Here is a 65945-nt window from a genome sequence, read left to right as displayed (position 1 = left end):
TGACATTTGGACACTTTAATGCAAGTAAGACAATGCATACAGAAAGCAAGACACACTGTGCTGGAGGGTCTTGCAGCAAGGTGCTTGAGAAGAGCTGTTGCCAGCTCATCACTGGATAAATATCTTTCTTTAACAGACCTCTGCCTCATTTTGTAAGTAAAGATGCTCTTGCATCCAAAAAGATATCCATCTATACCACAATAATTCTGAGAAAGCAAAGGGCAAGGATGAGATATAACTAAAGCATTCTATCACATACAACGTTAGGAACTAGTGAGATATATATATAAATCAATACTACTTTAGCCCTAGTATGAATAGTACTGGTTCTACTTTGTACTTCAGTGCATAAACTGAGTAGCTGAGTAGGGGAAAAAAAAAAAAAAAACACCAAAATAAACCAAGCCATTTTTGAGTGCTCTTTTTCACATGATATATTCTGATGTTTGTTGTCACCTTATTCTAATTGCCAAACTGAGTGCTTTTAGCCAAGCACTAAGGTTTTTCTATTATCAGAATGTATTTATAGTGGTACCTCAGGCCAAGCAAGCCCTGAAGCTATCTCCTCTCTTGTATTCTTCCCAAAGAGTTGGAGTTTCTCTGTTTATCTGCTATTATACCTGAGAAATTGTTAAAGCATCTGGAACAGTGCACCTCTGCAAACCACCACTGCTGGAGTGGCCTGTGTCTCCACAGCCACCTCCATTCTCAGGATGATCTTTGCATCCACCTAGTTTACAAGCAAGATTTCAGAAGTCTTCTGAAGATAGACAGCTCTATGTGTCTTGAAATACAGTGTCATTACACCCAGTGATAATGCTGGCTTGTGACTTAAAAGGACAGTCAAGCCTTTAATCCTTTAAAATTACAAAATGAAAGAGAGGATTGAAGCAATATTTTCAAAAATGTCAAAGTGATTCACATGTCTAGTTCTCTCCTGAAATTTTCAGAATGTAGGCTTTAAAGTTGCTTAACAACTTATTTTAAGGGACCCAAATCTCTAAATAATGATAAGTATGCTCCATTTATGTAAAAATGAAGTGAGAGCATGCTCAGAACTGATTCTTGAAAACATTGAGATTAAAGGAATCAGAAGATAGAGGAACAGAATTGTTCAGATTTTTCCAGCATGTCAGTACAGAGCAGACTTTATATATTTCTATAATTAGAACTCGCACATCTGATAGAAATGCAAATTGTTTAGAAGCAAAAACGATTTGCTTTTTATATTTGCTGTACATACATATTTATTTATATTTAGAAAAAATATAACACTACAGTTAGAATCAAGCTAGCCCATTGCTGAGTACTTAAACACCAGGGAGATGGCGATTTCTGGAGAAAAAGAAAAGGAAAAATAGGGACACTAAAAGCAACAGAAAAAAAAAAGTTTCATATTCTTTTATAAAACGTCTTTCTGTTGATTTACTGGTCCCTCCTAACAGCAATCAAGATTAAAGAACATACAGCCTTCCCTTGTGTCATCTGCAAGCTCCTATGGCCTAGCTCTCCTTTAAACTATTATATAGGACTTATCTTTCACATCAACATTCCTATTTCTGCCTGATGTGGAAGACAGTCTGGCTGGTCTCTTAGAGATTTTCCCTTCCAATACCCATACAAGTATTTCTTTACTACACTAAATGCTGTGTTGGACTAGTTACTAAACAAATCCTTGCTGCAATGAAAGCCTGAGTTTTTGACTTCCCTTTTGATAGCTATTTGGCTTTACGCAGCAGCAAGGAATGTATCTGTTACTGAACCTTACACTTTGTATCACTGTAAATTATTTTATTTTTTAAAACCCTGATATTTGAGCCGAAGAACTGTGTGTAGCTCTTGATGAGACCAGATGTGATGATAATAGGGAACTTCAGGGTGCCAGCAGCATTGGAGTAATTGTAGACCTTCTACAGAGGACAGTAACTACCCAAATCTCATTACTTGTCTACAGCCCACATAAAGACAAGGCTGAGGAGAAAGCGGGTATTTAACAATTACCCTACATTTTTCTTTCTATGTCACGAAGGCAATCTGTTCTTTCATATACAAAAGTAAAAAGTATATGTACAGCTCTCTTCTCCCACACATTTCTAATCAGTCTAAGTAGCTGGTTGGATCCAATCAGTTTATCATCCAGGCTACATCTCTAGATGCCATAAAGCTTTTGTCTATTCACTTCTGCAGCTTACATTTACTCAACAAAAATTTACTAGGCTTACAGGCCAGCTACTAGAAGACAATGACATCTTAATATTATGTGAAAGCCACGTGTGCTGAAGAGACATTTGCTTTTTATCTCTCACAGGAAATCAAAGATAATTAGGCAATCAACATTGCTATTTGAACAAATGGAAAGCAAAATAAAGCCCATCAATATCATCCACTCCCCTGAACTCTTAAATTCTAGTTTATGACAGAATAATGAGTTTTAACAAAGTTTGTATTCAGCTGATTTCTATCATCAGAAGTTTTAAAATAGATCAATTCCAAACTGTCACTCAGAATAAAAGGAGCCCTATTTAATATATACATAAGTAAGGATGAGACAAGCCTGTGGTAGTTTGCTTTGTCTTTTTTCTCCACCCATCTCTGCAGTGCAATTTAAAGCTTTTGTCGGAGCTATTTTTAAATATTTTACTTCATTACTTCTACTTACTGCCATTAAGCAAAATTTTTCTTTACTCTGCTTAATCCAGTTATTAAACACACATTAAATTAAAAGTTTATTCAAGGAATTAGGATGGCAGAAAAAAATACTTTAGATCAGAACTTTATGTTTCCTGTCTAAATTTCCATTTGTATCACATTTCTATTTACAAATAACACTGACTGCCCATCATGATAGGTCTAACTAAGGTAGTATTTCTGCTTCTTAGGACAAACAGGTAGGCAATGACTTTGGGTTTATTTCGTTCCAAAAGCTTTGTGGGTTGAAGAGGCATCTCTTCTCTTTGTAAGGTAACATGTCAGCTGCCAGACTTTATACAGAGGAGCTGAACTCTTTTGCCTGGACTATATAGGCTGGACCATGCCTATCCTGAGTCACACGCAGTCAAGGAGCAAGACTTCTCCACAGGCTAGACCTCAGCTTGTATGAAGGAGCAGAGGGAGGAAGAACAAATTCTGCTTGTGAACACACCAGGCAGCAAGTCATGCCAAGGCTAAAGGAGTGGAGGGGCAGCAGCTTATTTCTGGAACAGGGACATTAAAAAATGGAAAGCCACCACTGGAAATCAGAGTGGATTTTGGCTGTTATGAATGGGGTCCCATATGTCTAATTTCATAAATCACAAGATTGAAATTTAGCAGCAATTTTTAATTGAGGTATAAAATAATAATAATACAATCAAATATAATGAAGTGGTTGCAAAGAGTTATTTGGCAATGGTTTGGATAAGGCATAAGCAAAACCAATCGGGGTACGGGGAGGGCTTCCCACCCTGTCACCCGTACAAAGGGCAAAAGAATCCAAGCATAACTTTTATACTGTATGCTAATACATATTCATCAACAATTCCTCCTATTTTCAATTCTTGAAATCTACGTCACTCCACGACGCATGCTCCCACTGTTGCTATGGGGTCTTCTGGTCTCTTCGGGGGACTTCTTGGAGGAAGGCCGAAGGTCTTCCTCACTGTCCTCTGAATGACCTGGCAGGTTGCACATGCACATTGAGCTTGATGCATTATGTTCCAATTGAGCCTTATTATTTCATAGATAAGACCACTATTTTAGGTTCCCTATCTGGAATGGTCCCAATTTTATTCATATTCACGGTTGATCCTGCTCTGGGAGCTGTCTTTTAATTTCAGCTGATGCCAATTTTGGTTTGGGAGTCAGTTCCTGACTTACTCCATTCCCAAGGCCGAATCCAGCTCCTGCATCCTGCTTTTCACATGTATTCTTGAAGAAACCCATCTGCTTCATAACACTAACCATATATACTTTCCCAATTATTTTCCCAAATTATTGATATAAGTACAACTTATTCAGCACAAATCACATCCATTTATCACATGCATTCTTGCGGATCTTTTAGAGAAACGTCCAGCTCCGTTTTACCCGTAGTTTACTGCATAGGCTTAATTTAGCCTTGCATAAATTACCATCTGCAAGATGCCCCTAATTTTTTTTTCCCTTGAGTTTGCAGCTTTCCACATCTAGTTCATTCTGGGTAATGTTAGCTAGACAAACATTTTCCCACCGTTTATTTGCTGGCATTGCTTTAGAATCAGTGCTACTTTGTTTTCCAAGTACAACATTGCACCACAGCCTGATTTAAGAGCTAAATTGTCACACTCCAGACCAAGATTTTAAATGTGATTTAAGAACCTCATGCAGTACATGGGAATCATCACAAGTAAAGTCACTAATGAAAATTATAGACACAAAAAGCTTCAAGGTCTTTTGTATCTTCTATCTTTCTTTGCTTATGTAGGGGCTCAATGGAATTAAAGACATCACTTAGCAAATGGCAACAAATAGTTGCTCACAGTTCATCTTCTAGACAAAAACAGCCCAAAACAGCAAAAAAAAAATCCTAGTGTAATTTTTAACAGTGTCACTGGCATAGATGGAGTTGCATTCTATAGAAGAAAAGATCTATCAAGAAAAAAGAAGATCCACTATTTTGAAAGACAGGTTATCAAGCTGGTTTTTAAGTATTCCATAAATTGCTAGTCTGAACTGCAATACTTATTGCTAAGATCTCAGTGCTGACAGTTTAAAGTCAGCATTTGGGGATGAATCCTTGAATACCGTATCCCAAATGTCACTGAGTAACTGACAATATGCAGCAACTCAAAGGCAAGGATTCACTAGTGAGTTTCAAAATTTAAAAATGCCACAAAATATTTAGTTTGTGAGTGTTTAACAGAGATGATTTCTGGTCTGAAATAATATAGCCACTGTGCATGCACTGTTTTAAGTTGCGGATGAACAGATACATCTTCTCACATGAAGGTCATGACTGGATTTCAAGAACAACTGAGGAGTATATTCCCTGCCTATTACCATAAACACATCCACTCTTACAGGTCCATGAATGCCATTTGTTTCACTGGGAAACCCTCTGACAGCAGAGCTTTTCCTAAGCCTTTACCTGAAGTACAGGCTCCAGTCAAACAATTTTTCAGTTGAATTTCTGATACTTCATCTTTAACAGGTTAAAAATAGCACATAAGCCTAACACAAACAATATCCAACTGATTGAAAACTAGCACATTTTTCATTTATCTTATTAAGGAAAAGGAAAGAAAAGAAAAGAAAAAAAAAAGTAATCCTACTCACCAACTTGCTAACCTTCTGGGGGTCCTACTGAAATCATGGACCTCTATTTTAATTCAGTAAGAACAAAAGCAAAGTTTACATTTTCAGATCTATAGACATAGGAGAAATTATTATGCCATGAGAAAAACAATGGGGCAGGAGGCAGGTGATAATGATCTCAGTTGATAATGCATTTTATGCTTATTAAAAAAACAAACCATTATAAAAACAAACCAAATCATACCAATATTTTAAAAGAAAGAATACTGCCCTTAAGACAATCAGAGAAGTACTTTTGCCCTGTGTGGCACTAGCCAGGCACTTTACCAGCATGCCCAGTTGTGACTGCTAAAACTAAAGCATCAAGGCTCACAGTTAACCATGGGTAAATAATGGGACCAAGCAGAACACCAGGAAGTATAGCTTGTAAGAAAGGGTTAAATGACTCAGGACAGTTTGCCCCGGAAAGTGAAAATTGCTAATCATTCAGAGTCATCAAGCATCTAAGTGGCAAATTAAAGCAGCTTAAGGTATCATTTTCTCCTCCACATCTTCTAGCAGTAAAATATTGCAGGGCTTGCATCACAAATTTAAGGTAGAAAATGTTTCCTGTGCCCAACACTGCAAGCTGGAATATGTGACTAGGAAGGGATTTGAATCGCTATCACAGGAGGTTTTTAAGAATAGGTTAGACAAAGGCTTCTAAGAAATGACAGTTACAATTGATCCATTTGTATTTGGTTGGATAGATGGAAAACACAGCCTCTCAAAGTCCTTTCAGTTCTCTCCAATTTACCTGTCAAGCATTCGCAGAGTTTACATCATGAGCGTAACTTGAACATCTCACATTTTTCCCATGCTGGAACCACTTTAATGGCAAAAGTGTATGCAGCTTTCAAGTACATATTACCCAGGCAAACTGGGATAAGTGACAATGAAAGCAGAACTAAGATTTGCCAACCAAAAGAGCAGGCAGAAGCATTGTGAAACCATCCAGTTTATAGCCCACAGCAAACCAGCTTGTGCACCCAACAGTAATAAAAAGGTGAAGGAAAACATTTCAGATCTGTAAAGATACACCAGAGTATGAGAAAGCTCCTTCCTCATTGCATCCCAGCTGCCTGCTAACAGCACTACAGGCAGATACAGAGAAACACTGCTGCAATGCTACAGGACACCAGTAATTGCTCTGAGCACAGACCAGGGCTGAAACGTGTGAAAACCATGAAGCTCAGTTTGCCAGTGACTGACCTTCAAACTGTGAAGGATTTGGAAAAGACAAAAAGTCTCTCAGGCACAACCATGAACAGAAAGAAGAGACAACAGGAATAAGAGCAGCCAGGAATGTAAGAAATTTTACAGGAAGAGTACAACAAGGATTCTTTATATTTGAAAAACCAACATGTAAAAAAATGCCATATGCTGACAGTATTGCACACATTCCTGAACAAGGCTGTAGGTGTAATAAAATATTTTTGTTAATCACTACATGTAGTTTCCTTTTCACAACCATTATAGCTATCAACGAGCTGTGTAGCTTCTGATCAGATCAGGGCTGATGAAGCTCTACTTTAAATCGAACTGGGTCAACCCAAATGAATTGATGATGACTCATTTCAGAGCACACAGCTTAGCAAAGTAAAAAGCTGGTGGAATTTATTCTCCCATCTGAGATAGTATTAGTATTATTATTACTAGGAGTTAGAAAGTCTCCTTCATTTGTACTCTACTGAATGCATGCAGTCTTTCTTGTGACTCTGCTGTCCTAGTTTCCAGGTATTGTCATCCTGCTGCATGGGGTGATGCTTGGAATCATTTCAAAGCTGAAATTCGGGGAAGCAAAAATCCTGTGTTTGAAAACTGAGTGGTAGGAGGACTCCAGAACAGTTTTCCAGGGTTTACGATGGGCTCTGCAGAAAATTGCTGAAGCATCCTCCGTTTGCTGCTAATTAAAAAAGCTGACTATCTTTTTGGAGACACACAGAGCCAATGTTGAAAATAGTTTTCTTCACTGGTATAAAGATACCCATGCATGCTTTCATACTCTTTTTGCTTTATGTATTGTGTAAGAGACAACAATGAATTTGACTTCTTAAACTGCAAAATCCTGCTGATGTTCAATATTTGCCCTGTTTTGTCAGTAACATGAAAAATTGCTCTGCTTTAATAAATATTCTCTAGAGATTGTATTTTATCATGCACTGGGTTCATAGGAGCACTAAACCTACAGTGAGTTCCACATTGATAAGGTGTATGGAGCTAAAAAGGTCACTGCATCAATGTGCAGACTGACACCACAGTATTGTAGAATCACAGATTTTTTGGATTGGAAGGGACCTTAAAAATCATATCATTCTAATCTCCCTGCTGTGGGTAGGGACACCTTTTACCAGTTTAGAGCCCCATCCAACCTGGCCTTGGATACTTCCAGGGGTGGGGCATCTGGAACTTTTCTGGTCTAAGTGTTCCAGTGTCTCACCACCCTTATAGTAAAGATTTTTTTTCCTAATATCTAATCTAAACCTACTCTCTTCCAGTCTGAAGGCATTCTCCCTTGTCCTTTCACTACGCGCTGTTATAAAAAGTCCAGCTTTCTTACAAACCCACTTTAAGCACTGGAAGGGCACAACTAGGTCACCTTGAAGCCTCTAATCAACTTGGTGGCCCTTCTCTGGACTCCCTCCAATAGGCTGATGTCCATCCTGTGCTGGGACCCCAGAGCTGGATGCAGTGTTCCAGGTGGGGTCTCACCAAAGCATACAGAGGGGCAGCACCTCCTCCCTCACCCTGCTGGTCACACTGCTTTGGCTGCAGCCCAGGACACATTTGGCTTTTCGGGCTGCAAGCACACATTGCCAGCTCATGTCCTGCTTTTCATCCGCCAGCAGCCCCAAGTCCTCCTCAGGAGGGTAACAGAGCTTTATAATCAGGTGAGGGAGAGCAGACAGGAGCCTTAAAATCTCATATTGGAGTCTGACACTTGGGCGCCAGCACAAGAACCAAACATGGCTGCTCTGCCCCCAAACTGGCCCTTAGCAAATGCCCAAGGGAGCAAGACAAGAAGGTGCACTTCAGGTGTTCTCATTAACGGTTTGGCTTCCTACAGAAACCCACTCTTATCAGCAATTCAGTCCTCATGGGTTAAGAAATGGAGAGATGGAACCACAGGTACATGTCTCATTCTTACTATAATGACGATGGTAATTTCCGACAGCCAGGGGAAATCTTAAATCAGTACAAGCAACTATATCAAAACTCACCTTCCAGTTTCTAAACTAATTGCAACACACAACTTCCTAAGCACAATCAATCATAAGCAGGCAGACTGCAATTAAATGCATGGATACTAATCAGAATTAGCTGCAGCAAGTCTATGCAGAAAAATAAAGTGCAAAACTTTAGGGATTCCTTATCCTTTAAGAATTCCTTATCCATTCCTAAGTCACTGTTTCCTCTCTAACATTTTAAGAAATAGGGAAACCCAGCGGTTCCCATTTCTCCTCCTGTCACTGGAGGTGGCCTTATTTGACTATCACATTAATGATTCTTTGTTGTATCTCTGTCCCTACACTGTCCCAATAATAAAGCAAAAACATCAGTAACTACAGAAGCTAGGGAAAACCACCATGCCACATTTTATATACTTGCAGTACTGTTATTTATAAGCTACCACTGACTTTTGAAGCTCAGTCTTTGACTGTGCTGCTCACCCAGGGCTATCACAGGCTCCTTGCATGAGAACTCATTGCTCATAACATTCTGTGTGCTCTTACAGACTGTGTTAGGGCCCATGACAGTACGAGACCTCTCTTTGCACTGTGATGAAGGGCTTCTTTCCTTCAAGATTCACTCCTTCTGATTTACACCACAGTAAGGCAGTAGTAATAGAAGTGAAGCAAGTTACACAACATGGAGACACTGTGCCTGACCTCACAGCTCCCAGTATATATTTAAACCATTTCATGCAATTCTGAGAGCAAGACACAAAGAAGATGATAAGTACTCTTTGTTCCATCCTACTTGATTCAACACACAGCCCTACCACATTCTACTTCCATGAATTCTCTATTAACTCAACACGAGTTCAGACTGAAATTTCTTTTGTGATTCCTCCATAAGTTCATTATTACAGCATCTACATGCATAACACATTTTAATAAATTTGTTTTTACAGCATACATACAGCAAGAAAAACTTATTTTAAAAAGACCTAGAGAACAAAAATTAAAAAAAAAAGAAAAACCAAAAACCACCACACACTTACTAATTTCGGCTACTCAGTCTGAAAGTGCTGAAAACTGCTTTTCAGAAGACTTGTTTCATGATGCTCTTCCATGTTCAAAGCCCAGCTACTATTAACTCCAGCTGCAGCTGCAAGTACTCAGTGCTTCTGCAAATCAAACAGTGAGGTCGCAAGTCAGCAACCCAGAAAATGAGAGCCACCTGTGAAAGGCTCTGTTCCTCTGCCGTGACTGGCACAGCAATTGCTATGATGCTTCTTCACAGCTGTTCAGCTGTGCCTAAGGCTAGGAAAGATAGCTGTTTTTCTTGTGAAGGATCTTTCTTTTATTATTTTATTTTTAAAGAAAATAGTAAACTATTTGCAAACTCAGGTTGAATTCAGTTAATAAAGAGCTTGACAAGCGGGAAAGCTCTACAGATGTCTTCCCTGACAATGAGGGAGCTCCTGTGATGATTCTTTCTCTTTACAAGGAAAAAAAACAGTATGATATTAGTTGGATGTAATGTCTATAGAAGGTTTTAGACTTTTTTTCAATTCACCCATGATTTTTTTCTGGGTGATGATCTTCATTTCATGATTGCCTTCAAGATACACCCACACTTTGATTTTCATTTTCATGCATCATTTTTGCCAAGCCTCAAGCCTTAGAGCAAGTAGCTATCCTCACAACCAGGCCATAGGAATAATTCAAATTGTTCCCTAAGGAAAACAGTTTAGTATTTATTCTTTCAGAATTATGGTTGTAGAGGAACATGACTTGCACTTCCATTATATATAACCTTTTGCTACTCACTGTATTTATGTCTCAGCTATAAATCTCTCATTGCTGTCATTAAGTGCTGGCCAGTACCTCTGGCCACACACAATAAGGAGACACAGTAGTAAAATTGAGCTTACTTCTGGCAGCATGCTGAAAGCAAAATTTTCAGAGCAATTCTTTTCCACTCAAGTAGTTATTTGAAGCTTATAAAACTCCATGATGTTGTGTTATCTTTCTCCCTTCTATTTCCAATCTCTTTATTAATTCCCTTTTTATTCGTAGTTAGATAAAACAAAAATTGTAAATACTGGTTGCATAAACCACTCAACCTAATGAACAGCAAAGCATTATTTAATGCTAGGAGGCTTCTGTCCTCTACAATAATTGCTTTCATAAACAACATATTTATTATTTTCTGCATTATTGTTACTGAAATACTTTTACTGAAATACTGATTTTTTTCATTTATAAATAAAATATTTTCAGTTTGCTTTATTCAGTTCTTTTTATGATTTTTCTTACTTTTGTAATAGTTTTATGACTACATCTGTCTTGTTAAATTGTCTTCAATGATTTTATTGCCTTATCTGGTTCATCTTCTCTCGATTCATGTTGTTACGTAGGTGCTGAACCAGTCACCTGTGCATTTGAATCTGTCACCTGTTCTTTGCTGCCAGACACCAGTCTTGCATGTGTGTCTTCTTGCGCCCTTCATGCCTTACCTCTGGTTTTAGATGCCAGCTGCATCCTAGGTTAGCAAGAATATTTAAGTCCCAGGAATCTGGCTATCTGCACAGCAATATTTGGTTAGCTACCACTGGTTTGATGCTTGCAGTCACATTTTCAGTTTCAAATCTTCATTTGCTATAAACAGGATAGTCCATACATGGTGTGACATAAGCTGTACTGGAAGGCTGCCTTTGCCTTCTGCTGATGTTTTTCTCTAGTCTAGTAATTCTTTCTACATGCTTTGTTACTCTAATATGCTCCCACTTACCTATCCCTCTCCATCTGGAGATGGGGGGATGTGGGTAGGGAGGAAAAAACAATAAAACCCAAAGCCCAGCTTTTTGGCAGACCTGAGAATTCTTTCTGCCTTATCATGGTGGAAGCTGTGCTGCGAGGAGGATTAGATGTGTTCAAGCTCATGACAAGAAAACTGCGGCCCATTAACTGTAATAACACTTGACACCTTCTGTTGTTCATTATGCTATCAGGTTACAATCAAGAACTTCCTCAGCCAAACATTATAGTGTCATCTGTGTTTGTATCTAACCCTCCTGAGGCCTCATGCAACAGAACTGTCATTGGCACTATTGCAGCATGAGGAAGAAAGCAAAATGTCCTTCAAAGCTACTTATAACAGCCAAAAGGCATCCTGAAGGTCAAAATGTTGCTTTCTTTGTAAATTGGTGTTTGAAAATTTTCTGAAGGGAAATATCTAAAGCTGAAGCTCTTGCCTGTGTGACTGTTAGCTTTTTTAAAAATTTAAATTAAGAATAATTTAATATGCAGTGAAAAATCAGTGAGTCAGTAGCTATGAAATCACCTGTGTTTCTGTAATAGTTATTACACTTCTTATTCCCTCTCATGATCATGTAGTTTTATTTTAAAGTTTTTGCTTCCCCCAGGCAATCAGTTTGGTTTGATCTTTTCTTCCAAAGACGCTGCTGCTGCAATATTTCACAGGGATGATCTCCAAATTATATTTTGAAGCAAATCACTTCAAACTTTTGCCTAATGTGTCCTCTTTTTTTGTAAAGGACACCTAAATTACAGCATGAGGTCATAAGTATTTCTATATATAGCAGACACACATCATTATTAAAGTCATAGGCCTATGGATATTCTCAGTTCAGTCAGAGAGAAGAGATTTCTACCAGGCTAAGCCTGAGGAAAGAGTCCAAAAGGAATGTAAACAATTATTATCTCTCTCTCTGTTCATATTGTTTATAGATGTGTTCTGCTACACTGACCTAAGTCCGAGTGTACCAATCGTGTGAGAGGTTTTCACTTTGAGACCAATCATATTTCACCTTAGCGATCCTGGTTATAAAAGAGGAACGTTACTTGTTAATAAGGTTCTCTTCTTGCCTTCTGACTTGGAGTCTTCATTATTCCTGTCCTGCCTCAACAGCAACAATAGGCCTGAGAATGCCTCTAGTACTGATATTGGACTATTACCCTACTCTCCCCAGATCCTGTCACATATTTATCTCATAACTCTGATGTCCAGATCTTTATTTGTAGAATTACTTTTTCTTCTTTGTTTCACAGCTCCACCCCAAGGAACAAGAAGCTCATGCAAGCTGAATTAATTTGCCACGTAACATACACTTTGTGTTTGCTTCTGCTAGTAAGGAAGTCACTGCTTAATCCAGACACTGCACAAGCAGAGTCACAGAGATGTCATACAAGGTCTGGCCTGCTGAACAATAGGATTACCAGCAAGCAAATTGTTTTCCTATTGCATTTGCACAGATTAGCCACATTGGATGGAGCAAATAGCATTGCAAGGCAAAAATGAGTTGTCCAAAATAGTTGAGTGGCTTGCATGGCAGTAGTTGCTTCAAAGATTAGTTATTCTTGTCAAGGTAAAAAGAAATGCTTATAGAACTATTTTAATGACTGTAACTCAACCTCAAAATATGCATCCGCACTAATGCAAATACAACTATTTATTGACTTATAAATCCTCATTTGCATGACATGTATATTCATATATTTTCAAAAATATGCTGAAATGATAAGGAGGAAAACAACAGGCAGCATAGCAGTGTTTTGCATTCCAAGAATGTAAACATCACATTATCCTAGAAGATAAACATTTACAAATAAACTCTTGCTTTCCTTTGGGGGAAAAAAAAAAAATCAACAAAAAAATCTCAAACCAAAATCACAACATAAAAACTCCCACGTCTGCCTTGGTAAACTTGGTTCATCTGTCCCTCCCACCAGCAGCTTGTTTAGAACAGTGCCATCCTGCTCAGGCCAATAACCCTTATTAGGCAGTGGCCATGATAACTTGGCATGACAAAAGTAGCTTGCCTTTGGTTCATTTCCAGCTGGGAGGTGACTATTTTCCATGAGTTTCAAAACCAAGCAAGATCTTACTAAGCTTTCAATCTCATTAGCAGAAAAATTTTAGAAAGACAAAGTTAGGTTGACTGAATCTGTGTAGTAAAACATTTTTCCACGCATGAAGAAGCACTGAAGCCATGTCATTTTAAGGTGGGGTAGGGCTCAGGGTGCATTATCGTCTCAATCCTCTTGTGCTGTGGGTTCTGGTGGAAGGAGAGCTGGGAAAATGGCTCTGTGTACTTTACCAGGCTATCCCATCTGTGCAAATGTAGTGCCAGTGCCTGAGCCCAAAGCAAACACCCTTTTTGGCTAACACACAGCCTGGGAGCACGTTACTTTAATGCAGGTCCTTTCCAAGAGGGGCGAGTTGCTTCCTAAATGAAAAGCTGTGTTACTCTGTCACTTGTTTTTCCCCAGCATCTAGAGTTAGCTGCACTTTTCAGCACTTTTCATGGCCTCTGAAAACAGTCAATCCAAAAACAGAAGGCCAAACAACTCCCCCGCAAAAAATCCCAAGTACAAAACTAAAACACACAAATAAAATGTTTTTAAATATCAGTAGGTGGTATTGAATTACAAGCATGAAAAGTTTGAATGTGAAGATACTCTTCCAATATTAATTTTTTGGCTGATATATTCCAAATCATCCAGCTGAGTTGCATTGTCTGTCTCCTGGGAGGGGAAGGGGAAGATTAGCCTGAAAGCTACAGGGAGTGCTATGTCTCTGGTAGAATCTATATCAAGCATTCAAAATTTGAGTAATTTTATATTGCGGAGAAAGCAATGATAGATGCAATTTTCTGACTACATATTTAAATTATTTTATTTTCACAACTGGCGTTGGAAGTGTTAGTACAACATATTGATTTTAGAGTTACATTCTGGAAAGGAATAACAGCTTGACACTGATGCCCTCAATCATTGGAAATCATCAAGACAATTCAGAGAGACAACTTCTGAGTCTGCTTCAAATTTATTATTTTCACAGCAGCAAACATAGGCTGATCCTTGCTTCACAGCCCAGTTTTGGCCAACTGAGTGGCTTTCTGAGTTGCAACAAACTGTGCCCAGCCTTCTCTGCCTGTAGGGAATTTTTTCTGTCATTTGTGTCACTAGCAGATTGATCCCTGTTCTTTCCCACTGCCTCCCCAATGCTCTTGGTGCTCTGAAGGATCCCTGCCTCCGGCTGCCACCTCCCCTCCAGGCAGATCTCTGCTCACCTACCCCAGCAGGAGCAGCCTCCCATTTCCACCTAGGTCCCACCCAAACAAGTCCTTCTAATTAAAGGAAGGATATAAAGAAATAAACAAAAAGCCCTAAAATAACCCTCCCAGTACTCTAAACAAAAGGTGCCATCAGCCATACCTATCAATCAATTTATCCCATCCCTGTCTTACAAACCACTTTTTAGTCTGTGCAAATGAGACAATTTTCTTTACTGAACCTTCCACCTCATCCACCCAACCCAGAAATTCAGCCTTAATTTACCCCTTCACCTCCTCTCCTACAGCTCTTAAATTGGAGAAGAACCTCTTAAACCTCTTAAATCTTCAACTCTTCCCTATTGCTGGTCCTTCCTTGCCCTGCAGTTTTTTCACACTGCCCTGCAGCTTGTTCTACACAGTTTACTCTAAACTCAGTCTTCTTTTTAAACAAACTCTTGATTATACTTGGCAATTCAGCTATTTCTTTCCATATGTAAGGTTTTTTGGTCACAATTCTTCTTGCAGGAAGTGAGATTGACAAAAAAATAATAAAATTTCAATAATGTAAAAAAAACAAAACCTTCCAGAAAATTATGGGGTTTATGTGTATGGGGGAAAAATTTTCCCCTGTAAAACTGGAATTTTTTCAATTTTTTGCTTCACGTCCAGAAAGGTAAAATATAGTAAGGTAGAGTTTCTGCTTCCACCCTACTCTCATCAAGTATGTTATTATCTTTTTATACTATTATGTCTAGCTCCTGTTTATCACTCCCTAAATAATTCAATACACAGTTAATGCATCAAATCTTGTGTTTCCCGTGTCAGCAACAGAGGCTTTTTATCCTCAATTGTCATTTTCCCAACTAAACTCCTTGTATGTCCACACATTATGTTACCAAAAAAAAAAAAAAATCTATGCACAAAAATACCTCTTTCAAGCACATCCTTTGAATCTATCCCAACAGGACACTTACAAATCCTTATGCACCTGTCAATCTGTTTAGCTTATTTCCTTACGCTAATTGCTTGTGCTTTTCTACCAGATTGGCTGCCTGCCACTGCTATCATACATCTTGTATCAAGAGAACAGGATTTATGGAATCTCTTTGGTTACTGAAGGTACATTACATGAAAACGTACTTTTTCAGGAGGCCTCTTGGTATGACAACAAAAAAAAAAAAAAAAGAGAGAGAGAGAAAACCAACCAACCAACCAACAACAACAAAAAAGCATTTTGGTATCCAAATTCTAAGCTGTGTTCTAATTACAAGCATATTTGAGCTTGCTTCTTTATGTCAAGCTGTATTTCATCAAGCCCCAATTCTGATATGGTTGTTCACAACAAATACATTTCTAAATGAAAGCAATATCCTTTAAAGTTGTAATGAAAGAAAAGGACAATCAAAACAGAAAATATATTTCCACCTTTTTATTAAAATGTGAGTTGTTGCAAATGTCAGACTTTGCAAATTACAAAGAACTACAAAGAAAATAAGAGGTTAAAAGCAGTTATAGAAGAGATTATGCTCCAATACAAATTATATGTAGAAGCTTGCATATGACTTACAAAGTTTGGAATTGGGTGCACCTGTTTTCTTAATATTCTTTAAAATGATAACATGCACTGTATGGAATTAAGGTGAGCTCCACATTTGCCTTTTTTTTGTGTAATTTTGAGTAATTGAAACCACATTTTTAAAATAATAGTCCCATTTAATTAGACAACTAAAAATGGATGTCCAAAGTAGAAGTGAAGCAAGTCCCTCATACCATCTTCAATATCTTTGTGAAGACTACCAACAGGTATTTTGTGAGAGATGGGAGGCATTCCACTCTCACATATCTTCCCTGTGATGTTCTCCCTTCAAAAAGCAATGCAAAGGATTTGTATGTAGTGGATATTCATCTTTCTGAGTCCACTGGCAGAAAGCAAAGATGAAACTAGCCCATAATCATTTTCCATGTTGCTTTGCTTCTCTAGCTTAATCAAGTGCAAACTTTATCTTAAATTTGAGAAAAAAAGGCCTTGCTTCTTAAAGTCAATTGTTATGATTTTTGATAAAGAAGACTCATGCCTTGATTTCTCAGATCCATGTAGTATTGTTTATGCTGGCAAGACATCTTGGAAGCATACCCATTTTTTTTAGAACTTGAAGAACAGCGTTATTTTAGAAAAATTATCTTACCGTATTTCTCAAACATTTCTCAAACACTATGCAATTAGGCTGTAATATAAGCAGATGTAATTAGATAGTAAGAGGGAAGATATTATTCTCTTCTTTTTGCACTATATCTAGAATACTCAGTCTAGCTCTGATTCTCCAGCAAAAGTCCAGTTGCCAGGTTGGTCACTAGCAACCCAGCACAGAGAAGCTGAGGGAGGTGGGCTGCTTGAGCTTGGCTGAGTGACAACATAACAATACTTGAAAACAGGCTACAGAGATGATGGTCCTGGCAGATAACATAACAGTGGGTGGCAAAACAGCTGCAAATTGCAGCCTGGGAAATACGTCAGGACATCAGGAGTAACATTTTCACTACAGCAGTACTGGGTCAGGTGGCCCAGTGAAGGTGCAGTCTGCACCCTGCAAGTATCTGAGGTTTGACCAACTGAGCCATGACAGACCCTCTGTAGGATAGGCAGAAGCACTGCTTGGAGCAGGAAATTAGCCTAGATGACTTTTTCATCTGATGGTGTAAGGGTAGGAAGGCATTCAAGAGAATATTTAGATCTATAAGAGGTGCTTATAGAGCTTGACTAATAGTTACACCTGAAATATAAATGGTCCTTACCTTTTACCAACCCTAAATATATACTTCAAAATGTGAGCACTATTTAACTTTAATAACTGTGTTTAAAATTAAAATAGAATAAATCTCTTTCTTGACTGAAACTGGAGTTAGACACTTCCTCACACTGATATTCATTCAGACAGAATGAAAAAAATATTTATAGCTTTCAACAGTAGTACTTTCCCTGAAGACTGATTCAGAGATTTACATAAGTGGGTCTACTCACATAAAGTCAGTTCTCATTTGTGTCTTCTACCTTCAACTGTTTTAATGTTCATTCTTCTTTTTAAAGGTAGGTGCATGCGTGTGAAGGAGACAGGAATTGTGTTTCATTCCAGGTATATTATGGCTTTGCCATCTATATGCTGTTCAGATTTTAAAACAAACTGAAACAACAGAACAGCCCACTGGCATAAATCCAAACAGAATACCTTTGCTGTTTATAAAAAAGGCTAGAAAAAAATTAAGAAGCATGTGCACTGACCCTGGATGAACAAGGAAAAGGTCCATCATTTTCCCATTTATTATGAATGTGCTACCCCCTCAAACAAAACAAAGCATAAGTACACAACAAAATCCTTCATGCCAGCAGTACTAAAGGTTGAAGAAAGTATATTTCAGAGGTGTCTCTGGCTAATACCTGTAATCTCCCCAACTCATCCTGAAATTCCTGCTTTTTTCCAGCTCACAGACCCTCTGTAAGAATTACTTCATGATCCAGGCTATCCAGGGGTTTTCACATTGCAGTGCATCTAAAATAATACACATAAAAATACTTTTTTTGATGGGGAGAAGGAAATCTGCTCATCTAGGGAGATCCAGAAAGGTCACCATTTCAAAGCATCTGAAGCTATCATTTCCATACTCGAGACACACTTTTCTATAATTTCTGTACTTTTTTTTTTCTTTCTGGTACCATTGCACTTAAGATCCAGAGAACAAATTTTGAGGGAGATGACTGTTGTCTAAGGAGCACAGTAAAATTTAGCAAAAAGTGATGCTAGGAGATGGAGCTGATGCTGTGTGTACCAGGCGACTCACAACTGGTTAGGTAGTCACAAGCTGTAAGAAATTATGATGTAGTAGCTTCTTCCTGCCTTACTGAGTTTCATTACCATGGATGCAGAAAATATATAGATTAAATTTTTGGGGTTTGTCTTGGTTTTCTTAATTATTATTTGACTGGTAATGTGCTTGCTCTGCTTCACTGCTGAAATAACAGAAAGTTCTAAAACCATGTGGCAGTGAAGCTGACAGACATAATGATGGAGTCTGATGCAGAGCAGTTTAGCTGGACCCTGCTAATGAACAAACAAGGAAAAAAAATCAGTGCTATATTTGCAGATACTCACACAAGTGCATGTAAATATCTCCTTTTCCATATGTTTCTATAATTTATTTTTCAAACACTGTAATTTTAATCAACATTATTTCATGGGCAAGCTTGATGTTCCTTGTCAGGCAGCAACCTTTCAATACTTTTGGTGGCATGCACTAACTAAAACTTTTTAACAGTTTATATATAATATATTACTACTATATCATATATATAATTATTTTAAATATCTTTTGTGATGATCTGGAACCTTATGTCCCCAAGAGACACCTTTGTCAGAGACAAACAAGGATCATCTTTTCTTTGGGTGCATACATATATGTATTTTAGCAAAAACGAGAACAATTTTATATCGTATATATAACTTCAGAAATGCAAAATGAGACATCCACTTGGATGAGGCAGGAACTGGAGTGCAATCCACTTAATGCTACATTTTATCACAGTGTAATTTTTTCCCCCAAATTAATCTGATGTGTAATTCCAGCACAGAACATGAATGCAGTAAATTATCCCACCTCCATCTTATATGATGGAGTAAATCATTACCCACTGTAAGTGAGTTTTAATTTGTCACAGTGGAAGAAGACAGTTACAGGTCAATCTGTCAATGGAGTAATTTGAGGAACTAAGAGTAGTTGACCTTTCTGGTACGCTCTTCCACAACCAGAATTGCTCCCCTGCTGAGCAGCAGCAGATGGCCAAAGCTGAGTGGTTCTGCTTCCTTGTGAAAACTAATTTGTTTTTGAGGGTTATTAGATATGTAAAGAAAGAACACACAAGCAAACCCTTACTTAAGAATCCCAGCCCAGCATCCAAGCACTTCTGCAAAAGGGTCAAGTAAAATGTCTGGGCTTCGTTGAGGTCACATGTGGCAAGGTCACCTGCAGTTGCTTGAACTCCAGCTTCAGCCTGGAGCATCCGTGCCCAGGGAGCTACAGAAATGCTTCTCTTGGCACATGGCATGCCAGAAATGGCACGCCCCAATGTTACAGTGCAGGAACAAAAATGGTGGAGAACATCAAGATCAAAAATGTAAAAGCAGGAAAACATGAAAAGGCAAAAAAAGCATGAAGTTGAGAAGATGAAAGCATTACATGAAAAAGAAAAATTCATTTCATAAAAATGACCAAAAATTTTTTTGAAAACAAAACCTGAGGTCATGGAAAAAGAAGAACAAAAAAATCTTTAAGCTTGGCTAATTAATCTTCTCTTACACATAATCAAGATGGGATCAAAATAGGAGATCTGGAAGAAAACTCTACAGTAAAAATGTTACAAGTCAATGCCCAGAAGCCAAGAAACAACAACAAAAATTACTTCTGTCCTCATATATTAAAATACAGTCTCTTTTGGTTTTAATCTGCTCAAATTTATTTTATGCATGAAAAAGGACTAACACTGGTGCAATAGAGGAAGGTTTTGCAGAGGAACACTTATGCTACCCCAAAAACTGTATCTTATTTTTCCCTTTAATATTCTTAAGGCATGTGGTCTTCAATATGAGCAAATCATTTTATTAAGCTTGTACATACCTTAGATATGAATTTTCTGGAATGTTTATGTAGTATATTGCATGCATAATTTAAGTGCATGATAGTATGTACTTGTAAGTACATACTTGTATGTTTTGGTTGCCCAAAAAGTACCCCATGCTAAGAAAAGGAGGTAACTTTTCTGAAGTCTACAGTTACTAATAATCTAAAATTTTTTCTTCTTTAAGCATGCTGCATTTTTTTCATGTTAGATAAAGTTATGCGGCCACTTGAGCGAATAGCATTTTGTTAATATGGTTGTTAAATGCATTTTGATGTCAAGCAGAGTAGGTTTCCTAAAATGACTTGTTTAACAAGAATTTGTATTCAACAGTGCTCATAAATAAACAGAGCTTTAAAAAAATCCACTCATTAGTGGTGAGTGGGAAGCCACTAATTCCCTATTGTAGGTCCTAAGCCAACAATTCTGGCTAGTTTTGGGCTTTCATTTTTAAAGCTATTAAGAATAATCCTTTTGAAGTAAATAAAGCATTTCAAATGAATGTATGAAAACCAAAAGAGTGAGTTTTTCATTCTGCAAAGGGCTTATGCACTACTCATAGTTTTACAAGAAACTAAAATTTCTGAACAATTTTGATGTTATTCACTTGAAGATGTCCAAATAAGAAATTGATCAGCATTCCTAGTACTCTTTGGACACACACACCTGATATGAGCACAGCATACGATTAGTAAGGAAAGAGGCAAAGAAATTAAGGCCTTGCATTTGAACCGCTTAGCTCTGATGCATGACCTACAGACTAGCATTAAGTCCCTTGTTTACACTTAACCATTCATGTAAGAGGTTAATCTGACTATACACACTTTTAGCAAACTCTTCCAAGGCAGATGAATGGATTTTCCAGAAGGAATTGCTCCCATTCATAATCTGCTGGCAATACTATCTGAATCAAAGTCCAGAAATGTTTTGCTTGCTGGAATGATGCATCATCTTAAATAAATGCGAAAAATTCTCGCTACTATTGACTTTATAAGGCATTGTGATGTAAATTATAGTTCTACAGAGTGCTCACAGACTCTAATCTCACTAATTCCCCTTGTGCATGCCTAAGACTTTACGTACTGTAGATCAAAAAAGCGTATCTGTATTAAATTAAATTTATAAAGTAAAGATCCAAGATAAAATGATCAAGCCTAATGTCTTGATAATACAAATAGCAGAAATAGGCTACAATATAAACTTAACCCATTCTATAATTACCAAATGTGGCTTTTGGGGAAAAAATTATTGTCAGGCATGTGGGAAGTTTGTATGCATATATATGTGTGAGTATACGTATATGTATATGCTTACACATACACAAAGAGTACTTAGTCTGAAAATTATGCAAGAATTATACAGGCAGTTCATGTTACTTTAAGTAAAAACTTTTGCCACACAAGCAGGAATTTGAAGAGTGTTTCAGGTTTTCACTTTCATAAAATTCAGAAATATTGCAATTAGGCAACATTAAGGCAATACACACAGTCTTTGTTCTCTAACTTAGTTTTCTTTGCACATATGAGACATCTGCTTGGAGGAAAATGGGAAAATGTCACTTTTAATAAACATTAAAAGTGTGGCATATTAAGATTGTATTTGACAATGTACAAAAGTACATAGGAGACAAGTTTGTTAATGTTGATTATCTTACAGATCTTCAATAGATTTTCAGCAGCCATTAAAATAGTAATCTTCAAATAATTTGTCAGGGGAAAGTAAAATATGGTTATGTGGACAAATTCCTTCATACAAAGATTGTTTTTACATGGTTTCCTACCCAGGATGATCAATCTTTTTACAAGAAGAGGAAAATGTTTTGGATCATGTTTCCTATTGCCTTTCAAAATATCAGTGTGTAATTATCTGACAGTATCCTCTTAATTGTCAAACATTGAATGTCATTTTATATTTCTTATTTCCTGAGCAAATGCACTAAATTTCCTGGTTTAAATCCTGGATCTTGAATGCAAGTGTGCACATGGACTTTAACAGACTATTCAAATACAAATTCTGGTAACATATAATAATAATCATATCAAATAATCTGGTAACATATATTAAAATTATCATTTACAGTTCAATCTAAAAAAAAAAAAAAAAAAAAAAAAAAACCACAAACCACCAAAAAAACAGCATAAAGATTATTATTGTTCAGCAGCTTACATCTTGAGAACAGAGCATATGGCATAATGAATCTGTGAGGTTTCATTATGCTACAATGCCTGCTCAAGCCACTCGTCCATTGTCTACCAAAACTCTTGATCTAAGCTTTAGTAACATTTTGATTTTATAAAAGAACTTGTATTTCTTGATTGCATTAAAACAAAATAGAGGGATGAGGAAAAATATTAAAAAACAGTTCTAGTTCCATATCATCTGTGTGTCTGGGCTCAGATCTCTGCAATCCAGCCAGGAGCAGAAAACTACTAGAAAAGACAACTACTGCCCACAATATACCTGACTTGCACTGAATTTGATCCCAAAGCAGCAGAGAACAACTGGGGAAAATGTTTCCATCTGGCACAGAGCTTGTCTGAAAATACTTCAATTTTAAAACCACTCAGTGAATATTCTCAGATCAAAATAGAAACCTACATTCTCAAAAAATACTTCCTGGACATACTTAAAATAGAAAGGAAATGGACAAGTTTTCTACTGCTGACAGATTAATTGTTGTAAGAACTCAGCACTGCAACCTGCTGATGCAATTGTTCTTCTAGCAATCCAATGAGCTTGTATTTCTGATGCCAAAAAATCAGGTTCAACCTTTAAAGCAGTCCTGAAGGAAGCCATGCATGGAAACTGCTAAGGAGAAGACTACTACCCCCAAGGGCAGGAATAGCTATAAAGTGTTCCTGGAAAAATTTTAACTTGTAGGAGGGCACAATGATGCAGACACTTTTGGATGCTGCTGGTACTGTCAGACTTGCCTTCTGTTTTCCTGAGGTTTTTGCCTCAAGAGTAGGTCCTTCCCGAAAATCAGTGGACTGTTCATGTCCTTCCCATCCTTTTTATATCATCAGTGCACCCTTAAGAGACTGAGAAATTAGAAGTTTACCTTAGGTGTAAAAAACTTCCTATTTTGGATTTCTAGTACCTGTTTTTAAAATTACAGTATTTTGGAGACCATACCTGTTTCAAAATGCAGCAGTCCAATTGCATACATACATAAGTAAGCCTAGTTCTGGTCAAAAAAAAAAAAAAAAAAAGAATTGTAACCACCTTTAAGCAATCCTTCTGTGTTAACATACACATCCAGAAAAAAAAAAAAAAAAAAAAAAAAAAAAAACTACTCTAAATGAGCTCCTTAGAGGGCTGAAGCCACCTCTGACACTATAATTTTATATTACTATTATTTAATTTTAGAATAAACACTACAGTATTGAACACCATATATTAAGTATATACCATACTATTATTATATCTTCTGTTGTATCTATATATTAGTGAGAAGACAAGAAGCTATTAGGTGCATTATAAAAAAAAGTTGCAAGTTTTTCTACAAAGAAAAGTTAATGAGATCAATGTAGCAAATGCCTCTGCAAAGACCTCTCTGGCTGTCATATCTACTCTCTGCCCATTATGGCTAAGGAAACACTTGGACCTTCTAAGCAGCTATTTGGCAAACCTCTATATCTTTAATTTAGATAATGTTTTCCATGACTTTCCATAGTAAAAGCCATCTATGGAGATGTACAAGGTAGTGTTAGGTCATAGGTTGGACTCAGTCTCAAAGCTCTTTTCCAACCTAGTTGATTCTGTGCTTCTGTAGGACTCAAAAAGGTGACATAAAGCTAGCCCTTGAGGAAAAGAAGCACCCTTTTTTTCTTAAATATAAATATTGATACAGATAAGCCAATCTAAGAAGATCTTTTATAAAAATTACTTCGCTGTTTCACACCAAAGAAGAACCCAATACCTCCATCCCCCACTAGCACAGTGAATCACAGTGATGTCATGCATCAGTCTACATAAAACGTAAACCTTCAGCAGGAAGCCAACAGCTGTCTCTTGCCTCTTTCAATGAGGGAAGAGACAAGGCACAGATGAGTTCTTTCTTGATGGTTTCAGGAGATTTTCCTTTTGCTTTGTTTTAACCAGTGTTTCTTGCTGTCCATTCATCAGTGAAACCATGAGGACCCATGCCAAGTGTCCAAAACACTGTGAAATGCCGTTCAGGAGCAACAACAACCTCTTGAATAAGGTTTGTTTGGGACAGACCTTTCATGAGTTCCATGGAAAGAGAAGGAAGGCCTTCTGTTGCCCCTGTTCTGCCAGGGATTAGGGGTTGAGAAGTAAGAAAGTAAGTTCAGGGAAGGACGCTCTGGCTTGTGGTGTTTTTGCATGACTTAAGAACAGATGACAAGTCACATTTGCAGAGCATCATATGATAGAGTAGCAAATTGGAATAGGTATGAGAAAATATGCAAAAGAAGAGTGAATGATAACTAGAAATGTGTCCTACGTTGGCACTTGGGATCATTGCTTCTCTCTAGCTCCCACACCTCTGCTAACCAGCTTGGACTTTTCTAGACAGAAACAGAGCCTCTTTTTGTTTGAGGAGCTGGAGTTCTGTGCTTACAGATGGGAAGCAAGAACTGTGATTGCTGCATGTGCAGTGGGACCATATTTTTTATTTTATTATTTGTTGTTTTGGTCTTCCTCTTCAGAGACCATAAGGGAATATCAATCCAGTGGGACTTTTTTTCCTTGACAAAGGGCTTTATTCATGTTCCCTAGAAAGATGAAAAAACCTCTCTACATGGGTGAATGCAACAGGCACTGCTTGAAAAGCATGGGATTTGCAGGTATCCGGCAACAGCAAAGATGTAGAGGATAAGTGCATGTATCTATTCAAAACTTGGGAACAGAGCTGCGTGCAACACAAATCAGAGCAGATGCAGAGAACCTCAGAGGAGTTAAGTAGGGAGGGAAAGAGAGTAGGAATAAAAGCATTTGTACGTATTTACATAGATTAAGCTAGGCAAATTGACAGCAAGCCAATAAATACTTCTGGAAGTGGCTGGAAGCAATTGATTACAGGAAAAGGAGGAAGGGAAAAATCAGAAATATGCAAGTACTTCCAGAATATGTGCATTCATGTAACAAGACTGAACAGCTGAAGAGAAGAAAGTGATTTTCCAGAGCCACAAAGAAAATCATAAGACACATGGCATGGCTCTACCTTGACTGACATGCTACATCAGAAAGTTAAGAAGAAAAAAAAGAATTTACACATCTTCTATTCTAGCTAAAATTTCCAGACCAACCTAGGCATGTCTCAGAGGCCCTTGTCCTTGCAAAACAGCCCCTAACAGTGCTCCAGACATTCTTCTTTCTCATGGCAAAACACCAAAATCATGACAGCCTTCTGTAATAAAATTTTTCTTTCAACTTCGTACCTTCCTATGGTCTTCTTTTCTTTTAACACCATGGCAGGAATGACCAAGAACAGACTTCATGTCCGTTTCCAGAGACAGCAGTCCAGAACCTTATTAACCTATGTCAGCCATGACAAGGGTTACACACTCATTTATTTAGTGCATTTATTTCTTAAAATCAACAACTGTATTAAAGAAACAGGAAAAAAAAATAGTGCTAGAGATGCTTAGTTTATAATACTGAAAAAATGAACACATTTGCTGGCCAAAATGTTATCTTTGGTCCACTACTCCTTCTCATGCATTGTCTCAATTTAAAAGTATGTTATTGACTATGCAGGCATTTATACAAGTGTCTTGTTATACATACAAAGATAAACCAATATATTTGTTCATGTGTGTACATGCCCACATTTTCTTCCATAAAAATCTAGGAGCTGGATACATTGCTGCAGTGCTAATGGAAACACATTGTTCCTTCCTCTTCCCAATTTCTTAGTTCTAGCAGGAATCTCTCATTTGACCTTCAGCAAGGCATTTCAATTCTTTGTGCCTGTTTTCTCATCTGTAAAATTAAGGTTATAATACCTACCTACTTCACAAGAGGGACAGTGTTAAATTTAATGCATTAATGTCTTAAAGTGTTTTCAGACAAATGGATCAAACCCACTACAGAATATAAGTTATTATTAAATTATGTTTCACTGAGTTAATGCTGTTGCATTACTGTATATGATTAAATAAGAAAAAATATTCAAGCAATGCCTCTTGGATTTTTTTTCCAAAAGGGTGAAATTGATGTTCACAAGCCTACAGATGGACTCAAAGTCTTATTTTAGAGAAAGAAAGAAAGAAAGAAGTGAGGAAATCTAGTAGTCAACAGAAGTGAAAGAGTCCTGGGGAGTAGATGGTTATGAGGGCATTGCAAGCAATTGTGAAGTAGAGCAACTTGTGATGCAGAAATTGTGTAGCAGAAGGCAACTGTGCCTTGTGCCCCGCTGTGACACATCAGTCTCTGGAAGCAATAGTCTCTGTTCATCTCTGTGCCAGCGGGACAGGAGCACCCCCTCTCCCCATCACACAACTGTTGCATTTGGCCTCCACTCAGAGTAATGAAATACAAGATCTGTAGCCTGGAGTTGTTTTCCCAGTGGATCCGACCACCTCTCAGGCACAGTTCAGATACACTTTGAGTCTGTTCAGTCACGGCAGCCAATCTGTCTGTGATGAAGGTGACACATAAAAATGTCAGTTGTAAAAAGGGGGATTCATTGCAGGAGGGTTGTTCATACCTGATGCCTCTCCTACATCTCCTCTTGACCTGATGCGCAGATGCCTGGTCTTGTCCTGTGATCTCACATCAGGATCTTGTTGTGGGGGATAAGGGAAAGAGTGTTTGGAGCAAGAGCTGCAGGAAGATGAGAAGGGTTTTTGACAGCATGTTGAGTTGGATGTTGTACTGGTGTTGATGCCGCTGGTCCCAATGCCATCAAGGCATTTCTTGTGGATGACAAGGAATCTAGGAAAGTAGTGATTAACATGCATATCAGTGTGATTGACAAGCTACGTTGCCTGCTTTGTGCTAATGTATTGCATGGATAACACCTATTCTAGGCATACCAGAATCAGCATATAGATTTAAAGCATAGATTTAAGCCAGAAATATTTAGTATCTTTCCCAAATAAACAGATAAAGAAAAATTGTTTGATGGATCTATCTGCTCAATAGACCACGGAGATCAGATTCTGTCTGGTGACAAAATGTTTTTGCCTTGCAGGGTTCAAATGGATACAAGGCAACATTCTTTCAGAATGCACTAAGACCAATTCATTTGCTTTCCCATTCCTCCATCCCCAATTTGTCACTCCAAAGGCAAGAAAAAAAAATAAATACAGCATTAGGTTTGATAACCTTCTGCTAGTAGTGTGCCATTAAATATACACAAATCAGGGAGCTTGGAAACATTTAAGCCTTCCAAATCTGCCAAGACTGAAATGGAGGTTACAAAGTCTAAGGTTGTATATATTTTATGTCCTTTTTGACACCATGTTGCATTCATCAAAGCTTCCATTCTCTTTTTCCTTTTCTTTATCGGATCTGCAGAGGCTAGACTGCATGCTTTATTACTATACAAGTCAAAGGTCACACAGTCTTCTAAACAATAAGGATGCCACTTTAATTTCTTGAGAAAAATCTTCCTTGATGTGAAAACTTGCCACAAAAGCAGTGGTGCCACTTGCTGTGTAAAAAGTGTGCAGTAGCTCCTAGGATTTACTCTGTGTGATAATTCTAGTTTCTGCCGGTATTACACACAAACATTCCTTCTCAATTTTCTTCTCTTCACCAAGGCACATATAAGCCTTTCACAATGGCATTGGTTTATTTTTTTAATCCATCTCATACTTCAGAGAATTGAAATCAAGTGCCTGAAGTTGATTTCATAGCAACATCTGCTTTATTTATTTGTTTATTTGGCTGACTAGAAATTTTTTAAGTAAATTCCTAGTGTAACATATGATCATCCAGAATCAGCCTCCTGCTGCCAAAAATTATCTGTGTCCTTTGATTGAAAGATCAGCCACTTCCTTTGGCATTTTTATGCCAAATGTTAACTCTGGATCCCCTTTTAGCAGCAAAGAAGTAACATTTCACAGTCTGTTACGCAGGGAACAGGCTACTTCTGCATGCACTTTCAATTAGATGATTAAGTGTAAGGATCTGAATAACCAGATTTCTGAGTGGTAAGCACGAAAATGTATTGTCAGAATATCCTCAGCTAGGAGACCACTACCTGATCACTCCTGCACCAAAATAGTTTCCTTCCTCCTCTCATTTTAGTGAAGCCATATCTTCTAATACTTACAACTCTAACTTACAGCAAGACTGGCTTAAGGAACAATGTGATTTATGTCTGAAAGCCATTTACTCAAAATAAACTACAATAAAATAAAGTATGCTCAAAGGTGTAATTTCAGACTACCACTGTCATGGGAAGATAAAGTATGTAAATTTGTATTTCATTTAGGAATAGTGCAGCAATCAATGTTTCCAGTAATGTTTGAAGTGACTGATTCAGCAAGCTGTGGCAGGGAAGTGGGGCTGTTTAAGCAGTAAGCTAATTTCCAGTTATTATTTTTATGCACAGAATATAATACCTTATTGATTATCATTTTGATAATTACAAGGCCAAGATGAAATGGCACTGTTTGTGAAAGAAAAGGTGAAAAGGAGGAAAGCAGGAACAGACAGAAAAACGACACAGATACAGTGAAAATTAAGTATGTCAAGTCATAAGCAGAGTGAGAATGCAGGGGTTGCTGTCAGAGGTGACATGCGAAAGTACAGAAAGGATGGTCACCCACCAAGCAGATAAAAGTGTAGTCCTTTACTGCAAAAGGGTTTTTTAATGATCTAGAAATTAACTGATTTGAGAGCTTTCTACGTTGCACTACTCCTGACACAAAAAAAAAAAAAAAAAATCCCACTGTATTTAATGCTTTCAGTTCTACCCATTGAAAGGTGTGTTCTAGAGGTTTAGATCTTCTTCCTAGCTATTTCACAAGGAAAAAGGAGAGGGAAAGTGAGGTTGTTGGTCTGTGTGATGCAGCAAGTACATTTCTACTTCTGACATTTCTCTTCCCTTGGCAGCTCCCCCACAGATCACCCTGTACATGGAGAATATAGAAGCAGCAGGACAGAACAGCACAGCAATCACAAACCTCCTGTGAATCTAAAGCTGAGATAGTAGCTCCAGCACTGAGGCTAAGAAACTATTTCAGTGACATCTGGCAGAATCTGCCAGATGTTAATATGAGAATTCATGCATATTAAGACAGGAAAAAACACACATCTTCAGTGAATGAACTGTACAACATTGAAGAGCTGAGCAGTAGTGAATTGTAAAGCAAAGAAAAAAAAAAAATAGTGAGTCTCTCATAGAGCCATTTTTCAAGGACACTTTGATTTAAATGAATGCATTATAGCTCTTTCTTATCCAATGACAACTTCTTGTAATATCTTTATGAATTTGAGGTTAGAGATCTTGCCTATATAAATGTAAAATAAATTAAAATATATATGAATTAAGATTTAGGGATATGTTATAGCCAATACACGACAGCTTGTAAAGAAATAATTGATGGTCTTAAATCCTCCCTAATTATCTTTTTGTTTAAATACATGTTCCCGTGTCAGTAATGAACAAAGATATATTGAACTCTTTACGTACAACTGAGGAAAACTGTCAAATTAAGTCACATATGTCAAAGATCTATAGCCAAGTAAGGAAAGTGTTTATTAACTTTGTCTATTGCTAAAGCTGGAACTCTGCATTTGTCTGCACTGAGTTGTACCTATTTCTTCCAGACTGTTTCTCCAATCCATTGTGATCATATTCAATTTTAGTTTCATCCCCCATTAACACCAAGGAAAAAATATCACTCCAAACTTACAGACTGTATTCTGAACTGCTGTGCAGATGTCAAATAGGAAAAAACATGTTATATTTTTAATTTTAAGTTCTGGCAGAAATGTTCACAGATTATGACCCCAAGTTTGCCTGTTACTGACTTCCTGAAGGATTTAAAATGTATTACTTTAAACTACTCAATTCACTTCAATAGCCATGGAAGTCCTTCTGCAAAAGCAACTTGAAGCTGCAGGATACCACCAAGAGTGAGCTACCAGACACATTCCATTTGGAGTCTTCAACAGACAAATTAAGCAGCCATTGGTCCCACAGACTGTTTCAGACCAATCATTCACTGGATGGGATACATCTTTCAGCTTTCAGGCTCTGGTCATGCTGTCAGAATTTCCTTGACATGATTTTGTGTTTCTTTTCTGTCTCATTGATACATCCCTGTCTCACTCTCCAAACACTGCCCATACAGACTCCTACCAGGCCTGTTGTGCAAAGACATTGCTAAGTTCTCATCCTGAAGTGTTTCAAGGAAGAAGAATGTCAGAACCCACCTCGGATTCTACCAGATGATGGTACCACCAGTGCCAGATGCAACTTCTGTGGCCTTTGAGAAAGCCACCAAGGCTATTTACCCAGGCCACCACTTGCAAAGTGGCACATGCCTGCACTGTAGGCTCCCCTGTACAGGGGAAGTGAACAGTACCTATCTTAAGGATTCAGGATCGTGGGGAATTTGACACCTGCTTCTCCTCAGGACTGCATGTTGTTTGAGAAGATATTATTGCTGATACTACTACTAGAAGTAGCACTACTAGTATTACTCCTACTACTGCTATTACTGCCAGAAACATTATTTATGTAATAATTATCTCCCTTTATATTGAAATGTCATTCTTTCAGATTTAAACCAACCATGACTTCCAGACTGGAGACTCTTTCATAATAAACAGGAAAATTATTTTTTTTTCTTGCCCTGATTTTCAAATAATACAAATTTTTTTCACATTTTCTTCCTGATGTAACTTACAAATTCTGCCCTAAAAACATTTGGAGACTCATAACTGTGATTCTACCACTGCTGCTAATCTTACATATAGACTGACATTTGAGTCTGGTTTAATATAACAGATGAACCCAACTGCTGACTGGTTCCAGTTATGTTAAGATGTTCAGTGACTTGTAAAAATAGCAAAAAAAAAAAAAATTACTTCTCTGGCAGGATGAGGAATTAACACCATACTGAAATACAGACCTCTTCTCATGTCGTTTTCTTTGTTGGGGAGATCTTTTCATCCATCTGTTATTAACAGTTCCCAATACAAAAAAGGAATTTATGGGATGTGGAGAAAGGAACAGGCCATATGGGAGGACTATAGGAAAATCATTAGAGTAGGCAGGGATGTGTCAAGAAAGGCCAAGGTCCACTTGGAATTAAGTCTGGCAGAGGACATCAAGGACATCAAGAAGGGCTTCACAAATAAATCAGCAGAAAAAGGAAGATTAGGGGAAATGTGGGGTTGCTGCTGATTCAGACGGTTGTTCTGGTAATGGAAAACACAGAGATGAAGGAAACACTGACTGTCTGCTTTGCCTCAGTCTTCACTGCTGAGGACAGCTACCAGGAGTCCCAGAACTTTGGGATAAGAGAAGGCCAGAGAAAGGAAGACTTCCTGTAGGTCATTGACAGGTGGGTTAGAGATCAGCTAGACAGACTTCACATGTATAAATCCATAAAACCTGATGGGATGCCCCCACAAGTGCTGAGGGAGCTGATGGATGTTTTTATTCTGCTGTTCTCGACCGCCTTTGAAAAACCATGGAGAATGGGAGGGGTGCCTTATGACTAGAGGAAGGCCAGTGTTACTCTCATCTTTAAATAGGGCAAGAAGAAAGACCTGAAACTACCAGCAAGTCAGCCTGACCTCTGTCCCTGGAAAGGTGATGGAACAAGTCATTCTGGAGGTCACCAGTGAGCATGTAGAAGAAAAGGTAATCAGGAGCAGTCAGCATGGATTCATCAAGGGAAATCATCCCTGACAAATCTGATAGTCTATATCATGGCACAGTAGGATGGGTTGATGACAGTGGAGCAGTGGGTGTTGTCTACCTAGAATTCAGCTAGGCTTTTGAGACTGTCCCATAAAATCCTTGTAGGTAAGCTCAGGAGATGTGGGTTTGATAAATGAATAGTGAGGTGGATCAAGAACTGATTGAATGGCAGAGCTCAGAGGGTTGTCATCAGAGGATTAGAATCCAGCTGGAGGTCTGTAGTCAGTGGTTTTCCCCAAGTTCGTTACTGGGTCCAATTTTATTCAACTTGTATCAACAACCTGGACAAAGGGAAAGAATGCAAGGGACCATGAGCAAGTTTGTTGATCATATGGGGGAGCAGCTGATATACCTGAGGACTGTGCTGCCATTCAGCAGGATCTTGATGAGCTTAAGAATTGGGCAGAAAGAAACCTAATGAGGTTCAACAAGGGCAAGTGTAGGGTCCTGCACCTGGGGATGACTAACCCCAACTACTAGCACAGGCTGGGGCCTGAACTGCTGTCGAGCAGCTCTTTGAAGAAGTACCTGGGAGTCTCGGTGGATGACTGATTGACCATGAGCTGGCAGTGCCCCTGTGGCTGGGAGGGCCAATGGTATCCTGGGGTGCTTTGGGAAGAGTGTAGCCAGCAGATAAAGGGAGGTGATGCTGCCCCTCTCCTTGGCCCTAGTGAGACCGCTGGGATACTATGACCAGTTCTGGACTCCTCAATACAACAAAGACAAGGTGATACTGAATACGGTTCAGCAAAGGTCACAAAGGTGATGAGAGGTCTGGGCATCCCTGTTGTGAGAAGAGACTACAGGAGCTGGGCCTGTTTAGTCTAGAGGAGAAAAGACTGAATAGGGCATCTCATGAATGCATGTAAATATCTCAAAGGCGATGGTCCAGACTGTTTTCAGCAACAGAATGAGGAGCAATGACCATAAACTAAATCACAAGAAGGTTCCACCTCAAAGTGAGGAAAGGCGGCAGAGCATTGGAACAGGCTGCCCAGGGGGGTCATGGATTCTCCCTTTCCAGAGACATGCAAAAACCATCTGGACCCGTTCCTGTGTGACCTGCTCCTGGTGACCCTGCCTTCATAGGGGGGCTGGACTAAATGATCTCTAGAGGTCCCTTCCAACCCTAAAAATTCTGTGATTCTGTGATTTATCTGCCAAATGACTTGTGACACTGAGTGCAAGAGTCATGAACAATTAATTAAGTTCCTCATGATTTTGCAAAATATTGATAGAAAATGCATGTTTGCTCATAACTGATTAACATCAAACCATTTTAATTTCTACTGTTCTTACAGAAGTCAAGTTATATATGGATTAAAAGAGTGTAATGTCCCTCCTTGTCTTCATTTCACTACACACTTTTCTCCCTTGTCTTGCCATCTGTTTAGGTGTTGGGTTTTTTTAAGCTCTACTATTTCACACTACTAAGACTTCACAAATTTCAGGCTGAAAAGGGAGTTGAGTATCATGCGTAATTTTGATTCTTTAACATGGTTAAATAAAATATTCAATCTTTAGCAATTTTAATTATCTTTGAGGATTTCTATCAAATAGTAAATCTAGTAACCTCATACTTAGTTCTTACACAGAGGTTTTCACCATAGACAAAGCTGGAAATTATCAGTCTGCCAGTATTTCAGGTATTCCTGAAATTCATTCAGTGTGACCCACTCAGGCTCAAGTCATCTTGCTAGACAATCACAGACCACAGAATGCATGAGTCTGAAAGGGATATATGGGGATTCATCTCATTCAGCCTCCTTGCTCAAAGCAGGGTCAGAAAAAATAAATTGTCCAGGACTGTGTCCAGTTGTGTTTTGAGAATGTCCAAGGCTGGAGACTGTACAACATCTCTAGACAGTGTTCCAGTGTGCAACCACTCTAACAGTAAAGTAAAAAATAAATTTTTATATTCAGATAGAATTGTCTGTGTTTGACTTTATGCCCATTGCCTCTAGTCTTCTCAATAAGCATGAATGAGAAGAGTCTAGTTTCTTCTTTACACCCTGCCATTTAAAAATATTGATAAGTTTTCCTTTGACTCTTCTTCAGGTTAAATAATCACAGGTCTCTCAGCTTCTGCACATATGAGAAATCCTTGTAAACTTGCTCCAGTAAGTCCATATCCCTGTTGTATCAGGGTGCCCAGAAATGGCACCCCAGATGTGGCTTCACAAATGCTGAGCAGACAAGAAGGATCAGCTCCCTGGACTTGTTATTAACATTCTTCCTAAGGCAGCCAGACCAGGAGGCTGTTGGCCTCCTGTCATGGTTTGACCTTGGCATAATGTCAGTGTCCTCATGAAAATACACCCTCCCCAAATGAGTGCTGTGAGATGCGATCAGGAACAGAGCAGAGCAGGCTCAAGCTTAGAAATAAAAGGGAAAAAAAACCCACTGTATTAAGTTACTACTATGATAAAAGACACTAAATCCAGAATGAAAACTTTTTCAAAACATTCCTCCCCTACCCAGACTCCAACAAACCACAGTGAGACACAACTTGGACCCTCAATCAAGTCATTACCCTTCAGATAATCAATACTCAGTCCATCAAGGGAGAGAGGAGTCTCTCTTGCACCACAGACCCCCAGAAAACACAGTTGCCACCGCCTGTGTTTCCATGTCACACATGGCACTGCCCGAAGAAAATCTGCCAGTGTGACACTCTCCTTTCCACGTCATAGTGCTCTCACCACCGTGCATGGTGGTCTATGGTGCATGGTGGCCCTATGAGACTGCTCATAGGGCTCCTTTAAGGATGCTTTGCCAAGGACCAAAAGAAACAACAGTTCAGTTTCTCATTTTAGACCACAGTCCCCCCCATTTTTCCTCCTCTGGGGCCTGAGGGTCTCAAACAGAGATCTTCTTCTTCCTGAAGACAGAGGGCATCACCACACCCTCCTCAGTTTTTCTCTGTTCACTCCATTCCTATGCTGGTAGTCGCTGAAGCAGGTCTCTTGGCTCACCATTGCATCCCCCCAAAAATACAGTCTCTGTTGCAGGAGAAATTGGTTCAGTCTATTGCTAACAAGAAAAGTCCAGCCAAAAGCCACTCCATCATCTCCTCTCACCTAGAATTTCTTCTTCTAACATCTCAGGCCCCAGACTCTCTCTCTTCTCTTTCAAATCAAGGAGGAGAAATATTTCACAAAGCTTTCATTTCCCAGGAAAGGGTTAAAAGTCTCGGACTCCCCGAACAGCTGAAACCTCTGCCCAGACTCCCATGGCTGGGCACCTTCCCTCCCCTTTTCCTTCTCTGCCAGCAAATTCCTCTTCAGGCTGTCTCTTTCCCTCTGAGGGGAGGGAACAAAGGCATCCCAGTTTCTCTCCACCTTTCCATCTGCAGGAGCCGGCTCGGTTCCAGTCCTTTCACACCCTGGCCTACCTCTCCCAGGCCACATGGTTTCCCCTCCCCTGCCCAGCCTGTGGCCGGGCAGGGGAGGTCTGCACTGCACTCTGACCAAAACCAAAGAGAGAGTTCCCCTGGGAGTTCTTGCTTTTAACCCCCTGTGTTCTCAGAGGTGTGTCCATACCTTCAGTGGTCACTCCAAGTGCCAATATCCAAACCTGACCACTGATTGGTTTGACCCAAACTTCCTGAGAAAATTCACTTCTATGTCAAACCATGACACCTCCTTTGCTGCAGGGGCACATTGCTGGTTCTTGGTCAGCTTGCTGTCTACCAGGACCTCTAAGGCCTTCTCTGAAAATCTGCTTTCCAGTTGCTCAGCCCTAGTGTGTACTGGTGCCACATATTACTGCTCCCTATGAGACGGATTTTGCCCTTCCCCCTGAACTTCATAAGATTTACTTCTCCAGCCCATCCAAGTCCCACCCTGCATCAAGGCATACGCACCTAAGGTTTGTCAGCCATTCCTCCCAGATTTGTCTCATCTGCAAACTTGCTGAGGGTACAGTCTGCCTCATCATCCCAATCACTAATTAAAATGTTAAGCAGTGTTGGACCCTGTATTGCTGCATAGAGCAACTAGGGTCTGATCTCCCACTAGTCTTCATGCTGATGATCACTACACTTTGAGCCTGCCAGTTCAGACAGCTTTCAGTCCACCCCCAAAAGCCCCTACTTCATCAGCTTGTGAGCTCCTTGATCACTTATGTTTTTTGGAAGTTATCACCAATGCCCTCCAGAAACATCCTGAGCTGCTTGTGCCCTTCTGTGCTGTCCCTCCAGCAGACAGGAGAGTGGGACAAGCCGCCCATGAGATGAAGAGATGATAGCTCAGTATGGTAGTTGCACTTTACCTTCATACTAGTGAGTCACCAAATACCATCTGCTTTGCTTTCCCTTACATACAGTATTTCAAAACTAAATTTTGAACCACATTTTCTATGTAATGTGCTCCAAACCACTGAACTATCTTAGTAGTCTTCTGCTGGACTCATGTCATTATGGCAATGTCTTATACCCAAAAGACCTTTCAACCCAACCTTGTTGAGTTCCCTCTTCCTTCAGCCATCAACCACTGCTCCAGTCCAGCATCATTTACAAAACTGAGAAGGGTGCACTCCATCCCATCCTCCAGGTCAATAATATTATAGAGGAATTACACAAAATTAGCTCCATTGCTGGAGGATCACTGAAGGGCACTGCCCAGTCTTTTCAGTATTTCGGAGGGATATATTTAGTTAGAAGGCTAGACTCTAAGTGACATGCTTTAGAATTGAAAAAAGAGTATTTATATATTTTTCTCTATTTAGGGGTCTGTGTCTGTATTTTCACTGACCCAAAAAACTCAGTTAAAATATATTGTTACACTACATTTCCACTTTCAGAAATTTTGAGGACTCTGATCAACTTCATTCTTTAAGTATTGTTTGCTCTGTTACATGCACAATTTCAACTAATATTTCTGTTTTAGCACAATCAGACCAACACGATTTTCAGTTACTGGAGGTAAATTTAAAAGCTTCTTAAGAAATACATGCTCTGTGTCTTACCATTATAAAGAAAGCTAAAATAAATTCAGATAGATAAACCACATTCAAAAATGTGAAGTTGTTAACAAGGTATATTTCTTCAAAGTCAAATGGAACAATAAAAAGAAAATCTCTACTCTGCAAGGACAAAAAGGCAGGAAATTAAATTTCACTGCAAAAGGGTTGACAGGCACTATGGTCCTTACTTGACTGCTATACATTATGAATCTCTTCCCTATTTTGCTAATACCATCCATTACAGATGTTGAAAGGTCATGAGTCAGGCTCCAATATATCATGAAACTGAACCTATGATCACAATAAATTCTTATTGCTTATTTACCTTTGGATTTCAGAATGCACTCCTATTACCTTTTCAAGTTTTAGTCTGTAACCACACAAGAGACTGCATGTCTATTTTTAAATGAAAGCATTAGAGTGGCTTCCTGACCATTCATCACACTCCATTCCTCACCACCCCCAGTACTCACTTCAGAGCTCTCTCCTACTTGTTGTTTTGGTTTGTTTTTTTTTTTTTTTTTCCTTATGTGCTATGGAAAGCATCCAAGACATCAGCTTCATTTCAAGGACCCAGTGTCTTCCCATATTTCCTTATGCACCAAAAGAGCCAGATTCAAAAGGAGTGAAGAATGATCTGGGGCAACCTTTACATGAAATAATAATGGAAAAAAACATTTTATATATCAGTTCAAACAAATTAGAGGAACTGGTACATGAAAGAACTCTCTGGGTGTGACCCACCTGTGCATTATGCATTGGGCAAGGCAGGAAGTGGACTGACACTCAAGTACAACAAGCAATACCAAGAATCTATGTGGATATCCCTGTGAAGCCAGAAACGACTGTCTTGAGTTTCTACTTCTGATATCTGGGCCAATAAATATTTCATTCAAGTAAAATGCAAAAGTAAAACAAAGCTTGTTTTCTTTTTTTTCTTTAGGGGAATTAAGTTGCCTAAGTTGTCATGAAATGTGATACTGGGATTGACCCCCTCTTTCAAATCAGATCCCAGCTGTGCAAAAGCACATGCGGGCCTTAGACTAGGTTCTTCCCCCATATCTAAATCCCTCCTATTAGACCTGTAATCATTTTTATGATGGATTACAGCTCATATGTAATGTAGATGTATCACCAATTTATCTAATATCTGCGTATAATATTGTATCCATGATTTTCCATTTCATTCTTTATGCATTGCACTTTGATTTTAATGTATTTGCTTTTGTGATACATCTGCCCACTGAGTGGGAATTTTAATTGAAAACTAAGCTTGAACTCACTTAGAATATTTGAAATTTAGCATATCATTTTATGTTATCTTACCAAATTAATTACATATGATTACATATGTGTGATAAGACAGTCTGAACTATGGCTGAAGTACACAGTGATGATAAATAGAAAATTGCTAAGTTTGGGAAAAGTGACTATGATTAGACTGCCAGAGGATCAGTGTTGGAACAGTCCTGTTTAACATTTTAATTTTTATATTGAAGACATAAACAACTGGTTAATTTGCTGAAAATTTGCTGATGTTATTAAGCTGGGTGCTATTGAGAATACTAATGAAGGCAAGGACCTTGGTTTAGAAATGTGTTTGGAAAATAACAAAAGAGATAAATTTTCAAAGATGTAAAAGCATTTATTAGCAAAAGCATCCTGCAAATTTAAAATATCACTAACAAAACCAATCTGAACACAGTTCTAGAAGAAGCACTGGAAGCAGAAATTTAGATAAATGTGAATTCTACAGTGGAAGTAAAGAGAACACGTATTACGTAACACAGGCAACTGCTGGGAGGTAGCAGTCCCTGAGGCACAAAGATAGGTTGCCATTAGTGGGTTTACTTCTCAGAGGCTAAATGGATGGTCTGTCATGTAAAAACCTAGGTAGTATCCAGGTATTCCATTAGGACACAGACTTGAAAGTATTTCCTAAATTAAGACGATATTGGTTCATGAATAGGAAGGAGTGAAAAAAACTATAAATGCACAATTTTGCCATGCGGCTGATCAACAAGCTAGTGATCACCACGTACCTGAACAGCACACACAACAAATTCCTTTCTATATGGCCAGAAGCATAGTGTGATTCATTTGACCAAACTTAGAGTTATCCTAAATATTATGGGTTATTGTAGACAGTGGAAAGAAGCAGACTGCTATAGTACAGGATTCACTACATCCTAAAACATGCATGTAAATGTCTTGACTGTAAACGCTGACCAACTCAGACAAAGATACCTAAAAATAGGTGTAATGAATCAGACATCAACTTTGCATCCATCTTTACTTCTCAGTTCAGTTCAGCTTTGATGGGCTGTATCGATACATGTGCATCCTGGTTATGGATCGGGTCTTAAGTAGGGAACTCTGTAAGGCCAAACTAGCAGTACTTATATAAAACTAAGAATGAAAGCACTCTTAATAATGATCAAGGCAGAAAACCCCACAAGTTTAGTGCAAATAAAAAGTAATGGGGACTAGGAGAATAGTCTTAAGCCAAAGGAGGGTAGATTTAGATTAGATAGCAGGAAGAAATTCTGTACTGTAAGGGTGGTGAGCCACCCAAACAGGTTGACTAGAGCGGTGGATGCTGCGCCACTGGAATTGTTTGAGACCAGGTTGGATGGGGCTCTGAATCTAGTGAAAAGTGTCCCTGTCCATGGCAGGGAGGTTAGAACTAGATGATCTTAAGGTCCCTTCCAACCCAAACAATTCTATGATTCTAGGACTCTATTATTCTATTATTCTATGAATGGGAGCTTTAGAAATATCACAATACCTAATTTTATTAGCAGTTTTCTTGCAGAGATTGAAAGAAATTTCTATAAATGAAAAGAGCTCTTATACAGGGCAGCTGAAAAACGAAGCAAGCAAATAGTCATTCGGATTTTGTATTCATAGCTAGCCACAGTCCCACACCTTCTCCTTTGGTGTTACATAGCTACACATATTTACACATACAAGCTTTCAATGTAAGCAAAGTCAAAGAACAAAACATCTGTTGTATTGTTTTCTACTGAGAGAAATGCGTATTTATATAAACAGTGTTCTGTAAATAAAGATTAACAATCTTGCAATGATATGTGAAACATTGTAAAATCTTAAAATATCCTCCATTTCTCATGCTGAGTTTTTGTCATCAAGGGAATGGGTTTCAAACTTGTTTTAATCAGAAAAGGTCATACTGTGGCTTTGTCTATCAAGAATATTCAGATTGAGACAATTGTAGTCTAAACTCCTTATATTTTATGGGTATATTATTTTATGATAGATACAGCCTGTATCTCAGCATTATGTGAAGACAGAAGACTAACTGTGCGCTGACAACTCAAGGACACAGCAAAATTTCTAGAGACACTTCTACCTTCGTATGTGATTTTTGCATAAGTAGGGCTCTTCCTGTATCAGATGTGTATCCCACTTGTTTTTTGGTCCTCCACAAGTCAGTAGGAACAGAAGAGTCAATTGCTACAGGAACCATGCTTCTACAATGGGAGGTTAAAACAGGAGTCAAGTAAGGGAATGGAGAATGGTGATACTCCTCTGTTCTCTCTCCAGAAAGCTAATTTGATGAATGGTGTAACTCCTGAAAATTCTGCCTTGCAGCAAGAAAATAAAAGCATTTCCTCTGTTTATCACAGCCAATAGAAAGTGGTGAGATGAACATGATCCACAATCAATATACAGAGATCACACTGTGATCTTAAATCTAACAGAGACCATTATATATTACAACTGAAATACAAAATCAGCAAGGTTTAACCAGAAACAGCATATGAAATTGCCTATTGGTACAACTTTGCAAAAAAAAATGCAGTAAATTCTTTTCACCCTTGGATGACTCTCAATAAAAATTGCACATCTTTCAAAAAGATAAATTACAGTTCTGAGGGAGGCTGGTGAACTTGCTGCAGGAATCTCTTGATGGATAGAGTAACTGGTCCATGGAAGGCTAATGAAGTTAAGATTACCATATTTTGTAAATTAATCTACTGCTAGCTTTTTGACCTTGTTAGGCCAGCCAACAGTAACAACAAAAACTAGGCAACAAGAAGTAGAAGTTCTTGTTATAAGCATCTCCTAAGACTGCTACCACCATGATGATCACTGCCAAGTTTAAAACCATTGCTGATGTACCAATATCTACATGCAAGCATCCCTTTCAAGGCAAACACCTTTTTTGCATTTCATTTATCTAGTTTTCTCTGCTCTTTGGTATGTAGATTGTGCTACAAAGGAGAGGTTTTCTGGTATTTCTACCAGTTCCTCCCATGATTTACCATACAGAAAGTTCTTTGCATGGCCTCTTAAAACTAGATCTTAGTCCCAGGGATAAAATCTGGCACTTTACCTGGCTCTAAAACATGTCTGTATTATAGCACCACTTTGATTGCAGCTACCAGCACACCAAAGTAAAGAGAAACAACCCTCTTGACTTTTATATCTTCCCGCTGTATTTGTACCCACGCCACAAGTTATATGTCTTACTTTATTAATACTGGCTTTCAGTTTTTGGGGAGAGAAGCTTACACTGAGGTCAATTACTTTGTCTTTGGCTGTGGATTCTGTCCATGCAGACTTAAAGATCAGATCTTCTCAAGGCACCTTTACCTGTCAGTTTCATTAAAACTGTCCTTTGTGTAAATGAGAATTGGATCAAGAGGATTTTTCCTATTGTTATACAAGTAGCTATATTATTGCTTCGATCAATAAGGTTTAAATAATTTAATACATATCACATAAATATTATAAATCAATTCCATCTGTCTATCAGATCTTCATGTGAGTTTTCTTATGTATCAAGAAATTCTTGTTTCTATTAGTTTTCTTTTTCAGAAAAAGGACAAAATTTGGAACAAAATGGTAAATGAAATTTAATGTCCCTGCCTTCTTAGTAAAATAAACAAATACTTATTGGGAGATAATTTAATCACAAAACTGAGAAAATAATCAGAAAAATCTCATGGTTTTCCTTAAATGATGGATTTAACATAGTTTTCAGAAAATCTTCAATTCCAGCCTGAAATCTATTAAATACACTTGGTAAAGTACTGTAGAAATACTGGATCCACTCAGCAACAAGAAGCAAATTCCTAACAAAGATGCAAATAAAAATTCATTTCTATCTTCTTCCTGTTGCTAAATACCTCTGGAGTTAACATTCCTCACTACAGCTTCAAGCCCCACTTCTTCAAATACAGCACTCTGATCACATTTGTGTCTCTAAATTCCTTGTGGTTTAGCTGGTACTAAGCCATGCACTCCTAAAGGATTCCCGTGCTTGGAAGTTGCTCATAAGACATTGGGGTGACATTTTTCCTGATCCTTCTTGTTTTAAAACCCTGTGAAACGCCTACTTCCTCTTCACAACATTTCATCGGCCCCCTGTTGATGACTCCTTTCTCTTGGATCCCTGCCTCTCTCCTCACTGTGGGCAGATGAGAAATCACAGAGCACCCGGAGTCAGTGGTCATGGCAGGAGAGAGGAGCTCTGGAGCAGCAGTGATGTGAGCCAAGACAGAGCATATGCTAACTGAGAGCAAAACGACCCCAGCAGTGAAACAAGGGAAACGAGGGTAAGAGCCACAAATGGAGGAAATGGGCAGCAGGACTGAGTTCTTTCACTCTGATGGACATAGAAGGTCTGGAGAATAATAGAATTTGGTATGAACACCCTCAGAAAACAGTGCTACATTCCTGTTTTTTTAAAAAAAAATTCAGATTACTTCTCTATGTTTAACATATTTGCTATGCATCTCCATCAAACAAGAAAATGTTTCTAATGGTATGGCATCAGCTGGTATCAGAGAAGTGAATAGATGGTCCCTGAAGGTAAAAGACATTTTTAGATTGCCCATGTAAAAAAAAAAAAAAAAAAAAAAAAAGAAGAAGAAGAAGAAGAAGAAAATTCAATTGTGATGCAAAGCCAAAATGTCTAATCCTTCAGTGGAACTACTCAAATCAATCAAGTGGTCTTACCACCTCCTACTTTGAAACAAACCCTGGTTTACTTCTCCTGTGCTAGTTGTTCAGCAGGTCACCATTCCCAGAGCACTTTGTGAAGCTACTACACTTTAGCCGAGCTACAAATGATCCAGAACTTAACAACAACCTTTCTGAGGTCTTTTAATTATTTGCCTTCACAAGGCCCCTGCACTGCTTTATCACTGCTTTACAGTGAAAGCTAAGGAAATTGCAAGATGTGTCTGAGAATGACAGCAGAGTGGAGATATCATTGCTGGTATTTCTTTAGAGACTGACTGCACAACTGACAAATCAAGATCAAACAAATTGCTCCAAAAGGAACACTATTCACCAGAGACTTGGATTCACTCAAACATAATACACCGAGCATAAAACCATGGAGTTGATCTAAACAAAGCATACTTAAATGCACTAACTTTTCCAGAATATGATTGTTCTGCTGGATCTCCTTTTTTACTTTCAAATTGAAAAGGAGGCATTATATGAAACTTTCACAATAAAGATCAGAAAACATGTATGTGTAGAATTTCACAGAAGGAGAATATCCATGAGGAGATATGAGCAGGGAGGTGCAGAACAGAATCAAGTGATTTCTGAAGTTTTGCAAGTGGTTTTCATACTATTAGAAACAGAAAATCCTAAACATTGGATTTTGCCATGAAAAAGAATACAGAAAATAATTGAACAATAACTGATGGGAATGTTTCATCTTCATAAAAACAATCATTCTTATTTTGATTTTTTTAAATGTTGAATTTAATGTGGAATATAGAGAAAAACACTGCCACCTAAATTGAAACTAATTTTGAAAAGAAAATACAAGAGCATGCAATTTCAAAAATTATGTCAAGAATATCTAAACTATCCTTCCTTGGTTTTTGAAATTAAGGTGTGGCGATAATCATGTGGTTTCCCAGTATCTGTGATTTAGAAAGAAACTGTGCTCTGCATGAATAGCTCCCCTCACAATTTTCTCTTTATACAGATCAGAGAGCAGGACATGTACCCCAGCATTGTAACGTTTCATCAATGAAAAAGCCTTAACTGGTGAGTCCCTCCCCAGGCACAGCCCCACGGCTCGTGGCAGCAGAAGCCCATCCTCAGCTCAGGGGAGGGACAGCCTGCGTGTCCACAGGGTTGGCCCAGAGGAGCTTCCTGGTGTGCACTCCTGGCCACTGTGCTGCCACCACCCTGCTTGCCCACACACCACAGGACACTGCTGACCTGTTTTTCCAGCTTTTCTGGCTAGGTGTGAGAGACCAAAGAAGAGTATTTTGTAACCAATAAAGATGAAGTGGGGATGGTGGGAAGTGAGCTCTCTGGACCTTCTGCTCAAACCTCCGGAGAGCCAGAGGTGATGGAAATGCACTGTTATTACAGGGTTTTACATTAAAATTCCCCCAGACACCTAGGGAATTCTTTAGCTGACGTAATACAGACCTCCACATAGGAGACATCTGCATCTACACTAGCCAGCTGAGGCTCCCTTTATACTTCACCAAAAAAAAGAGGCTTTCTCTAGTATACAATTCTTTTTATCTTAAAAATAGTCACCTAAAATAGGGTAGATTAATTTTTCCATATAAAAGTGCCTAGTGCTTGATGGCACAAGAACACTGGCACACTAGCTGAAGGGAGATATCCCCAGCCCACATTTCCAAACCCAGGTCAGATGAAGCCCAGAGCCCATCTGCCTTGGACATACCTGGGAACATCCCCAGCTTCACAGTGCCGAACCCCTCTCCTGCCCTGTCAGCCCTCATTGGATTCATCAACCAACCCCTCTGCTCAAATTCCTTATGGCTCAGAAGCAGTAACAGGAAAACAAAAATGTCAAGCCCAAGTAGTTTTTTCTCACACCAGATGTCTGCATGTGCAGCACTCCTATGGGTAAGGTGCATTAAACACAGCAGTTTCAAAGGCCTGAAATAAATGAAAGGTGACACTAAGAAGATAGAGTAAAAAGACAGAATTACATCAGTGAATAAAGACTGAGTCTTTTGGGGCCAAAAGTTAAAAAAAGCTACATGTCTTTCCACTATATGAGAAGTAGCTCAAATAACATTTAAAAAGGGTTAACATAAGGCAACTGTGCACCCTTTGTACAATTCTGAACCCCTGCTGCACTAGAAAGTGAAACATTAGAATAAAACTGAAACTGGATACCTTTCATGACAGTTTAAAAACTGTTTATAAGGAATTTAGCCAGGCTTATCATCATTTTTTCTTAAGTATATTATTTGGAAAACAAAGAGATATTGCCAGGAATCATAATTAAGAGGTTTTTGGGTTGAAAAATACAGACAACATAACACTTTTCTTCCCGTTTTTCAGTTAGACTTTTCCAATAATAAAGATAGTGATATGACAATTTAGGAAAGCTAAAATTATCATTTTGACATGTATTTTATTGTTCACATTTTTCATGCCTAAAATACTGTACTGAGAAACTGCATTTTCTGAGAGGCAAAATAAAATATCTTGTTTGTGTGAAAGTTAGATGTCAAGAACTGATTTACCAAGTACATGGTATTTTAATAACTTCCTAGGTTACCAATTTACAGAAGTTTTCAAACTCTCAAGTCTACAAAATGGGATGCTTTTGTTTTCTATGCCTGTCTTGGCAAACTGTTTCATGAAGCATCCCAGGATGCAGGAATGTGCAAGGTGGAGTTACACATAGTATGCAACAAGTTGCACGCACAAAAACCAAGAGATGTTTTGTTTTATTTAAAGAATAATACTGGTGATGTATCCTAACGACACTGCAAAATGCCTGTGCTTTTAGGTGATTAATATACATGTACACCCCAAAACCAGTGTAATGCTTCAGTTTATTGCATCTTAAGCCTGAAGCAGATTTGTTTCTTATTTAGGTAGGTTAAGTAAACCAGTATGCCTTGAAATTTTAATTTTAGAAATAATTTGCCTATCAATGTCACTTTCAGTGACAGTTCCACTGCTGGGTTTTAGGGGGTTTGGGCGGCAGGAGGGGGGTGGTTTGAATTTATTTCATAGAAACAAAAATCTTTAAATCAGCTGACACACAGCTATCATGTTGTTGTGTCATTCCATTACAAAGGAATCAGTTTACTAACAAAGAAAAGACAACCAGCTTTTAAGTCAGACTGGGATACGTTGTAGCATTCCTGTCAGAAATGATACACATTAGGATAGACTCAGCCAAGTGTCAACTAGCAATCTGAGTGCAAATCAGCACTACTCAGAAAATCCCAGTGGTACACTCTGTTTGCTCAGACCATGCCCTAATTACAGCACATAAAACTTTCCTGTTAACACCACTGCTAATAAAGCCCTGGGTTCACATCTCTTTAACTGGCTACTAACTCAGAAAACTAGGTAAGAATAGAAAAATAACTTTGAAGAACCAACATATTGTTCTTTGCACAACAGTAAAACTATTTTTAGACTTACTTAAGCCTGTAAGAATCCACCAGCCTGATCACCTGAGGACAGCATAGAAGGAGAGACTCCAGATGTCAGCCATACGGTGAAAGACAGAAATAAAGTGATACACAGACAGCTCAATTATACCTGGCTGCCCACCCCCATGGGTGAAAATCTCAAGGGCATTATTTCCCCTACTGCACTAAAAAGCTGTTCCATGGCTGGATTCACAAATCTGCACAAGGCAGCTTTTCCGCCTTCCCGCATTCTTTGTCCAGCCTTTCAAGGATTTGAGCTCTCCACACAACCCAGGTTCAGCCCTCCTTCAGTTAGAGGCAGGAAACACACCTTCCCAAGCTTCCACTGCTTGAGGTGGCTGGCATAGAGAGATCTATCAGTCCTGTTAACACTGTCCTTCTGGTATAAATAAATAAACACTGCAGACATAGATGTACCATTTGATGGATAAGCAGCCATTTACTGAACTACGAGCTCATTTTCATTTGCTTGCTTTTCATTCTTAGTGAATATTTAACCTTTTTTTTTTTTATGTGAAAGTGCTACATCATGAGTTTTCAAGGGAGTCCCACTTAAAAGGAATTGACAACACAGTAATAAGGAAATGCACATTTAATCATGGGAGACCTGAGAGATATCAGTCAAAAAGAGCACTCCATTCTCAGCTCAGTGCCAAAGCCACCAAGTTATAAAGTACTCTGCCAAAGAAAGTTTGCCAAAGGCTCCTGATTGAAACAGCTTCACTTAATACAGAGAATTCAGACATCTCTTGCAAGAATGCTCCTCTTGCCTCTTGATTACCACTCATATTCTGGAGTAGTGACGGCTTAATTAGTTGAAATAAAACAGTAGCAAAGCCAAAAACTGAACACCCTGCACAAAACGTCCTACCTTTGGGCAGGACAGTGCTCCCTCCTGGGCAGCAGGGAATGTTCAAAACTTCAGGGGCTCATGGCAGAGCACAACTCTCCTCCCCTTGCTCATTAATGAAGCAAAACTGTTTCCAAGCCATGTGCATCATCATATATTGGGAGTCACAATTTCTTTGCATTTTTTATTCCAGCAAAAGCGACTCAAGTACTTTTAGATGTAACTTTTCTCTCTTCTTAGTGAACGATGCCCAAAAGTAGATTATCTGTCCCCCTCATGGCAGATCTTGCATGCAAAGAGTCAAGTATCCATATTTTCTACTTGAAAGGAAGCTAATCCAAGGGTTGTATAAGGTCATATATGGCAAGTCTAGGCTAACAGCATTACAAAAACAGAATCAGCTCTCTTGCATTCATACTGTCCCTGACAAACAATTAAATACAAGGACCTCTGCAGTGTGTCTATAATCAGTACTTAAAACTCAAGAGTACTCAAGAGTATTCTCAGAATCAGGAAGAAAAATCTGAAATTTTAAAGATCCACATTCTATTAATCTCTTACAAGTCACCATGGCATGTCTTCCTGCTCATGAAGAAGCAGGAAGAGAAAGGCAGTGATCTATGTCTTTTGCCAGGAGTTATTTTAAAAATATAATTATAGATTACTTCAATATTTTAATTCAAATTGAGAGGTCAGTGCAACAGAGCTGAGGTTCTGTAATTCAAATCTACTGAATATTTATGTGGGGAAAAATATTTCAGAGCTGCTCCTAGAACTGGAAACTATGTAAACACAATTAACAAATAAATATCCACCTCCACAAAACTGCCTATAGCCCAACCGAAACACTGAATCTGAGCAAATAAAAGTAGGTTTTAATTGCTGTCCACTTAAACTCATATCCACACTTTCCACTTATTTAAGCTGAAATGTAACGAAATGTTACCCTTTGTACATGAGAAACTGAGAAATACATTTTTTCAGGATTGCATAGCTATTACATATCCAATAGGAACATACAGACAAATAAAACAGTGAATTGTATCAAAAGTAATTTACAAGACAGGTGATTTTTTAATAAGAACATGCAGTTGATGCATTTGTGCTCCATTATTAAACTTGGAGGCAATCTTCAAGTAATTTTATAGCATATGGGATCATATTTGTAATATTTTAAGCACTTCAAAAATTATACAAAAGTACTTATGAACCAAATACACTATTAAAATTACACTCTAATTTCTCCCTTGGCTAATTTTCTAGAGTTTCCAAAGAAGACATATAATACCTTCTTCCCATTATATAATGCAGCACAACTGTTATTGGTGTAATAATGTCAAATTTTAGTAACTTCATCATAACAGTACATTCCATGTTTAAAAATTTATAGATAAGCAAACCTGTTGAGACACACTACTTTGCAACTTCAAAATATTAAGCAGCCTGTAAGTGTGTATGAGTCTGAGGGCATCTGCCCCACCACATGCCTCTGATGTGAGAAACAGAAATTCATATCAGTAACAAGCTCCTTAAGAATATGTTTATGGTCCCAGATCACCCTGATATGTGAGCTCCTCCTCTTAATTTAGTTACAATTCTTCTAGCCAGACTAAAAGACAGGCTTTAGAAATGGACTGCATTAATTTTTGTACAGAAGATGAAGAGATATCTTAATTCCAGAAGAAGCTTCTCTCATATCTGAAATGATTGAAAAAACAGATATCATCTCAATATATGCAGCTTCTCAGAACCCTCATCTCTCATATCAGCCTTTAATTTTTTCTTAAACTGGTAAGCAAAGCTCTACACCATCACCCTGCTCTGACAGCACAGGATGGGCTGCTCTCCTTCTCAAGCAGAAGCAGGAAGAGAAGGGCAGTGATCTATAAAGCTGTCACCATGGAAAGCTGGAAGAGCAAGATGCAGAAGACAGTGCAGAAGAATAGAGTGACTCTGCAAGCCATGGATTTGGGAATCACTTCCTGGGTGCCTCAAACACTCCTCAAGAGCCTTAGGTGTTCACCAACCCCCCTAATTCACACACTCTTTATTCCTGCTCCTAGCACCAGTAGGGCATGACTGCACTGCAAGATCCACATCACAGTCAAGTACCCACCCAAGAGCCCAAACATTGCTGGACAGCCGCATTTGCTCTATTCCACAGAGCAGCGTTTGCCAGGAAGGGGTTCAGTCACAAGCACTCTGAAGTGTGCTCACAGAGGAGGTTCAAGCACGGCACAGCTCTATACCTACGTCCATTTACCTGTGTGTCATGGAATGATACCTGGAGCTCATAGTTCTTCAGCATCCATCTATGCTTGTATAAATGTTTCAAGGCTAAATGGACCGCGGGCAACACATCTGCTGTTAGGTTTTTCTGATCAATCAGGCAGCTGCTGGGTAAAAGCCCGAGAAGAGAGAGGCGAGTCCGATTCAGCTCCTCAGAGCACCTAATTATTAGTAACACAAACAGCATCAGAGTGTCTAGTTTCCAGCTCCAGAAAACCATCTTTTTTGGTGCTTTTTTTCTTTTTCTTTCTCTTCCCCAGCAGTCCACATCCTTGAAGAGAAGGCCTTAGATACCCTGGTTGCCTGACATTTTGCAGCTTTCCTTTGTTTCAGTCAGCTGTGTCCCTTTAAGAAAGCAGCTAATTGTTATTAAAGGATAAAGACCTCTCTACGACTGGCTTTTCCAATTTGGACAGTAATCCAGCTCACAGCAGTGCTGTGAATCAATACTTCACAAGAATAATCTCTAGACAAATTGCTCTGCCAAGTCTAATTTTAAACATGTGTCATTTTAAACATTCTGTAGGAGAAATATTCAACCATAGGTGACAAATCAATACAAGAATTCATATGATTCCTTTGAAAATAGATATTCTAGGGGTTGAACAAAGTGGTTGCATACTGAACTCATATTTGAGTTTCATACAGCAACTTGTATGCCATTGGGTGAGAAGATTGCTTCAGTTTGTTTTATCTTGCACAAACACATTTTCTATTGGCTTCATACATGTCAAACAGAGAATATGAAGTCTTGCATATTGATAGTATTTTTTATACTTCTAGTGCAAAAACTGCATCAACTCGAAGCTCTACATCCTCTTCCTGGTTCTACTTTTTGTCAGAAACCCCATGCTTTCCTTAAAATCAGTGGTAGTAGTGAGAAAATTCAGCATTCAGGCCTGCTCCTCCCATCTACAGGCACATAGCATTTGACAGGCATTTCACATATTGTTGTAGCTAGCTAAGTCATTTCAACACACTATTTGCAGTTTCCCAAGTAATATGCCAGGCTACGAAACGGAACGGATGCTGTACACGCAGAAATGCAGAGGAAATAGTAACGCTGGAGAAAATCTTCCCCGCTGCTAATCAAAACTCAGCAGGGTGAGAAGGGATTATACACAGCATCACCACACCATAGAAGAACTTGCACCTCTGCCCCCCAGGACTCGCAGCGTACCTCACCCCTCAGACAAGCAGCATCTCCCCTGCCCCTTTTGCAGCAGCAGTGCCACTGTTCTAGTGGAGGCAGCCACCCGGGTGACCCTTCTCCTCCATTCAAGCAGTCATCTTTCCCCATCCACAGGCAGCCCCCCACATCTATTGGAATGCTGTCATAGGCAAGAGAAGGAAACACAAAGGTCAAGCCTAGGGGCATGGAGAGGAAGGAAATCTGGGAGATGCTTGCTTCTCTGAGTAGAAAAAAGCTCTGGTTTTCAGCATGTCTCATTATATATGCAGCTGAAAAGCAAATTGCTTCACCACCTTGTGGAAATTCAAGGTTTCAAAAGAATTCCCTGTGCCAAGCTGGGATGGAAACCCAAAACCTCAAAGGTTTTCATGACTCAATAATCTGAAAGGAAAACAAATGGAAAGGCCCATAAGCAGAAGGTTAATTTGGTATAAATCAAATTTGAAATTATATGTTCAGAGCTTGGCAATTTATTTTGTGAATGGCTGACATTAAAAAAAAAAAAAACGAAGCATTGGTTTGCTGCAGAAAGTAAGGGTAGCCTGTCTAATTTTAATTTTAAAAACACGGCGTTACAGGTCAACAAATTATTCTGAGACTGACATGCAACTAAGAAGTTTTTACAGAAAATCTCCACATAAATTCTAGTTATAAACATTGTAATTTATAATTACAATATATATGTCACATGATATGAAGGCATGGAAATAAATAGATAAGTAAAATTAAAACAAGCAAAATAGAAATGTATAAATGCACAAAAAAAGTCTACCCTGGGCCCAGCAAATAGCTCCAAGCAGGAGATACACTCAATTAAGCACTAACTATCCACAGTGACCCTTACACACCTGTACAACTGCGTGGACAAGAAAAGAGCCCAATGCATTCTTACATACAAACACAAGGTGAAATAGAAATACCTTTGCTTAGGGTGGAGAAAAAACCTTGCATAACCTTTGATTTTTTTTTTTTTTTCATCACCATTGCCCATAATCAGAATGCAGCAAGTGTGGGGAAGGAGATACTGGCTTTCTTCCTGGCTATGACCAGATCAAATGCAGTTAGATCAAAATTTATTATGGATATTTCCTAGACCAAGAAATTTAATACATTGTCTGGGCACAACATGAAGTAGGAAGCACACTCTCATAGCACAGTCTGCATAGCAACAATTTAACACAATGGCTTAATAGGTATTTACCATTCCTAAGCCTTATGATTCTATAATGTGATCACTGAAAACATATTTTTAAAACATTTTTTTAACTTAAGATGAAACTCTTCCCTAAGCAGACGGCCAGTATAGGCCAAGATGTTGCTTAAATCCCATTTAATACCTTTCTTAGAGGCTTAAATGGGATTTTGCTGGTGAATAGACCTTGGACCAGCCTTTCTTACCAGCATTATTTCAGCATTGACTACAGTAATGAAGAGGAGAAGAAAGCAGGCATTCATGCTGCCAAACCTCAGCAGATAAGGTGCTCTGAACTGCTCTTCTTCCTCTCCCCAAATCTTCTCACCAGCTAAGTGAGGACATAGGCCTCCATTGAAGTCTTAGCTTTGGCTCATAGGTAGGTAACAAAAAAGGTGATTTGACTGTCCAGTACCCTCTTTAGCATTTAAAAAGGCACAAATCTGCCACCACACCTCACTGAACCCCTATTGCTTAGCCAGTGCCTTTAAATTCATAACAGGGCAATGGCGAATCAGAGGCTATGAGATAATTTTTAGCACCATATGTGTGGACACACATTTAAGGAAGCATCACCTTATTCTATAGATTCTATGACCAGCTTCAACCTAAACCAGTCTTTTTCTCTTCTGGTGCTACTTCTGTGTGCCCTCAGCATTTAACCCATGCCTAGAAAAGGAGCAAACAAGATTATGAACTACAGCAGCCTCCTGTCACTCATGTCCTGAAAATCTGCTTCCTGACAGAAACATTTAACTGTCTAACCAGACAACTGTTTCTTATATTGTATTTTTATTGCTAACTAATCCTGTAAAACCTGCATCAAAACATGCCTGTGTGTTTTCATTTTTATGAATAAAATAGCTATATTTGCCATGCTCATGATTGATCATACAGGTATAATCTTCATTTTCAGAATAGTGTCTCCTGAGGCTTATTACCTACAAAAGCAGATAACTAAGCCTCTGTTTCACGTTTGAAGATAGAGTCTTTCAAGTGAGTTTGCCCAACACCCTCAAAATTTACTACTAAAATATAACAATGGGGAAATTTTAAGATAATAAATCAACTCACTGTATCTTACATCCACTTCTCAAATGTGAAGCATTTGAAATAGCACTGATTTTGAAACTGGATTTCAGTGTCAGAAAAAGAAGGCCATTTGACTTTAAACACTACCTTCCACACTGTTTTGGGGAGTTTTACCAAAGGTCAATCACTGTTGTTCAGTACATTAAAGTAGCTTTTGCAAGATTTAGCTGAAAACCTTAGGACAGAGCTGGTGACCAGATGACTCACTGTTGGCATCTCCTTTGTGAGTTCCACACAAACTGAGTAATATTCAGACAGGGAAACTGTGGGAGGAAATTGTGCTCCCTCATAGAAGCACAATCTCTGAGAACTTAAAAATAGAAAAAACCCCAAACACCTGGCATAAATGTGTTTCCACAGCCAACACTTTCCAAAGGCAAAAGGAGGAATCTTTTCAGTGTTGTCCTCCTTGCCACATTATCCTCAAATTTTATAGCATTTAAAATTCAGTTCTCAGTCCCCTGATAAGTATTTCTGAACTGTAAATCACTTAAACAGTTATTAGTTCATGTAAAAGCTTGATTATAGACTGTATTAACTGTGTTAAAGACTGGCTATATATTTAAGCTATATGTCACCTCACACCTCCCACACACAGCTTCCTCCCCCTTGAGTAACACCCATTAACATTTATAGGATGTTCTAATCCCAGCCTCACATGTTAGTTTTTTCAAAGCAGGTTATCATTCACCCCTTCTTGTCCCACGTGTCTCTGCTCTCATTGCTTAATCGCTCAGTGTAATTAGAGTACAGACCACTCACATATCCTAGGAAACCTTGGTAATGTATTGGAAACCAATACAATTCTTGTGGAAGGCAACTCCTGTTCTGACACTGAGACCAAGCCTCTACCTACTGCCAAGAGCAGCTTCACTGTCAAGATACTACTGTCTGCTGTAACATGTCCCAGCTTTTTGAGTAACTGCTATCCAGATACAATTATTTACTTCCCATAGCCCCATCCAAATGCACAGGCTATCTATGTCACAGAATTCACAGAATTCACAGAATGTCTAGGCTAGAAGAGACTTTCAAGATCATCTTGAAATGAAAATGAAATTTTCATTTGAAATGAAAATTTTGTTTTCCCTCAAACCCTAGTGTCTCACTCCTTGGGTGTAGGCTGAAAATCGCTCTGCCTCCTTTCCCTCTTTCCGACCAGTGCAACACAAAGATCAAATTAATTTTCTCCATTCTGAACAGAAGGCTTGAAGAAAAGAGATAAAATTACTAGTATATACAGTAACGGTGAGATTATTCCTGAAGTGATAGATGAAATTCTCATGGCAGCACTTTGCGAATGAAAATGACAAACTGCAAAAGATTGAGAAGAAAGACACAAGAATGCATAAAACACTGAGGAAAAAAAACCAAAATCAGCAATTCTTTCTATCTAGTTTAATGTTCAGAGGTGGCCTAATCTGTAACTTGTTCTATAGTGGATGAAAAAATGATTTCTAATAATACCAAATTTTTGAGCGGTTAAGGAAAACACACTTTCTACCCTTCGGTAAACCATCCCCTTTTAACGAAATAACCTTTGTTAGACCTGGTTAAAAAAAGATGTTTGCTACTGTAGCTACAGTAAGGGCTTCTGCTGACATTGAGATAACGCCTCCTGATACCCACCAGTGACATAATCGTGCCAGCCATACAGACCTGCCTTGAGTAACAAGGCCCTAGGGACATAGTGCTCCCACCAGGTCACTCCTTTTGTTTACTTCACACAAGCTGTTGTTTTTGCCAAGGTCAAACACACCATTTTCAAATATGTCTTCATTATAAAAATGACTATTTTTTTATTGTTTTTTAAAAATACTGTACCTTGCATATTTCTCAACTACAATATCCTTGAGATGTGATAATTTAATTTAAAAAGATATTTAATACTGCCATGGATCCTGAAAGGATTTCTATCCCAAAGGCTGAATGAAATCAGCATTTTATTCCACCAGGCAATTTGAAACTGTAAAGCAAGTAACGATGAGTGCCTTTGTTCTTAATTAAAAGTGGCAATTCTAGGTCTCCTCCTCATAGAAGCGCTGCATTTTCATAGGTGGGCTGGCTTTCTAAAGTGCTGAGCATTCAGCAATTCCCACTGTTGTTGACAGAAAATGCAAATCACTCTGTGCTTTTTGGAAAGCAAATCTTTAGTTCAGGGACCTAACTAGAAACTCTCAAAAAAAAAAAAAAAAAAAAAAAAAAAAAAAAAAAAGCAATGTGGAATGTGGAGCTGATACTATTAGCATGCTCCACAGCAAAAAATGAGGAGCAGAGGGGAGCTTGGCTAAGTTTAAAGATGCAAAACTTTTTGTATCACTTTATATACAGGCAGCTATTGGAACTTAATTTATTTTGCTACATCACACAAAGTCTTGCCACCACTAGCACATCCCTCCAGATTAGATTCTCACCAACAACATGGAATTTTGCCCTGCTTATTATTTTTAGAAAAAGTGGATGGGGAAAAAATAGGAAGTTGGCTTTCTCTCTTGATCAACCTCCTGTAAATTATTAATACTTTGGGCTTGCCAAATTCACAGGAGAAAATAGAAAGCAAAACCCAAGGTGCTTCTACAGAATTTTAAAATTATATGGAAGACCCCACAGAAAAACAGAGCTTAATTTTTAGACCATATGTGTATACTAAAATATACCTACACAGTGCTGGTAAGATAAACATGAGTGCACATCTGAATGACAATGCTTGAAAAATGTTATGTGTTGTATTTTATACCACACTAAGTGTTAGTCTATCAAAAATTGTCCCTTCATATAAAGATAATAAAGAAAGAGATTTATTCTTTACTAGAAAACCACTTAATTCCCTGTGAAAACAGGAGCAGTAAACAGTGGAAAGGAAGTTAATTAGCATCCCAAAAGGGGCCTCTTACTACTTCTCCCTGGAGGTTTTGGATGTAAAATGGTTACTTAGACACCTATTGTGTGTATGAATCTTCACATAATTCTGTAGTTCAACGAAGCTGCAGCAGAAACTGAGGCCTACCCTAGCTAAATGGTAAATTAGAATATATAACTACTTTAAGGACATAAAAGTTTCAAAAAATAGATTCTTTTAGAGATATGTGGTGGTGATGATTTGATAAATAAAATAAAAGAGATTATGGAAACAACTTAATCAGACAGACACGATGAGTTCCTCTAATGGGGACTGTGGCAAAAAGGGTCTTACAAAAAAGGTGGGGGTAAAGAAGAAGAAAATCAGTTCAGCCAAGAATTCAAAAAAGGTTCTGCAGAGCCATCTACTCAGTGACAGAGCACATGAGCCTGGCAGACACAGTTTGCAAAGAAGCAAGCATACAATGTTTTCACATAAAGTCTGTGACAAACTGACAAAGTGAAGAAGTTTTCTGATTCCATCAGGATCCAATCCACCAGAGTCGTTCATACAAGGGAAGGATCCCCTAGACAGCCATAAAAGTCAGAAAGCCTTGATCCCCCTCTTTTGCTGGTGATGTCCCAAGTCTGTAGCTGGTAAGGTATTGGAGGGAGGGAGGTGTATGCAGAAAAAAATTGGAGCTGCTCCTCTCACAGCTTCAGTGGCTGCAAGGTCAGCAGAGTTTAAGCTGGAAATAACAAGTAAATCACAGAGAAGAATTGTCCAGGGACAATGATTTTGGGGGATCCTTAAGGCAAGACAGAAAGGTTTTTTGAAGTACATATTCTAGTTTGCAGCAGAGTGGGCAGAAATCCCCAGCTGAAATACATGGTCTGTGTTGTAAAACGTGGATAATCCTAATGGTCCTCTGATCTTAGAACTCATTAATTATTTAAGGAAAGTACCATGGCCATAGTAGGAAACCAAAGTTTTCTAATCCTATCACTCAAAGTCATGATGTTCACTTTAAAGCAATTAGTCCATTATCTGGGCCTTCATCTCTCAGAAACCTCAGTAATAACAATTTGGACATCCCAGCTGAATTAGCCCCCATATTTTTAATTCTTTGTGAGTATAGTTTTTCAGGCAGAAGGTGGATATTTGTCTTTAATTTGTTAGCTTTTCTCTTCACATTTGAGAAAACTTGTTGGAAAAATACTGTGGATAAAATTGTCAGAAATAAAGGCAGATGATAATGAAAAATTAATGGCATAGGAATTGAGCATCAATCACTGTTAGAAATGAGATTACATGGCTATTCCATCACTAAGGGAAAAAATGAAATTAAAAAAAAGTGTTTGCCAGTAAGTATGTTCCATTTCCACTCAGCGGGCCATATCAAACAGTCTCCAAATCCAGCAGATCTTACCCCCAGCAAAAGCCTTTGCAATCAGAGAAATCCCTGCTTAGCAAAGAAGGCATTCCCTGAGTGTCAGTAGCATGGCAAGGGGAAACACAGGGTGAATGTATTCCACCTGTTTTTAGGGGCATTGCCTTCTTTAAGTCACAGCAATGATGTAGCTGAATGAGCTCACTTCAGGAGTCAGGCTACTGGGCCATTAATTCTGGAGCCCAAGAACCATGAAAGTACTGAAAGTCTCATTTCTACTTCAGCTAGACCCACAAATCAGAGTGCATCTGGCTGCTGAAAAGTTCGAGGCTCTGTCGCTGCTTTAGTTCCAAGACTCCTAGTACTAAAATAAATTTGAAAAATTGTGATGTATGTGCACTGCACCATCTCAGTTTGGAATCCCACAGTCTAAAATAGGCTTCCTGGGATACATGGGGCTGCTGCGTATTAACAGATATCTCAACAAGACTGAGTCATAACTGTGCTCACTGATCTCGGTACACATCTCTGCCAACCCCAGCTGCCCCAAAAATTATCCAAGTCAAAAGGAGTCATGAGGGGTTTTCCTCTGTTAACTTTCACCACTTGATTCCTTGAGCCAGACCTCTGCATGCAATGGTTCAACCCTTCTAAGGAAAAGTATCTCCTCTCCTATCATAGCAATGGTATCTACTTGAGTTTTGTTTGGTTTCCAGATTCTACAGTTTGCTCAAAGGCATTATTCTTCTGCCTTATGCCATGAAAATGTCCATAAAGCAATGAAATTGAAAGCAGGAACAAAGCTTGATATGCGCACGTATCATCATATTCAGATTATTAATGTAAGGTGGTGTTTTGCAGCCTTGACATGCAATACTACTCATGATGTCATTCTAGTTACATGTATTTAATTAAAACAATATAAATAGCATATCAACAACTTTCTTTGTGAATGCTATCGTTAAATCTCTCTCATCTAGCTCCTTCCTCTCTGTTTTCCTCTTGCAAATATTTTCTTCACAGTTATCATCAGGATATTAAACCCCATCTTTTCCACAGATTTGAGTAATTAAATCTGGCTGATAACCATGTAAGAGGACAGGGCCTTTCTACTCTTTCTTCAAATGCAAATAGATACTATTTCCTAGATTTATTCAAAAAAATAGTTTTTCCGTGCTGATGGAGCATGTTTGGCATTTGAATCTAAAGATTCCATAAGAGTGTGTTTTGCAGTATGCATAGGATAAGTTATACAAGAAATTGCAAGACATATGCCAGAAACTGGCTTTAATCTCTTTGCAGAGATATTTAGAGGATATACATTCTGCAGGTCTGGGATCCGCACCCAGAGGAGTGGGTGCAGTGAATACATGATTTCTCTCCTCTCCCCACCCACATCTCAACATCAGTGGAGAAGCCAGCATAGAATTAACATAAACACTTAACTTTTAGATTCTACCCTCCAAGTTTACAAAACTCTAAAGCAAAAGGAGGTTATGTTGTAAACGGAGTCATGTTACTCGGAAGTCAAAGGGGACACTGACTATTTAAAGAAGTATGTCCCTTCCAAGCAGAGTGTCGCCAGCAGAGCAGACAGTGACTGTCACCATACACGCAGCGTAGCGCATTTTAATGCCTCGCTCTCTGCAAATATCAGACAGCACAAGTACTCAGTAATATTTAAAAGTAAGAAATTACTCAACTACTTCAACATATGCCAGGCACATGCTCACCTGATGATACAAGAACAAATGTCTGCCAGCTCTGTCCGTACCCTTTTTCAGACCCTGACATCTCCTGTGTATTCAGCTGTTACCCTCAAATGACCACAACACAGCCTTACCTGTCCCACTGTGAGCACTCCAGAAATTAAAATAAGGCTCCAGACAATTTAGTACTCAGAGCATTCACAGAGGGCTCACCCCAGAGACCCCACTTGACTTTGGTACATCATCCTTCCTCTTGCAAATCCAGGGAGGGACTTGGATCGATGTCTCCTAAGACAGAGGGCCTAACCAACACATCACATGCACTTCTTTAGGGGATAGGGGTGCCCCTGCTCAGCCCTGTTATGGTAATGGTGGAGTTTTTCGGACAGCAACCAGTAGCTGTTTGTCCCTCTCTGAGAACCACCTTGTGGAGCTCCAGTGGACAGACACCTTATTCTGTACCACTGACACAAACCTGCTCTCCTGTTTCCGGAATGTGTTCCCCATACTCAGCAAAAGTGAACAGTTCTCTTACTTCCACTTGCAGGAACAAGACATGAGTGAGTTTTGTTGACACCGCTTATGACAGGACTTGCTGGAAGGAGCATCTTTATTTGGGGGCTCAGGGTGCTTTAAAACTTAGAACAGCTGGTAAGAATGACTCAGATGGGTGCACGGCCTTTCTTAAGCTTTGAGAGTTTTACTGAAAACATGCACTTTTTTAGTAAAAAAGAAGGAAACAAAGATAAAGTCTACACATACTACACCTAGACTGTAATTTCTTGTCAGATAAATTAGGAAAGGTACTTTCTACTTAGTTACAGAATAGAAAAAGGCAAATATGTATAAAATATCAATAAGCTCACGTTTTCCTTCAGATTTTGTGGAGTCCTGTGCATTTTCCAGAGCTTATCCTTCTATGCCAACCCGCTATTTAAAGGTATTAGAATGTATTATTTCACAAAAATGAGATTATATCATGCTTACCACAAGGTGTTTGTCGTACTTAGAGAAAATTAAATAATCTCATCCCCCCAGTACAAACATTCTTTTCTCTTTGTGATAATATACCCACTTACTTCAGGAAGATTTTTTTTAGCTTGTCAAGACTCACTTTGATTTTCAGAAACAAGTGCTTTCTTGACTATACATGTTTAGATTCAAAACAAACTCATACTGTCTGTGCACCACTTGCAGCACTGCTCCTACAAGAAATCAGAAAATCCAGTGCATATCTGAGGGAAGATGTCCAGATGCAGAAGGACAGATATCCATTAACTTCCCTTGCCTTCTTCCACCATGCCTCTTCCTCCAGTTACTATATGGTCAGTTTTTGCCTGATGCAAATCAAATACTTTTGAAATTTATAATAGGGTTCACTAGAATGATTAATTCCTGTATTTTAGGGTTATTCTGCTTTTTTCCTCCAACAGATGTGTGTCAGGGTGCTTAAGTTGAAATCATCTTTCCTAATTTATGTGTATCTTGAGTTGTATCTAGTGTTTATAGGTGTTTTTCTTTCATTATTTTGTGAAATATTTCTTTTCTTTTTCAACCAACTAAAGCTACAATCACAGGGATGGAAAAAAAACAAAAAAGAACTATTGTATCATGATTGTTGATCTGAAGCCATAAACTATCAAGCACCCTTAACTTTTAGGACTTGGTCCAAGGGTCGCTGGAATCAGTGCGTTTACTGCCATTAATTTCAATGGGGTTTGGATGAGACTCCTTAGAGATCACTTTATACATTTTTGAGTTTCTAAAATAACACAATTATGAAATTTTGCCCAAGAGTCTCATCTAGAGAGATACTCCCACTCTCATCAAAATGAACAGCACAAAATAAAGTCACTAAGACCAAAATTCTGCAAATGCCTACATTTGAGCTTTGTTTTATTGGCTGAGTCTGCATAGGAATGCCCAAATAGATAAAGACATGCCCACGAAGTAGCAAAATAGACTGGATAAGGATCACACTCCGAGCACATTTAAAGTTAAAAAATACCCATAACAGAAGCCTCTGCATTTTTTGTATGTGATGTAACCTGTGGTCATATTTCATAACGAAGATGTAATTCACACAATCTCGACTGAGTCATAAACTAAACATTGTACTTAAGTGCTTAATTCAATTTAAATGCTTTGAAAAACACTAGAGCTGCTGCTCATATCCTCAAAGGTTAACGAGTTCAAGTGCTGACAAACAACAGTTGGCCTTAGAAGGCACACTGCAGTTCTTCATATGGTTGGTCAGAAAGTAAAGGCATTATGATGCTTCCTTATACAAACCAGAACTATCAAGCCAGATAGAATATTCAGTTCAATCCTGACAGAATGAACCTGAATGCATAATAAAAAATTAAAAAACAATCTAGTCTGTTTATTTTTATTATTGTTTTTCATAAGCACTTAGTTAAAACATTATGGAAAATTACAATACAAGGATCAGACTGCAATGAGGGATTTTAGAGAGACACAAGGGAGAATACATGAGTTAGTAAATCACTGCCATACATTTCCTAAGCATTATAAATATACTACAATTATTTCTCAAGCTATTAAAAAATCCCATGTGTTCAAGGCTCTACATTCTTTCTTTCAAGAGCCAACAATGTCACAAGCACCACCTGTGAAGCCCTGAGAGGGAGAACTATTCCCTAGTCTCTGATTATGCAATGATAAGGATCCAGGCCCTTCAGGCATATCTATTTATTGGCAGCCTCAGAAAATAGGCTGAGAATCAAGTGGGCATGATGAGCCAGCTACCTTCCTGCTTATCGTAAGTGCACCGAAGGAAAAGGGTAATGTCTGAACCGAGTGAAAAAGTTTGTGCTGCCATTAGGTATTTAATGGCTATTCCAGGCATTCGTCCATTCTTTTTGGGTGCAGTCAATCTAGCACTCTTTATGGACACTAACTTACTTACTTGTCACTATTAAACACGCAATAATGACCCAACTTTACTCAAACATATATGTTCACCTGACTTAGCATTCCATAATCATGCATTTATTAATTTCTTAAAAACATTCAAAGCAACACAGCAAGCTGGCAACATGACCCTGATTTCTTATGTCCCTGGAGTACTAAACAGTAAAAACGCAATTTTAAAGAAACTGATACTCATTCCAGAACAAACAGGGTAATTTTTTTCCTGAATATTTTTATAACTACCTAGTTCAGAACCCAAAATCGCTGTGAAGAACATCACAATATTTTGACTGCAATAAAGTGCAGCACTTTCTAGATTAAGATATTGCTATATGAAGAAGGGACATCCTGTCTAGGCTTCTCTAATTCCTATGCCTATTTTGTAATAATTCTATCCAAGGGAAAAACTAATATAGAATAACATAATGAAAACAGGATTAGGAGACCTATGATTTTTGCTTGACATGCATCTCACTTTATGAGACAGGTAATACCATTCAGAAAATCCCCCATAATTCTTTTCATTACAATTGCAGAATTCCCTGAGATTCATTTTTTTAAGGAAACAAGCAGCTACTCTAGGTTGATCTTGCCTGTATTCCCTGGCAGTATCTAGTCTTGTTCACACAACACAACAGGATGGCAGCCTGCTCCTTCCTAAGTGACATCTTCAGCAGTATTGCCCTCCATGCATTTCTGCTCAGTGTTGGGGTTTTTTTTTTTTTGTTTTGGTGTTGTTTTTTTGTTGGTTTTTTTTTTTTTTTTTTTTTAACACTATGACAAATTTATGTCAATAAAAAGCAGCCACTCTGGAAGGAGAGGCCTTTGTTAGCCATTTCAGGGACAGAAACTCTGTCACGAAGCAGTACAGCCTGTCGTTGCTGCTCTCAGCTTGTTCCCCCCGGACCCTGAGAACCTAAAGGGAGCAGACAGGGGCTTCCTTAAATTACAGCCGGCAAGATTTTCAGCAGTCACTTGCTTTACCGGGGGTTGTCTTGGAAGCGAACCCTGACCGCCAGCATTAGACAAGAAGCGACTGCCATCTTCAGGGGAGCCCCGGTACCGGACCCGCGCGTATCCTCCGCAAACACCCAGGTACTGAAGTTGTGACAAAAACCAAAGGCAGCTGTGGGCGGGCGGTAGTGGCAACCAGCTCGACAAAGCCCTCGCCTCGCTCCCTGCCTCTCTCTCCCAGGTAAAGGGAGCGTGTTTCCTCGCTCAGCAGGGCTCCCCGTTCTCCCAGCCCTGACGGCCGGTCGCTGGCAGCGCTCCGGAACGGGGGCAGGCATCCCGCCGCGCTGGCAGCGCTCCGCGGGGACCGGCACTGCAAATTTAGTTCTTTCCGAGAGGCGAGCGCCTCCGCGCCCCGCCGCCGCCGCCTGCCCGCCATGCACCCCCGGACGAGCGCTCAGCCGCTCCCGCCGGAGGGCAGGGATGGGGGGAATCTCAGCGAACCCCTGCGACAGCCTCCCCCACTTCTCCTCTAGCTACGGCTGCGATCGCTGCCGTCCGCGTCCCGTCGCCGCATGGGATAAGCCGGGCTGGCAGCGTGAGCCCGTTGGCGGAGCGGGGGAGCGGAGCGCCCGGTGTGCATCTGTTGCTGAGCGGGTGGCGGCTGGCACAGGGATGCGGCCGCGGCTTCGCTGGGCGAGGCAGCTTCCCTCCCACCGGTGTACGTGCGTGCCAAGGGCAGCGGATCCCAGCCACCGCCACCGCCAAGAACCTCCACCGTCCGGGCACCCGTCCGGGCCCACCCCCGAGCTGTAGGCGACTCCCGGACAGGGGCGCTCCTGGGGCGGCGGGGTGAGCCCCAGCTGCCGGGGCAGCCGCTCCTGATTATACCGGGCGGGCAGGATACGACCCGCCGGCTCCACGTCCTCCCCCTCCGCCGCCGGTCCCTGCACATCTGCCGGCAGCCTGCGGGGCCGGGCGGGCAAGGCGGCTCGGAGGCGGCGCGCACGGCCCCCGCCGGCAGCCGCAGCCCCGGCCCGGGCGTCCGCGCTGCCCTTGCGCCCCTGCACCCGCAGCGCCCCGGGACTGGGCGGCGGCGCCTCCCCCTGCGCCCGGCGGCACGGGGCCCGCGGCGGTCCCTACCTCCGTGTCGTAGACCCGCAGGTCCAGGGAATAGGGGTTGAGCAGGGACTCGTTGCGGATCTGATCCATGGCCAGATACACGGCGGGTAGCACTCCCTGGGTGATCCTGCTCTCCTCCTCGGACTGGTTGACCGGCATCAAGCCCATGATGGAGATCGGCGTGGTGGCGTTGGGGGGCAGCCCGGCCGCCCCCCGGGAGCTGCCCCGCGACCAGCCCCAGCCCGGCGGCGCCCAGCCCAGGCACAGGAGCAGCAGTAGCATGGCAGGGTTGGAGGTGGCAGCGGCCGGTCTCCGCGGAGAGGGATGCATGCTGCTGGATGGGGAGGAGGAGGAGGAGGACTGAGGGTGGGGGAACGGGCTGAGCGGCGGAAGAGAGCCGAGCCCCTCTCAGTCTGGGCGCATCCCCCGGCGGCAGAAGCCAAGGCGAGGGGAACGATCTGCCTCTCTCCGCTTCCTCGGGAGCCTCGGGGTCTCCTCTCTCTTCCCCCCCCCCCTCCCCTCCCCTGGCAATAATCCTTCTGGCAATGGCGCCTACTCCTTCCCAGGTCTGCCAGCTGCAACCACCAGGAGCAATAAATAAATAAATAACCACCACGCACACACAGACACTCTCCCCACCACCCTCCTCCGCTCTCCCCGGCGGCACAGCAAGGGAGCGGGACCTGCCTCTGCCTCCCCGGCAGCTCTCCCCCCTCTCCGCTCAGGGAGGGACAGCACCTCTCAGGCGCGGGGGGGGGAGCCGAGCAGCCCTCATTGAACACTTCCTTCCTTCCCCCTCCTCCTCCTCCTCCTCCAAAAGGGTGAAAAGGGAAAAAAAAAGGGATGCTCCGGCAGAAAACGCCGAAGAGGAGAAAGCCCCCCCGCCTCTAGAGCCGGGGAGGCGGAGAAGGGGAGCGGTGCCGAGCCGGGCGGGGGTGCTAATGCCGCATTCCGCGGGAGCCGGGGCAGCCCCCGCCGCGGGCGCGAGGTGCCACCTGCGCCCTTCCTCCGGGTCGGGCAAAGCCGCCGGGCAGGATGCGCGGCCGGGGGCAGAGCAAAGTGTGCGGCGGCGGCGGGGGCCGGACCGAGCTCCCTCTTCACGGCATCAGCGTTCGCTGCCTGTGGGTCGGGCACCTTCTCCAGGTGGAGCTGCCAAGGCGGGCGCGGGTGGGCGCGGGGAGGTGCGAGCTGCGGCCGCTGCCCATCCGCGGGCACGGGAGGCCGGCGGCAGCCGCGGCCCGCGCGCTGTCCCCACGCGCGACCCGCCTGGCACACGCACGGACCCCGCTGGCAGCGCTGCCCGGCGCGGGCGGGCTCCGCGCACTCTCCCCGCCCTCCCCCGCGCACACGCGGCACGCAAACACGCTCCCACTCGGGCTCGGCACCCCGCACACGCACACGCGCAGCCAGCCCGGGCCACGGCAGCTCTGCGGCACGCAGGAGCGGGGCGTTTCGCTAGAGCAGAAGTCGCGGGGTTTGTGGTTTTTTTGGTTTGGTTTGGTTTGGTTTTTTTTAAAGTGGTTTCTTTTTCCCGCAGAATTGGCGGGTTTTTTTGAGAGCCTGACACCGCTCGGGTTACAAAAAAACATAAAAACAAACAAACAAACAAACAAAAGAAAAATAGAAAAAAGAAAAAATTAAGACTGCGGCGGGACTCTGAGCTTCCCCGAGGGCTGTCACAACCCTGTGAAGAGCCTGTGGGAAGCGAGCCCTTTCCACGCCTGTTGTCTCAAGTAATTATCTCCACATCTCAGTGGTTGTGGGGCATATCCTATAGACAGCCCATGGCTTTTTGCATTGTTCCCAGGCTATCCCCCCATCCCAGGGAACATGTTCACATTGTTCACCCACATCCGTGGTCTGCAGAGTCCCAGAGCATCAGTTCATCTCAGGTAGAT

The 65945-nt window shown here is 39.9% G+C and overlaps 1 protein-coding gene across 1 annotated transcript; it reads right to left on the bottom strand.

Annotated features, from left to right (window-relative positions):
- Positions 1 to 25784: 25784 nt before the first annotated feature.
- LOC128796064 (gamma-aminobutyric acid type B receptor subunit 2-like) lies at positions 25785 to 64492 on the bottom strand. The gene is made up of 2 exons (XM_053957343.1): positions 64069 to 64492; positions 25785 to 27128 (listed from the first exon to the last, which is right to left on the bottom strand). The coding sequence occupies exons 1-2, from the start codon at positions 64375 to 64377 to the stop codon at positions 27099 to 27101; spliced, it is 339 nt and encodes a 112-aa protein (XP_053813318.1). The 5' UTR covers positions 64378 to 64492; the 3' UTR covers positions 25785 to 27098.
- Between the last annotated feature and the right edge of the window lie 1453 nt (positions 64493 to 65945).

This window comes from Vidua chalybeata, chromosome 1 (genome assembly GCF_026979565.1).
Source record: "Vidua chalybeata isolate OUT-0048 chromosome 1, bVidCha1 merged haplotype, whole genome shotgun sequence".
NCBI lineage: Eukaryota > Metazoa > Chordata > Aves > Passeriformes > Viduidae > Vidua > Vidua chalybeata.
The sequence above is the reverse complement of the archived record's forward strand: the minus strand, read 5'-3'. Positions and strand labels throughout refer to the sequence as shown.

Excerpts from the sequence above, each read along its gene's own strand:
- LOC128796064 (XM_053957343.1), bottom strand. The coding sequence starts at position 64,377 with ATGCATCCCTCTCCGCGGAGACCGGCCGCTGCCACCTCCAACCCTGCC. Across the intron at positions 27,129-64,068 it reads TGCGGGTCTACGACACGGAG|ATTCCTTGTCATCCACAAGA; the intron begins GTAGGGACCGCC and ends CTACTTTCCTAG.